The following is a 60,948-nucleotide window of genomic DNA, read 5'->3' as shown; positions in this document are numbered from 1 at the left end:
CAAACGAAGGGTGAATAATTTAATACAAATTCATATCTACCAAAAAAAAAAATTAATACAAATTCATAACACCGTACGATATAACATAGTAGTATAGTACATTGCGCGGTAGCATTAGTTATTTGAAATAAAAGTGAAATAAAAAATGAACTTAATGGTATTGATTCAAATACGAAACAGCTCCCTTCTAGCTGCCATCAAATGAGATCGTATGCAGAAAAAAAATTGACATCCCCTTTACTCTACACCACGAACTTCAGCTTCTTTTCTCCTTCATACAAAACATATCTCTATTAATGGAATTTATTTATTCTCACCACAAAACTGACGAAAAGTCGAAGTCACTGGCTTTTTTTGGTCCTCCCGCACAATTATTATTATTTTGGAGGATACAGGAAAGAAAGATAAACAAGATAGGGAGGGAACCTCCCGACAGATCCCTGAAGATCAGATCCAAGCACCCCAAAGGAGGTCATCGAAGAAATGAGTGTCAAAATCTATGGCACCTATTAGTGGGTTTTGGAGAGACTTCGTGATTATAATGTTCCACATGTTATATATTATTGAAAACGTGGAAATTGGCTATCAAATGAAAATATAGAGAAATGAAGTTTTAAGTTGCAACACTCTATGGCAAAAAAAAAAATTTATTATTATTTTAATAAATAATTACCAATATATAATCATTTTGAACCAATTTACAGATGTATTGCATTCAGTTTCGTCTCACTAGGTGAAACATGTTTTACCCAAATTAGACAAAATTAAGGAGGGAGTTTCGCCCAAATGAGGCAAAACTAATCTCACCCAAATGGGGCAAGACTCAAGCCCTCTATATAAATCTCATTTTTTCATATTTTTTACTTTACATCATCTCTCTAACTTCTCTTTGTCACTCACGTGAGTCTTCATACCTATTTTCTATATTATTGAATTATAGCAACTGTATGTTAAGACTACTGATAGATAAAATTATTAATGACTTAGAAAAATGTTAGTGATTTAGGAAATTATTAATCACTTAAAAAATTATTAGGGACTTATTGTATATATAAAGAGTGACTCATGATATGCTTTTGCGATAAGGTTAGTGACTTAAGTTATAATTAGTGACTTACGAGAATTTTAAAAATTTATTATATATGTGTGTGAAATTTTATTCATGCTTAATCAAATAGATTATGTATCCATACTTTTATGCTGTATATTAATTTTTATCGTATTTAGTCTATGTTGGTATAAGTTTTAAAAAAATTAACCAGAAAAGTGATTTGCCCAAACATTGTCATTTGTTTGAAAAATGTCATTAAAAACACTGTTCCAGAATATCACATTGGAGGTAGTATTTCCAGATTTGCCCATACATTGGTATTTTGTCGTTAAAAGTGTTACTTTCGTAATTTACACTTATTTTTTCAATAATATTTTATCTCTAACCAAACATAAATTAGAAAACTTAAATCAATTTTTTCGTAATATTTTGACTTAATAGATACTTTTTTTATCAAATTTATTTTCTCACCATATATTAGTAAATATAATTTTCTGGAATTTTTTTTTTTTTTTTACCAAACACCCATACAATTCTCTCTCTAGAGCATTCTACATCTAGGTACTCTAGACTAATGAAAATAGATCTAATCCCGATAAATAAACAATACAATTAATATAAGCTTAATCGAGGGACTTTGACCAAAATAACACACTTTGAATAATATTTTATCAATATGCCACGGTTCATTTCGAATTTTCCAAAATGCCACGTTGCAATCCCGCTACATCACCAAGCGAGATTCCAAGACGACATGTGGCGGTCAACCATTGAGGCCCATTCTCGCTTATCTGACAAGCAAGAATGGCTTGTCAATCAGACACTGAAAAGTTCTCCACGTGTCATGTTCCCACCATTCGCGCTGGTCAGAGCAGCTAGAATGGTACACATCGTACAACTTCCTGACGCATGTTGGACGCGTGGCTGCTTCTCCTTATTCACGCTTGTCAGTAAAGCGGGATATGTGGGTCTATATAATCCCACTCCCAACCCCACCCCCATCACTTTCATCTTTTCTTCTTTCCAACTTTTCTTTTCTCAAAAGTCTCTCTCTCCGCGGCGGACCCCTTGAAGGTTAGTTTTTATTTATTTATTTTTTCTTTTAATTATCAGCATGTGTATTGTAGTAGTTATAAGTTAATTTTGTGTTGTAGTTAAATATTAGAATTAGTAAATTAGTTTAGTATTTAATTTTGATATTGTTGTTAGTATTAGCATTTGTTAATAAAAAAGTATAGGATAAATATATAATTATTTTTTTATTATATAAATTAGGAGAATAAGTAAATTTTAGGTTAGTTAATTTTTTTAATTAGTAATTAGGATAGTAATAATTTAATATTGTTGTGATTATTAGGATTTATTAATAAAGAAATTATAGGATCAAAGACATTGTTAATGTTAATATTAATATTTAGTTAAATATTATTTAGGGATTTGTAATTATCGTAATTAGTAATTAAATTTTGTATTTAAATTTAATTTATTTTCAATAGTAGCATTTGTTAATAAAAAATTATAGGATAAAAATGTAATTATTTTTTGTTGTTGTGATTAGTTTATTTGTAGGATAGTAAATTATTTTAATTAGTAATTAGGATAGTAATAATTTTATATTGTTGTGATTATTAGGATTTATTAATAAAGAAATTATAGGATCAAAGACATTGTTAATGTTAATATTAATATTTAGTTGAATATTATTTAGGGATTTTTAATTATCGTAATTAGTAATTACATTTTGTATTTAAATTTAATTTTTTTTCAATAGTAGCATTTGTTAATAAAAAATTATATGATAAAAATGTAATTATTTTTTATTGTTGTGATTAGTTAATTTTAGGATAGTAAATTTTTTTAATTAGTAATTAGGATAGTAATAATTTTATATTGTTTTGATTATTAAGATTTATTAATAAAGAAATTATAGGATCAAAGACATTGTTAATGTTAATATTAATATTTAGTTGAATATTATTTAGGGATTTTTAATTATCGTAATTAGTAATTACATTTTGTATTTAAATTTAATTTTTTTCAAAGTTAGCATTTGTTAATAAAAAATTATAGGATAAAAGTTTTTTTATTTTTTTATTATATAAATTAGTAGAATAAGTAAATTTTGGGGGAGTTAATTTTTGTAATTAGTAATTAGGATAGTAATGTTTTTTTATATTGTTGTGATTATAAGGATTTATTAATAAAGAAATTATAGGATGAAAGACATTGTTAATGTGGATTCTAATATTTAGTTGAATATCATTTGGGGATTGTTAATTATCGTAATTAGTAATTAGATTTTGCAATTAAATTTAATATTTTTTGAATTAGTAGCATTTGTTAATAAAAAAAGTATAGGATCAAAATTTAATTACTTTTTATCATATAAATTAGTAGAATAAGTAAATTTTACGATTTAAAATTATTGTAATTAGTAATTTGGGTAGTATTTTTTTAATATTGTTGTGATTATTAGTATTTATTAATAAACAAATTATAGGATAAGAGACATTGTTAATGTTAATTACAATAATTAGTTTAATATTATTTAGGGATTGTTAATTATCGTAATTTGTAATTACGTTTTGTATCTATATTTAATTTATCAGTAGCGTTAATAAAAAATTATAGGATAAAAATGTACATTTTTTGTTATAGGTTCATGGCATCCCGACCTGATTCACTACACGGTTCACCGCCCCATGAGGACCATGCTCCCACACCTCCCGGATCCCCCGACTCTCCTCGTAGGTTGATTACACCCGGGCCTATTGACCCGTCTCTCCTGACATTACAAGATAAGCACATATCCACATACGTGTGGAATGGTGCGCCAGATCGACGACTTAATGTGAGGATGGCGGCCACACACGATCCTATGCACATTCCTCAGGAGATTCATCCATACTTGAGGCAGGCGGGTTTCTTCCACGTTGCGCGGCTGCGCAACCATGACGTGAGTATATATTGTTTTGTTGAATTGTGTTCACAAGTTTTTGTAATAATATTTTTTTTGATACATCACATGTATTTATTGTTCCAGATTGACCATGCGCTTATTTCTGCTCTCGTTGAGTGTTGGCGCCCTGAGACACAGACGTTTCACATGGCCCACGGTGAGATGACTATTACTTTTGAGGATGTTCATCATCTATTGGGCTTGCCGACAGATGGTCATGTTGTTTCTGGTAGGGCTGGACAGCATAATTGGCGACAACTGATTCGTGGATATCTTGGAATTGAGCCGGCAGCAGTGCGAGATTTAAGTGGTGGGGGTTGAGTCTCCGTTGTTTGCATGAGGAATTTGGTGTCTATGCTGGGCATAATGCCACTGAGCAACAGCGCATTATGTATACACGCGCCCTGATCATGCGTGTGTTGGGGGGTTGTTGTTCGTAGATACCGCCTCAAGTTATGTGCCTGTACGATTTTTATTATTTCTTGATGATTTTCAGCGCACAGGCACTTTTAGCTGGGGTTCTGCGGTACTTGCTTATCTATATCGTGAGTTGGCTAGAGCGACAGACATAGCTCGCTCAGAGATGGGTGGATGTGTATTGCTTCTACAGCTTTGGGCGTGGACGCGCTTACGCCGAGTCGCCCCTCCTCTTCCCGATGTGGTTGACCAAGAGGCCATATACGGTCACAGGTATGATAACTTATTGATTATAGTTATGTGGTATGTTTGTCATAAAGGGGTTACTAATAATTTTTTTTAGTTATGCAGGTTTAATGTATATGATAGGCGGCAACATCATTCCGCCAACTTGGAGAGAGTTCGGTTTCGCCTAGATGTTATACGTAGGCATGAGATTGTTTGGTTGTCGTATCGTAATTTTCATGCACACCAGCCGAGTTCTGATCAATCTCGCAGATGGCTGACAGTTTGTCCTCTTATTTATTACCACATCGTGGTGTACTAGCAGCCCGATAGGGTGCTCAGACAGTTTGGGTTTAGGCAGCCTATCCCCGCGCCCCCTATTGACTGCCCGCCTGACATGTCTACTACCACCTTGAGGGGAAAGCCCGATGTGGACTGGACAGTTCGGTTTGCTGCTTATGTTGCCCAGTGGAATGACAGAGATCATCTAGTGGTGGAAAATCTTCATGCACTAGAAGGTGAGGGCCACTTATCTGTTAATAGCAGATATATTCAATAGTATAGGGTAGTGACCCGACGATGGCTGACTAAGAGGGCTGCTGAGGCATCACATGTGGTATGTTATTATGCATATTATTTTTTTTAACATATTTTTTATGTAACCTTAATTCTTGATTTTTATGTGGAATACTTTTTTACAGACCGATCGTGTGGAGACTGTATACTACATGGTGCAAGAGCAGTCTCAGAGTGCTTTCTCGATGGAGTCTCTCCGTCATGAGGTAGAGCGGGCATTATCTGGTAGATTATATGGGTATCAATCTTCACCAAATCATATCCTAACCTCATTCATGATGTTTATATCATTAGATTATCTCTCTAACTATAATTTGCTAACTTGGAGCTATTCTATTAATTGTTATTACGTCAGCAGTCAAATTTAACAGATAAAAATTCATCTGTGCATAATACCTCAGTATGGGTATCAAAATTCTTATAATTTTATGCTCATTCCATTTATGACTATAAGGTCCTCATTATAACCCTCTAATTTAAAAGTCATATAATTAGGGTTATTATATTCACCACACCTTTTAAAAGATTTTGTCCTCAAAATCAGATCATACCTGATATCAAAATCGGGATATTGCCGGAGAATATCATCCTCCCGCTCCCATATGGCATCCTCTTGTGTCAATCCTTCCCATTGGATCTTGATCATGGGAATAACTCTATTTCGAAGCTGTTTCTCATCTCGAGCAAGAACCTTAGAAGGTCCAACAACGAACTTCAGGTCCTTCTTAACCTTTATGTCATCATACTGTACAACGTGTGAATCATCAGATATATATCTGCGGAGTTGACTCACATGGAAAACGTCATGTAAATTCGCCAAGTTGGGAGGTAGAGCAAGTTGATACGCCACCGATCCGACCCTCTTTATTATCTGGTAGGGCCCAATGAACCGTGGACTCAACTTCCTCACTCCCAAGGCACGCCCAACACCTGTAGTAGGTGATAGTCGGATGAATACATGATCCCCTTCAGAAAACTCAAGGGGTCTGTGCTTGGCATCATAGTAACTCTTCTGACGGCTCTGGGTTTTCTTCAGCCTATCTCTGATCATCTCAATCTGCTTCGTAGTCTCTTGGACCAAGTCTGGCCCCAATAACTGTCTTTCTCCGATCTCCGTCCAACAAGTAGGTGCTCTACACCTACGGCCATACAAGGCCTCATAAGGAGCCATGCCCAGACTGGCATGATAACTGTTGTTGTAGGAGAATTCAACCAGTGGCAGGTACTTGTCCCAAGTATTACCCTGCTCAAGCACACACGCTCTCAGCATGTCCTCCAGTGTCTGAATGGTCCTCTCTGTCTGACCATCTGTCTGCGGGTGATAAGCAGTACTCAATCTCAATTGAGTACCAAAGGCCTCATGTAACGCTTCCCAAAAGCGTGAAGTAAACTTCGGATCCCGATCGCTAACTATGCTTTCGGGAATGCCATGAAGCTTCACAATCTCTCTAACATATAGTTTGGCTAGCTGCTCTGTGGAGAAGGTCGTCTTGACTGGAATGAAATGGGCGGATTTAGTCAACCTATCAACCACAACCCATATGGAATCAAATCCAGCCTGGCTTCTTGGTAATCCAACAACAAAGTCCATGGATATACTCATCCACTTCCACTCCGGAATATCTAATGGTTGTAGCAAACCAGAAGGCTTCTGATGCTCAGTTTTTACCTTCTGACAAATAAGGCACTTATTCACAAACTGGGCTATGTCTTTCTTCATCCCAGACCACCAAAAATTCTGTTTCAAATCTTGGTACATCTTAGTTGCACCTGGGTGGATGGTGTACTTACCCATATGACCCTCTGTTAACACTTCTTCTACCATTGGTCCCTTCGGGACAATTAACCGATCTTTGTAGTATTTCACATGAGAAGCATCGGTGAACACAAAATCTTGCTCTTTCATCATTTGGATCCCTTCATCAAGCACTTGGGCCGCTTTAACTTTTTCCATTAACGAATTTCGGACTTCGACCGTAGTCATGAAATATGAAGTCTCAAATGGTGTCACAGAAATTCGCAAATCCCTGAACTCCTCAATCAAATCATACTCTGCAATCATCATGCTAGCCACACCCGTGGTCTTTCTGCTCAAGGCATCAGCCACTACATTCGCCTTTCCAGGGTGATACTGAAGGTCAAACTCATAATCCTTCAGGAATTCCATCCATCTCCTTTGTCTCATATTAAGCTCTTTTTGATCGAATAGATATTTCAAGCTTTTGTGATCACTAAAAACTGTGAAGGTAGCACCATACAAGAAGTGTCTCCATATTTTCAATGCAAAAACCACGACCGCTAACTCAAGATCATGAGTAGGGTAATTCTCTTCATGTGGTCTCAACTGTTTAGAAGCATAGGCCACTACCTTTCGCTCCTGCATCAACACACACCCTAATCCATACTTGGATGCATCACAATAGATCTCAAATCTCTTCTCCGGATCAGGAAGAATCAGAACCGGTGCGGTAGTCAACTTATCTTTCAATTCTTGAAAACTCACATCACACCCAAGGGTCCATGCAAATGGCACCCCTTTTCGGGTCAACCTAGTCAATGGCAAGGCAATTCTGGAGAATCCATTAATAAACCGCCTGTAGTATCCTGCTAAACCCAGAAAACTTCGGATCTCAGTAACACTCTTGGGTCTCTCCCAATCCAGCACAGCTTCAATTTTACTCGGATCAACAGCCACTCCTGTAGATGATATGACGTGTCCAAGAAACTGGATCTCATGTAACCAAAACTCACACTTGGATGGTTTGGCATATAACTGATGCTCCCTTAAAATCTGTAGAACTATCTTCAAATGTTCTGCATGTTCTTCCTTACTTTTGGAGTAGATCAGAATATCATCAATGAATAACACAACAAACTGATCTAAATGTGGTTTGAAAATTCGGTTCATATAACTCATGAACACGGCCGGGGCATTAGTAAGCCCAAATGGGATCACTAGATACTCATAGTGCCCATATCTAGATCGGAAAGCCGTCTTCGGAATATCCTCTGCTTTTACCCGAATCTGGTGATATCCGGAACGAAGATCAATCTTTGAGAACACTGAAGCACCCCTGAGCTGATCCAACAGATCATCAATGCGTGGTAGAGGATACTTGTTCTTTACTGTTACCTTGTTTAACTGTCGATAATCAGTGCACAACCTCATAGTCCCATCCTTCTTTTTCACGAAGATGACTGGTGCACCCCAAGGAGATACACTCGGTCTGATAAAGTTCTTGCGGGATAATTCTTCTAACTGCTTCTTCAGCTCAGCTAGCTCCACTGGTGACATCCGGTATGGAGCCAATGAGATAGGCCCCACACCAGGTACTAAGTCAATTGAGAATTCAATCTCCCTCTCAGGTGGAAAATGAGGAATTTCTTCCGGAAATACATCTTCAAACTCGCATACAACCGGAATATTAACAGTAGGTTCTTTGGAGTCTCCTACGAGTCCTCCTAGGATAATGTATCCTGCATCTCCCTCATTTAGAGCCTTATTTAATTTTTGTGCCGTCAAGTACAAACTGTCCGGTTTTTCTCCTTTTGCAGTAAAGAAAACCCTTCTGCTACAACAATCTAGCATCACACCATATCGGACCAGCCAATCCATACCTAAGATAATGTGTAGATTCATGCCCTCAAGCACTATCAAATCCACCATATACTCTTCTTGCTCATATATGAATCTGACTTCTTTGCACTTCAAGGAAGTAGAAACAATGTCTCCGATGGCAGTCTTCACTACCATGGGAGGCGTGAACTCACAAATGGGTAAATGTACCCCATTAGCAACAAATTCCGATATGAAGGAGTGGGTAGCTCCAGAATCAAACATGGCATCAAAAGCATATCCTCTGATAAGAATAGTACCTCTGATAAGGTTTGGAGACCTCTCTGCCTCCTGCTGTGTCACTGCATATACCTTGGCACTAGTGGGCGCCATAGGCTCCTCTATGGCTCTCTGAGTAGGCACGGACTGAATAGGGATCGCCTGAATGGCTGCAACTTGCCCCGTCTTCTTGGGGCACTCTTTGGAATAATGACCTGCCTGACCACAACTGAAGCAAACATTCTGCCCCAGTCGACAAACACTTGTATGCATCTTCCCACACTTGGCACAAGTGGGAATCTTCCCTGCACTAAACATTCCGCTTCCATTCTTCACAAAGGGAGTCTTCTTAAACTTGGTGTTCTGCTGTGCTTGCAAACCCTTGCCCTTACCCTTCCAGGGCGTAGTCCTCCCACTGAAGCTCTTTCCTGCTGCTTCATTTCCCCTGGTACGATAGTGCTCCTGAATATTCTGGCACTGCTTGATCAACTCCACAAAATTTCTGGTGCAATGACCCGCCAGTTTGTCTGCTATCATATCATTCAGACCCTTCCTGAATCGAAAGGCCTTGTCTTCTGGAGTGAGGGGAGTTCTACCATAACAAGAATATTTTGCCAAGCGGTTGAACTTGCTGAGATATTCGTCCACAGTCATGCCTCCCTGCCGGAGGTCTTCAAACTCACTCTTCTTCCTTTCCCTGGCTTCTTCAGGGAAGTACTTTTGCAGAAAATACCTCTCAAATAATGGCCAAGTAATAGCATAATCTTGGCACTCAAGTGGGTTTCTAACATTACTCCACCAGTCAGCAGCATCCCCCTGTAACATGTACACCGCATATAGGAGCTTCATGTTGGCATCGCATTCCATAACCTGAAAAATACGCTCCATCTCTTGGAGCCACTCCAATGCTGCAATGGGATCTCTTCCACCTTTGTAGTGAGGTGGGGAATGCTTCCTGAAAGCATTCAGCATACGCTCTCTAGTATCCCAGTCAAACCTGGGTGGTATAGCTGATCTATCAACCTCAATAATTGGCTGTCTCACTAGTCCTTCATGGACAGATGCCTCACTAGTCGTTAAATATCATCTAATATAGAAATTTAAAATTATCATCATATAGGGAAACACAAACAAACAAAGATTCTTATAATTTTAATATTATTTTAATCAAGTCCATATATCTATCATATCATTAGACATTAATGGTGTTTTAACATAGGGATTCATTTTAAAAAATTTAAAACTACAAAAAATTAATTGCAAAATTTTAAAATATAAATAACTATTGAAATAATTTTAAAAATATAGATTTATAATGAATTGGTTAAACCTAGAATAATTTAATCACAAAGGACGGACTATGGAAATAAAATAATATTTATAATTATTGTTAAACATGGAAAATCAACGGTCTTAAATACAATAATTTTTTTTATTTTGCTTCTATCTATCTTATTTTTCACAACTAATTACATCCTTTGCTTCTTTCTATTTCAAAGTTGATTTAAATCTAATTTAATGTTAATAAGAAGGTAATAAAGATAAGAAGATTAAATAAATAGACAATATAACCATCATATAAGTAGAGAGATGGTGGGAGAAAACCCCTTAGTCAAAAATATTTGACAGTATCTATTAAAAAAAAAAATATTTGACATTAAATATTTGAAATTCCATCCTGGAGTTGCTAGTTATGAAAACATGAATCATCCTTGTAGTGTTTAATATAATTTTTATTTGGCAAATTAAACATAAAGTTGACAAGAATTACACCACTGACAACTGACAAGGTTCAAAATTTCAAATACTTCGCATAAGTTCACGATCATGAATTCAAACTTAAATGCTACCATAATAACAAAAAAACATACTATTGATGGTTACATAATCACGCAAATATTGTCATTTAAGATATGGACGGTGAAGATAAGCATCTTATTCTAGTTGTACTCGGGAAGAAGATTAACATCAACAATCTAAGCAGTGCTTCTAATCTGTATGGAGATCTTATTCCTAATATCATGCTGGATGCAAAAGTTAGGGACATCGTTTGGGCCTTCTCCTTTTAATAATTAGATTTATACAAAACCTTCTGAGTCGGCCCAATTGCTTATTGCATTTTATAGTTATTTTTTTTTTTTTTGTAAATTTTTATAGTTATATTTAACTTAGAAAATATTTAAATATTTCCACGGGTAAATGATAACGTACGTTTCTTTGCCATATTTAACTTTTTACTGTTACTTACTAAAAGATTATTATACCCAAATGGGACGTTATAAGGTTGTGTTAACAATTTTTATTGTATTATTAATTTAATTTCCCTCGCTCCGAGTTAGTTCAAAATTCAAAATCGACTCCGCAGTAGTACCTCACTTCACACAGTTCACGCTCTTTCTCTCTTTTATTCATTCTGTCTCGATTTTCTATTGAATTCGAAGTGAAAATTGGATTAGGGTTCTGAATTCCATGATATGCTGTGGTGGGTGAAGCGTGGTCTAGGGTTTATGCTACGGTTCTTCTTCCGATCCTTCACCAGAGCCATGGGCTGTTTCTTCGCTTGCTTCAGGATCAGAGACAATCGTCCCCTCCCCAAACATCACCTGATTTCCACCTCCTCTCGTTCCACTGTAACATTTCTCCCTTTTTCTCTTTTCAAGATTTACCAAGAATTTCTCTTTCCACATTTTCTTTTCTTCGTTCGTTAAATTCCGGATTTGTTAAATAAACTAATTTCAGTAAAAACTAGATCGTTAAATGCAAGATTATATGTGCATAGTGCATAATATAATTTTTTTTTGTCTATAATAATATTAATAATTCCGCTCTGTGCTAAACAGGATGGTCTGATATCTCGAAATCGGTTGTTCTCTTTATTATCTGAAGGTTTTTCTCCGATACTCGTGTTATTTTTTTTTTTTAATATCTTTCTTAGTGTTTATACTGATTTTGTTTTGACTTATTAAAAGAGAGAGAAGAATCTGCTGGGAATGATGGTGTGGGGTCTCAGGGAGGTGACCAGGGGCTTAAGGATGAGGTATGTTCTTAGTGATATTAGTATTGCACTATTACTGGAAGCTGTAATGATTATTTTTTAAATATTGATTTTTCTTACATGTTTAGCTGTTTCAATATTCGTATTTCTAAATTCTAATGTGTCCAGTTACACTTTAGGAAATTCTATCCTCATGTTATACTTGTTTCGTATCCAATTTCTCAAGCCGTATCTGTGCATCATAGTGTATTTCATGTTTCAAATACTTTTGAAGTCACTCCTAATTCTTTTTATTTTTTTTTGGTTATTTTTCCTTCTCATTTTTTTTTGTAAATTGTTTTGTTTATTTATGTATTGTCAGTTGATTTTTTTTTATCTCATTATATAACATCTTTCTGCAGGCCAAGTTTCTTAAAGCTTGTGGTACCTTAGCAGGAACCCCTGCTGAAATTCGTAAAGCATCCGAGAAACTGAAAGTGTCACCCTCTCGTGGTAAAGATACAGACCCTCCAAAGTTCCATTCTTGGCTTCCCAACACATCTGTTGAGAAACTTCAGCTGGATGTTCAACAATTTCACCCACCAACTCCCATAAAACTTTGCCAAGAATGGGAAAATAGCACGGATTCTTTTGAGCACACACCAACCAGGTTATTCTTGACTTTGAATTGAATTTTTTTAGCGCTGACATTGAATAATAATGAATTTGAATATGTGGCATTTTGGTCATTTTTTTAGAGGTGAATCTTTCATTTTTACTCTCAATCTTCATAGTCAACTTTAAAGAACAAACTGCATCTTTTCTCTAAAAAAGAATCAGATAATTTGTTCCTTTAAAAAGTTGTCGTTCAAATGGTCCGCCCTTTTCTCTTCCATTTTGGTTAGAACTGTTCTATTTTTGAAAATACATAGAAGTAATAGAACTAAAACTTGATCAGATGTTAATTTCATTTCTTTTGCAGCTGTATCTCCAATGCAGAAGATACTCCACATGATTCTCTTGATATTGAAGGAAGTCGGACTGGGACCCTTCATGCTGCAGATAGTACTGACAACAATGCAGCTTCTGTTTCACCTAGGCCAGTCACAACCACTCAGAGGAAGAACAAATCTGTTCGTTTTGAATGTGATACTGGCTCATCATCCTGCGGAAGCTCGTCTGAGCAGAGTGCATACAAACCATCACCCTATCCTACTCCATTGAAGTTATTTGATGAGATGCAAACACCAGGAACAGTGTACCCTGTATCATCAGAAGAGTTACCAAATGGTAGACCTCGAGTTCGGTCCCAGTTTGTGTATCCAATTTACAACCCAGGTGAGAATGTCGTCCTTTGCAAGATACTTGAGGAGAAAGTTTTTAATCCTGAACAAGATACAAGTGAGCTGAGTGATTCTGTGGAGCAAGCTCAAAATGCAAGTCCTACCCCAGAAAAAGGGTTGAAGAACATTTCAAATGAAAATGGATGCGAGGTTGAAGCAAGTTTATCTTCTTGGTTGAAGCCTGCATCGATCACTCTGGAGGAGAGAAACAAGAGAATGGAGACTGCTTATCAGATCCAACATTTTCACAAAACTCCTTCTGACAGGCCAATTATTGGGGAGGTTGCTGCTCACTGGAATGGAGTTGAGGATTCTCATATTTCTCCTCCTAAGGTGTGGGATGGCAATGGCATACCAAACTCAACCACTAAGTACAAGGAAGTATGACTTGTAATCTTTATTTGCTATATAAGAGTTTTACATCTGGATACTGTGTCTAATTAGTGGTGATTTTTTCTAGGATCAGAAAGTAAAGTGGCATGCAACACCATTTGAAGAGCGGTTGGATAAGGCATTGTCTGAGGAGAATTTTATCCCTCAAAGGTATCCCTAGTTCACAATTGCATGTACTCTATTCACCTGTTAAAAAGGACAAAAAGAAGAAAAAATCTGGAAACTACTGAAGTCATCTGAACCTTGAAAACGTGACCACTCCAGTTAGTGTGTACTTTTTAAATTGAAACATATTCCTTGATAAATTGAAGAAAAAAAAAACTAATTGATAAAAACATATTCCTTCGATCACTATTGACATTGAGCGCAGAATATTTGAAGTTGCTTTGTTGCTTTTTGAAAAGTAAGAAGTTTAAGTGGTTGATTGTTAATATCTGAATGGTATATTAACGTCTTTCTAATTTGTTATTTGATTAACAGGAAGCTTGTTTGCGGAAAACCTGTGGAATTTGATGACATTGAAGAAAGTGATACTGCATCATCTCAGCTACAACCTTCAAGTCATCCTCAGTCCGTGGTGTCATTTTGATATCTGCATTTGCCCATCCCATCCCATTGTACTGTCTTATATGGGAAATGATTGAAATTTAAGTAAACTAAATGTGAATAAACATCATTCAATATGCTGATTGGTTCGTATCAGCAGTTGATTATACAAATATTGTGGTAACGTTGAACTATCAGACTTTCTGTGGTAATCTAGTTCTCACCCTGCGTAAGCACTATGGAGAACTTTCATTTATTGGAAAAGTGATAGAACTGAACGATTTGAATATGCACTGTAGGAAGCTTAATTCTGTCCAGTTAGGCTCCTTTCATCAGTTCATCTCATGAGTAGACACTGATCATAATGCGAACAACCGTAGATTTTGTAGTTGTGGATACTGGATACAAACAAGTTGCATTGAATATTTTATTATTTTTCCGCCGTTTTTAAAGAAAGTAAGGTTCGTTTGGATTTTATGAAAAAAATAATGTTATTAAGATCAGCTCGGTCCAGGTATCAAGTCTTTGGGTCAATTAGTGAGTTATTGATTAAATTGCATGACCTGATAATTATATATAAACCTATAATTTATATTAAAAAATTATAAACATACTGGAATAGCTAAAAAATAATATAAATTTTAAATATTTTAATATAAAAAATAATAAATTATTTATAATTGCCGAATAAAGGATCAAACAAATATATAATGCTTGTGATATTGGTGTTTTAGGTTCAGTAAATGATATCTCTAACTGTGAATCAAATTAAAATTCAATACATAGTGCATAACTGAAATAATATTAGAATTATAGATTACATAACTTATGTAAGTCAATAAGTAACAGATCACTCAAATATGTCAATTATGATTTTTTTTTTTAAACTTGGGCCGGATCATCGATTTTCACCAAAACTGGCAGTGTTTCATCGGGTTGTACCGGGTCTGATACTTGGCCAATCCAATGTAATAGTCGGATCGATCAGATAACCGATTCATTGGGTTTTGGGTCAACCCAGTCGGTTCGGTCCAATTTTCACAACATTGAAAAAAAGTATTTTTTATGCATGTGCTTTTTATAAAAGTTATAGTTATTTAAATTTTAAAAAAAAATTGGGTTTTGAATTCTGTTTTTGTTTAAAAACTAATTTTTTTAATTTTTATGAAAAACAGATTTTTGATTTTTCTATTTTATTTTTAAAATAGATATTCAAATGGACTTTGTAATAATAGTAGTTTTTTTTTTTAAAAAAATATAGCAGCTTTTGGCTAAGAATGGCCCATCCAAAAAAGTCCCTGGAAGACAGAGAAAAAAGAGTAATTATCTTTTTTGATCCTCAGCGAATTTTGCGATGTCCGCTTTAGTCCCTAGCAAATAAAAAGGTCCATCGTGATCCCTATGAAATTCAAAATGGACCTATTTTAGTCCTGTTAGGGACTAATATGGTTTTTTTTTTTGAATTTGTGAGGGACCACGATTTCAACTAAATGAGTCCATTTTTAATTTCTTAGAGACCACGATGAGCCTTTTTATTTACTGTGGACTAAAATGAGTATCGTGAAATTTGCTGAGGACAGAAAAAGATATTTTACCCAAAAAAAAATTGGCAGTTCTTTGGGTAGTCCTTTTTATTGTTTCGCTCATTTTAGTAAGAGAATTATTATTCTCTTGCGTTGTAAATAGGGTGTCTTATTATGTGATAGACTGAATATATACGGGCTCTACTGATTTTTTTTTCAAAAAAAAAAAAAAGGCAACTGATATGGAAGGGCTAGTGAGAGAAACTTTCTATCTTCTCCTACATGAAACTAACTTAACACTTTTTTTTTTTTTTTGGAAACAAACTACAACAAAAGAAAGACAGTAAAAAAGAAGCTGCTTGCAAAGTCTTGGTCAAACAACTCTAATAGAGTCCTTACTTAGCCTTTCACAACAGCTTAAAAGAGATGAGATAAACTCTTGTAAAGATCACTCAAACATGTAAGTAAAAGAAGTCATTCAATTTGCAACTCCGTTTTCTTTTCTGTGGGTGATGTTTATCATCCAATCCCAAGTCAGTATTTTCTTTATTCTCTTTTTATAAATATAAAAGATTATCATCCATTGTTATCCTTTCATAAAGTTTCACCAACATATTTTGATATTATCTTTACTTTTAAAAACAAATAATTTCTTGCATCAATTAATATCCTAAGAGATAATGTTGGGTGACTAAGTTCCAAATCAATTAATATCCTAAAATAACCCGTAGCAATAGTCAAACGCTGATAATATTGTCAGTATCAAATTTAATTGAGGGAAATACATATTTTATGTAACATAATATAAAATCAATTTCTTACCCAAACAAACTTTGGTTGGACCCATCATGAAAAAAAAAAAAACAAAAAAAATATTGACACAATATTCGATGTGTGAGTAGGAATGTTTTTTTATATCATGTTATATGATAGAAATATTACCCTTTAATTGATCTTCATTACTTATTTCGTCGTCGACTCGTTCAAATTTTCAAAGGTTTGAAAAGTACAATTACGTCTTTCGAGTGCATTTCCTATCAGTTTCCCGTCAATTAGTCGTCAGGGACATTTGTTACGGGAGAATATTTTTTAATCCGAAAAATAATTATTAGTGAAATATAGTAAAAAATATATTTCACTAAAATGTTATTAAAAAGTTATTTAGTATACTCATATTTTCTCGAAAAAATTAAATTAATTATAATGATTTTGTGTTTGGTTGATTATGAAATATTAATGAGAATATGAGGTTATTTGGGATAGTGACCAAAGTGTCACGCTTGGATAAAAAAATTACCAGACTGCCACGCCAACAGTAAATTTTGCAAAAATGATTCGCTATGCAGGGTAGCGAATTATGCATGCAAGTAATTCGCTACACTGTGTAGCGAAATATGCTACGTCAGAATGCACATAACCAAAAATTACACATGTCAAATTTTGAAAAATTCGCTACATAGGGTAGCGAATTTCTCAAAATTTGACATGTGACATTTTTGGGTCTGACGTGGTATAATTCGCTACACTGTGTAGCGAATTACTTGCATGCATAATTCGCTACACTGTGTAGCGAATTATGTCGCGTGACATTTTGACAAAATTTACTATTGACGTGACAGTCTGATAATTTTTTTGTCTAAACGTGCCAAAATAGTCACTGTCCCAGGTTATTTTACCAAAATAACCCTACCTTTACCAATTTTTTGCTATGTTCTTTGTTTTCCCAGAAATCTATTTCTTTTTGCAGAACAATACCAGGTGTCTTCTTCGTGTGCCAATAAAATTGGTTGTCTTCTTCGTATGCTATTCTTCGCAGAGCAATATTGTTATTGGTTGTCTTCTTCGTGTGCCAATTTTTTTTAGTTGTCTTCTTCGTATGCTATTCTTCGCAGAGCAATATCGTTCTTGGTTGTCTTCTTCGTGTGCCAATTTTTTTTTGCAGAGCAATACCAGTTTTTTGCTATACCAGATACTCAGCCTCATTATTTGCTATACCAAAAATAAAAATAAAAATTATAACACTGTAAAGAACCTTGGGATACACCACCCCAAAAGCTAGCTCAAAGGGAGGGAGTGCCCAAGGCCTTATAAACTCTACATTAGTTGCACATACAAAACCAATGTGAGACTATATATCTCAACACGCCCCCTCACACGAAAGTCCTTTGGCTTGAAGTGTGGACAATGCAACAGGACCAGCCTACCTGTGCTAAGAAACTCCACAAGAGAAAGTGGGGGGCGGCGAGGCTCTGATACCATGTAAAGAACCTTGGGATACACCACCCAAAAGCTAGCTCAAAGGGAGGGAGTGCCCAAGGCCTTATAAACTTTATGCACATACAACCAATGTGGGACTATATATCTCAATAAACACTTCTATCCAAAGCAGATGCTACATGCATGCCGGCAATATGTCAACATTCCACCACTTTACCTTCTGATGTGTAGTCCGCTAAGTCTCCAAGCTTCCACGGTGGTCAAGATCTTCTCCCAACATGCGAAGAAGTGTACGCAAAGCTTTAGTAGGATTTGACACAGATCGTATCAAAATGAAGGTTAATTTAGTCAATATTTTCGCGCCTCAAATTCTTATTTTCTGGGACCGAAATGGTTCCATCATATCTATGAAGTTTCATCTTTGCGTTAGGTACTGTATATTACACACAATATGTTTTGACGGGATAAGTTTGTACTCTGGAATTATTTCCTTTCTTGCTTACCAAAAGCGGGATTCATTTGTGTCAAACCAAGCTTTTCCGAGAATTGCAAAAAATATAGGATACCAAAAGCTCCGGTAACATCAATTACCACCATTTTTATTTGGGAAAAACTACATGTAATAACTTTTTTTGTACACACCATTTCGTAATTGTACCACATTTTTTTTTTTTTTTCTGTGGTGGAGTTCATAAATTTATCTTCTTTAACATGACATTAATAAAACACATTTTATTTAATACCACATGTGAGGTTAGCACCCCCCAAAAAAAAATATCAGAAAAGAAAGACCCATAAGTCTTCACAGGAAGCTGCCCGGGAGTTTCTTCCCATGATGATTCTCACGCACTAATTTTCTTGCATCATTTTTACACGATTAATGATGTATAAATTTGTAATTAACGTTGCTAACAAGTTAAATTGATTATTTATCTATTAACTGTGTATGTTGTTAACGTACAACATTAATTAATTAAATATTATGTAAGCAAATAACACACCACGCATCAACCTCTGTTTTGTTTGTTTGTTCAAGACTTTTGATTGACTATTTCACATGAGGGGGTTGTTTGGTACAGAGTAATAGAGATATTTTTAAAAATCCTGAAAAAATGGGATGGGACAAGTTTTTTTTCAACATTTATTATAAAAAAATTGAAAATATTTTCGAAAAACATTTTTTTCTATCATTTCAGTTATCATCTGATATATAGTATTTTTATTTTTTTATAATATCAGCATAATTGATCCAATATTTCTAAAAAAATTTATACCTAGCAAACATCTTTTCATATTTTACCCCGAAAAAAACATTTTCCATCATATTCTCAATTTTTTTTTTTCTTTTTCAATAAAAAAATATATATCATCTACCTACCAAACCAACAACAAGCAATATAAGAAGTGAACAAACCGAGACTGAACGATAGCTGATTCTTCAACTTCTCTGCTGTTGAAGGATTTTTGAAGAGAAACCATGGTGGTGAAGTTGTACGGTCCCCACTGTGCTGCCTCTAAACGAGCGCTGGTTTGTCTGATTGAGAAGGAAATCGAATTTGAGGTTGTCCCTGTTGATGTCAGTAAGGGGGAACAGAGGGATCCTGAGTACCTCAAATTACAGGTTTTTCAGATCTTTCTATTTTCATTTCACTTTTTTGTTGAATATGCTTTGAGTATTCAAGGCTACTTCATTCTTTATCTTCTGATTCATGTTCTTTGCTCATGATCCGCAGCCCTTTGGAGTTGTTCCTGTCATTCAAGATGGAGATTATACCTTATATGGTTTACACATTCTACTCCTTGTTCTGCTTTTTCTACTCATGTTTTGTTAGTTTTATAGTTAATATTTCTCCAAACATGCTAATGTTAGTGGTTTCATATATTTTTGTGCAGAATCTCGGGCAATAATGAGGTATTATGCAGAAAAGTACAGGTCTCAAGGGGTTGAGTTGCTGGGAAAGACAATAGAAGAGAGGGGTCTTGTGGAACAATGGTTAGAAGTTGAAGCACATAACTTTCACCCACCAGCCTACAACTTGGCCATTCATGTTTTGTTTGCTTCAATGCTTGGTATGACTCCTGATCCCAAGGTGATTGAAGAGAGTGAAGCAAATCTGAGGAAGGTTTTGAACATTTATGAGGAGAGGCTTTCAAAAAACAAGTATTTGGCTGGGGATTTCTTCAGTCTTGCTGATATTAGCCACCTTCCTTTTATGGATTATATTGTGAACAATATGAAGAAAGAGTACTTGATTAAGGAGAGGAAGAATGTGAGTGCATGGTGGGATGATATAAGCAATAGACCATCATGGAAGAGGATTCTCCAGCTCTATAGAGCTCCAATCTAGTGGCTAATCATGGAAACTATTTAAGTAATCTATCATCTTTGATCATGTTATTAAAGAATAAATAAATGCATTTTAACCAAATCCCAAGGGGATTGAGGGATTAAGGATGAGAGTGGGTTCTTTTCAACCTAATGGAATGTGTTGAATTTCTTCCTTCTCTCCTTTCATATCCAGTTATGTTGAATTTGGGTATTCCTTTTTGTTCATCATGCTATTTGTTTACATGTTGTTACACTCTTTTTACCTGAATCAATAAGAATATCGGAAATCCTTGCTGCAAAAAAAATAAAAATATAAATAGTACATAATTATAATATTAAAGTTGTTTTTTTTTTTTCTCTCTCTTTTTAGATATTGTCGGCTAATGTAACGGAGAATTTTTTTTTTTTTTTTATCATTATAAAGATATACATAATTATAATAAATTGCTGGAAATAATTCTTTTTCTGCGACATAGAAAAATTGGAACCGAAATATATATCTTGATAGTTTTTCCAAAGAGCTCGTTATTTTCCGAGATAAACAGTTCTCCAATCAAAGGCTTGAATTACTGCGTGATCAGCTTAACTAATTGAGTAGTCCTACACGTCATCTTTTATATTGGGTTAATTAGTATTGTATTAATTTCATTGTTTTAGACTTAAGAAAAATTAAATTAAAACAAAAAAGTTGCGAATAGTAATTAGAGGGTAGTTTTTTTTTTTAGCACAAGGGGGTGGTAGTTTTTATGTTTAAAGTTAGTTAATAATATAGAAAGTTGAGTAAGTATCAGTGTTAATAAATAATTAGTTTGATTTAATAATTTGATAGAAGATAAATACTAAACAAAAATTAATCAATGTAAAAGTTTAAATAAATAAAAATCAATAAATTTAAATAATTTATGGACAAACATTCTCTTATATTGCAGTTTATATATATATATATATATATCTTCTGTCATAGAAATAATTACATAGTAAGACCCATCATCATTAAAAATAAAGAAATAAAGAAAAATTTGAAAAAAAAAAAATTTAGTATGACAAAAGGAGATGATATCTGAGCAGTGATGTGAGAAAATCATCTCCCATGATTTATTTAAAGAAACAAATTTTTTGTGAGGATGCTGACGTGCTCTGATGCTTTATTGGTCTTGGGCCTTTGAATGAATGAGGAAACGTCGTGTCATTTTCAATGGTTGAAAATGAACAAATTAATTTTTTGACTATTTGAATATGATGCATATTTTAACAAGTATACTATTTTGTTAGTAATGACTGATATTATGTTTTACCTTATGAATTGATATCCTTAAGAAAATTCTGATATGTTCTGTCCGTAATTATCTTGAATCCGTTGAAGTGCGTAACAGAAATCAAGAAACTGAATAGCATTGAATAACCAGTGATTACAGCATAGCTTCCTAAATTATGGGAGCTTAATACATATGGTGAATCAAGAAAAGGAAAAGAACCTGTACACAAAACTGAACGGTTAAGCTAAGGTAACAGACTCAGTTAAAACGAATTAACTAACTGAACTAACAGCATGCCAGCTGAGTTTGTTATGTCTGTTGTGATTGGTGCCACGTGTGTATATTCCAGGGGCTTCATGATGATTGGGAGTTTGAGCTGTGCTATCATCAACTTGGACAACTTGGGCTTGAGATGCTTGGGCCTGAACTTCGCTGGGCTTACTGGACTCTCGTAATAGTGTGTGTATACATATGTTTGCTCATGATGGCATTTTGAATGGTTGAAAATGAACAAATTAAATTCAATTTTTAACTACTTGTTTATGACGCACGCCGTGTCATTTTCTAATAGTAGTACATACTTAAATACTTAATTATGTATGTACCAGATGCCAAATCCGATTCACACGAATTTTAAGGTTTTGAGCACATGATGTTTATTTTCTAATTTGTCTATTTTAGCTTTTGGCTGTAATCAAAGCAATAAAAAAATAAGAGAAAAGCAGAAAATTATTTCGCCAGCCAACAATTTCTGGCTAAGGATACGTGAAAATTTTGATGGGCTGTATAATAATCATAAAGAACCTTCCATGAAGGTTCATTGATAGTGGACTATACTTGTTTCACACTAAGACATTGTGTTTAAGCAGAACACACTAAGTTATAATAAATATTATCCTCCTTCTCTCCTCGTACTAAAACAATTATAGCATCCTCCTCTTTTCTTCGACAAACATTTATACTGTTCCTGTTCCAGCATCCTCAAAGCTTAAGGTTGTTGTTTTCCTATGGCAAAATATGGGGAAGAGCCATGTAGTTTTACCTATGATGTTTTCCTCAGTTTTAGAGGTGAAGATACAAGGCACATATTTATAGCACCTCTTCGTAGAGAGTTGCGCCTTAAGGGAATTAGCACTTTTGTTGATGATGAGAATCTGAGGATAGGGGAAGGTATTTCACCTTCCCTTCGCAAAGCCATTGAAGAATCTAGGATTCTAATCATTGTGTTATCTGAAAATTATGCATCTTCGAGATGGTGCCTTGATGAACTTGTCGAGATCGTAAACTGTATCAAGAGGAACAACAAACAACTTGTTTTCCCAATTTTTTACCATGTAGATCCTACAGATGTAAGGCATCAGAAAAATCATTACAGGGAAGCCATGAACGCACACGAGGATAGGTTTGGCAAAGACTCAGAGAAAGTGCAGGCATGGAGATCTGCTTTGACTGAAGTAGCTAACTTAAAAGGGCACCATATTAGTGACGGGTATGTGCCTACAATTTCTTTCATACATTTACTTTTGGCTGTTGGTGTTCCCAAACATTGTATTAGTTGTAAAAATGTGTAATCCAAAACAACGTATTTTTGGGATCTGAACAAAAAAAAAAATGTCTTGAAATTCATGTTATAATAGAGAAGCAAATTTTTTAAAATACCCTATATTTTCTTCTCCAAACCCAGGAGATATATTTATAGAAATACTTTTTCCTATTTTTATTAATTAATTATAATGTACTTTAGTATATGTGCTGAATCAACTTTTCTTTGAATTATTACATTATTCTAATAAACATTCATCCCATTCCAGTGTGATTTTGTTGGTAAGGTATTCAGGATGAATTCTTGGTGTCTGATTTTTCTCGTGTGATAATTTATTTTTGTATTGGTTATTCCGGTGTTTATTGTTAGAAAAATGATGTTAAATTTTTTGAGATGAGATAATCTATGTTAGAGAAATCACTTCAATAATATTCACAGTTCCATAAAATACACACGAGAAATTAAAACTTGCAATAATACAAAGATAAAACATATATATCGCACAAAAATATATGAATGTAACAAGGAAAAATCCGAACCCAGTGTTAGATATTGTGTCCTCAAGACAACTTTGCACTCTCTATAGTGCCGAAGATTCGTGGACAATTGTCTCCCAGGATAGAACGTATTGTTGGACTTCCTCTTTCAATGCTAAGCCCAAGCCTACTGAGAGATTTCCTAAAAATTCTAACCCTAGATTCCACCTCCTCTATATATTCATTAGTTGTGGGTGGAGGGTAGGTTAGATCAGAAAATTTGAGAGAAAAATCATTTGAGAGATTTTTGTGAGCAAAGCTTTGTGCTTTGCATTTGAGAGATCTCTAGAGAGAGTTTGAGTGAAACATCTCTAGGGTAGTTTGATTATCACCATTGTTGGAGAGGTTATGTTAACCACCACATTGGTGAATTTTGATTCTTTGTATCCATTATTTTCATAGTGGACGTTTGATATGGACTAGGTCCCGTGGGTTTTTATTTTTTCATTGAAGAAGGTTTTCCCACGTTAAAACTGCTTGTGTTCTCCTTCTCTCTCTCTCTCTCTCCTTTTGCGATTTTTGTTTTTCCGTTGCGCTGCCTGACCTGGTGAAGTTCACGCCAAGGTAAGATGCCGAGATCCGATATCCAGGATCTTGTTGATTGACTTCCGCAAAGAAAGGCCCCTGAGCCGAGTTGAGGGAACCGAGTTCCCAACAGTGGTATCAGGGCCCGAGTTCGACGGGTTCTGAGGGAGACGAGATGGAGACCAGTGGCATAACCCATGATGGAGACATGTTCAATTTGATCGCAGACAATTTCACCTATTGGAGATCGATGATGGAAGATCATCTCTACTGCATAGATTTACATGAGCCCATTATCCTTGATGAGAGACCAGCAGGCAAAACCGATAAGGAGTGAGAGATCCAAAGTCATAAGGCGGTAGCTACAATCAGAAAATACATTGACAAAAGCCTCTTTGAGCACGTGTCCGAGTTCACGAATGCGTACGAGTTGTGGATGAAGCTGGAGTTCATGATTCAAAAGAAGACTCCCAGGAAAAAAGCACACCTGGTTCGCCGACTTGTGAAGCGAAAATACAAGGACGACATGAGCATGATAGAACACCTCAACACTTACAAAGGTATTGTGAATCAGCTGTCAAAGGATGAGATGAAAATTGATGACGAGATGCAGGCTTTGCTGCTGTTGAGCTCGCTGCCAGAAAGCTGGGATACTCTGTTGGTGACTTTGAGTAATTCGGCTCCAGAAGGAAAATTGAAGATGGATGCTGTAACAGATAGTTTCCTGAATGAAGAAGCCAGGAGAAGAGAACGAGGTGTTTCGAGCACGTCTGAGGCCAACGTTGCCGAGAACAGAGGGAAAGCTGACTCCCGGGGTATAAGTAAGAGCCGGGGTCGAGGTCGTGACAGACGAGAAAAGTCCAGAGGTCGGTCAAAGCCGAGATATGAGTTGAAGTGCTTTTACTGTAGAAAAACAGGTCATAAGAAGTCAGACTGCTGGACACTGTAGAATGATGAGAAGAACAGCTCTATGAAGCCGGATCAAATCATTCCCAAGAAGAGGGAAGACAAGAGCAAATGATGAGATATTCCTCCTTGTTGAGGATAATTATTTGAATGTTGCATATGATGACTGCACCTGAATTGTTGACTCTGGTGCCTCCTTCCACGTTACTCCACACAAAGGCTTTTCCTCCTCTTACAAAGGTGGTGATTTGGGAGTCGTGAAGATGAGAAATCAAGTGACCAGCAAGATTGTTGGTGTCGGTGATGTGACCCTGACTACAGATGTTGGGTGCCGACTTGTAATGAAAGATGTAAGGCATGTTCCTGACATGCGATTGAACCTAATCTCGGTAGGTAAAGTTGATGGTGTCGGGTTTGTGAACTACTTCGGTAGTGTTAGATGGAAGCCGGCCAAGGGAAACTTGGTTATTGCCCGAGGTAAGAAGGAAGGCTCCTTGTACGTGATGCAAGGAAAGACTAATGACGGAGAAGCCAATTCTGTCCGAGATGGACCTAGCTTGGAGCTATGACACAAGCGCCTCGGCCACATGAGCGTGAAAGGGCTCCAGATCCTGTACAAAAAAAAGATTACTGACCGGGTTGAAAGGTCAAGCGTTGGAGAGTTGCACACACTGTCTAGCTGAAAAACAGCATCGGGTTTCTTTCGTGAAACCGGGTCAACCCAGAAGACGCAGGAATATTCTTGACCTCGTCCATACTGATGTTTGCTACATGTCGGAAAGATCCCTTGGAGGAGCTCAATATTTTGTTTCTTTTATTGATGACCACTCCCATAAAGTGAGGGTGTATTTGTTGAAATCTAAAGACCGGGTACTCCAATCCTTTAAAGAATTTCATGCTATGGATGAAAGGGAGACTGGCAAGAAATTGAAGGTGGTTCGATCTGACAGTGGTGGTGAGTATTGTGGCCCTTTTGATGCATACTGCAGAGCGGTCGGGATTCGACTTAAGAAGACGCCCCCCAAGACTTCACAGTTGAATGGACTTGCTGAGAGGATGAACCAGACTATTGAAAAGAAGGTCCAAAGTATGTTGTCCAATGCCGGATTGCCGAAATCATTCTGGGGAGAAGTCGTTAAAACTGCTGTTGACTTAATCAACCTCTCACCATCACGGCCACTTGAAGGAGAAATTCCAGAAGAAGTCTGGACAGCTCGAAAAGAGGCCTATAATAAACTGAAGGTGTTTGGATGGCGAGCTTTCGTGCATGTCCCAAAAGATGAAAGGGTAAAACTTGATGCGAAGAATAAAGAATGAATCTATCTTGGTTCACCGAGATGTGAGTTCGGGTTCCGACTTTGGTATCCAATCAATAAGAAGATAGTGAGAATCTTTCACGAAGATGAGTCTATTCATGAAATCTCGAAACTTAAAGTCCGGGTTACTGTCAGACGAGAAGAATCCATCTCTCCTGTTCGAGCTGAAGCAGGGGGAGAAAATCAAGAAAATGAAAAGATTGATGACCAGCAACAAGCTGATGATGAACAAGACACTGAGGTCTGAGTTGATGATGAAATACGGGATGAGAATAATGAACCGGGTTCTAAAGCTGAAGAACAGCCGAGATATCCAACTCGAGAAAGAAGACCCTCTATAAGATATCCATATGATGAATACACCGTTGTTGCTGAAGACGGTGAGCCTCAGAGTTATGATGAGGCTGTGACGAGCTCAGAGAAAGAAGAATGGGAAAAGGCAATGCATGACGAGATGAAGTCTCTGCACGAGAATAAGACTTATGAGCTGACCAAGTTTCCTGAAGGAAGACGAGCTCTGAAAAATAAATGGGTCTGCAAGATAAAGAATGAAGAGAACGGGTAGAAGCTGAGATCCAAAGCCCGAATTATAGTGAAAGGATGCAATCAGAAGAAAGGAGTAGACTTCGAGGAGATCTTTTCTCCTGTGGTGAAAATGACCTCTGTCCGAACCGTGTTAGCTATAGCGGCTTCGATGAACCTCGAGGTAAAACAAATGGACGTGAAGACGACATTTTTTCACGGTCATTTAGAAGAAGAGATATATATGGAGCAACCTGAGGGGTTCCGAGCTTCAGACCAAGAAGACTTGATATGTCGATTGAAGAAGAGCTTCTATGGCTTGAAGCAAGTACCTCGGCAGTGGTATAAGAAGTTTGAATCATTCATAACTGATCACAAGTTTGAGAAGACAGAAGTCGACCACTGCGTATTTGTGAAGATGTATGAGGCCGAAGTTTTTCTGATTTTGTTGTTATATGTTGACGACATGCTTACTGCAGGGAAAGACAAATCGAGGATAGCCGCCCTGAAGAAGGCGTTGAGCTCATCCTTCGGAATGAAGGATCTCGGCCCTGCAAAGCAAATTCTCGGAATCAAGATCATCCGAGATAGACAAAAGAAGCTACTGTGGCTGAGTCAAGAGAAGTATATTGAGAAGATACTGAAGAGATTCGGCATGGACTAAGCCAAAACAATGAGCACCCCCCTAGCCGGACACATAAAGCTGAACCAGAAGCAATATCCGAGATCTGATGAAGACAAAGATGAGATGATGAAGGTCCCGTACCAATCCGCTGTTGGAAGCTTGATGTACGCAATAGTTTTCACTAGACCCGACTTGGCATATGTTGTTGGAATGGTAAGCCGGTATCTGTCAAATCCCGGCAAAGAGCACTGGGAAGAAGTGAAGTGGATCTTCAAGTACCTCCGAGGAACGACCAATTTATGCCTCCGATTTGGTGAAGGCAAAGCCGAATTGCAAGGCTACTCAGATTCTAATTTAGGGGGAGATTCCGACTCGAGGAAATCGACGACGGGATACATGATGAGATTTGCTGGAGGAGCTGTCTCTTGGCAATCAAGACTTCAGAAGTTTGTTGCACTATCGATAACCGAGGCTGAGTACATTGCTGATACTGAGGCAAGCAAAGACATGCTGTGGATGAAAAAGTTCCTCATGGAACTCGGCCATGATCAAGACAAGTACGAGCTGGGTTATGACAATCAAAGCGCAATCCATCTTGCGAAGAATTCGACCTATCACTCAAGCACATTGATGTGAGGTATCACTAGATCCGGGATGTGGTGGAAGGTGGAGAGCTCGAACTCGTCAAAGTGAACATTGACCAAAATTGGTCTGACATGATGACAAAGCCGGTTCCAGCAAGGAAATTTGAAGACTGCTGTGAAGGAGTCGGGTTGATGCTGAAGCCGACACATTGAAGTTGGAGGGGAAGATTTGGTTGGCTTCCTCCTTCAATGCTAAGCCAAGCCCATTGAGGGGTTTCCTAAAAACCCTAACCCTAGATTCCACCTCCTCTATATATTCATTAGTTGTGGGTGGAGGCTAGGTTAGATCAGAAAATTTATGAGAGAAATTATTTGAGAGATTTTTGTGAGCAAAGCTTTGTGTTTTGCATTTGAGAGATCTCTAGAGAGAGTTTGAGTGAAACATCTCTAGGGTAGTTTGATTATCACCATTGTTGGAGAGGTTATGTTAACCACCACATTGGTGAATTTTAATTCTTTGTATCCATTATTTTCATAGTGGACGTTTGATCTGGACTAGGTCCCGCAGGTTTTTACTTCTTCATTGAAGAATGTTTTCCCACGTTAAAACTGTTTGTGTTCTCTCTCTCTCTCCTTTTGTGATTTTCGTTTTTCCGCTGCACTGCCCAACTTGGGAAAGTTCAGGCCGAGGTAAGATGCCGAGATCCGAGATCTTGTTGATTGACTTTCGCAAAGAAAAGCCCCTGAGCAGAGTTGAGGGAACCGAGTTCCTAACACGTATTACCTCTATTCTTGTAGCGATACTTCCACATTGAATAGCTTCATCGAACTCAACCCATGTCTGACCAATCACACTAGGGTAAAAGAATGCAAATACAAAGAATTTACAATAACTAATAGAGAAAAAGTTGTCTCAAAAAATTTCATTCTCTATTTATTTATAGAAAATGTATGGTTACAATTTAAAAGAAACTCATTCAAGGATGAAATAACACTTTTGTTCAACAACGAAATGATATATCTGTTCGACAATGAAAATACATACATTTTCCATAACAAACTTCTTATTCATAAACATAATTAATTTAAAATTAATTCCAACAATCCCTCACAAGAATAAAAAGCTCAACTATTGAGACCATATGCGTATGAGTAGGCTTGGCAAAAATGAGCCAACCCATCTAAAAAGCTCAACTATTTTAGTTGGCTCGTAACCCGACCGAAATGATCCAAGTTGGGTTAGGAAAAATGAGTTAGTAACTCGAGTCAGCCCGACTCGTTTCAGCTCGAAAAAAACCTAGCCAACCCACAGGTCAAACGGGTTAGCTCGCGGGTTATGATTTTTTTTAATATAAAAGTATAAAAAATAATAAAGGTAAAGTGGAAAGCTAAAACCTAAAATCCCAATTCCAAAGACCCAAACAAAAATAGCCTACAACTGCCAATAAGTCCAAACTGTGCATTAAGGAACTTTTTTATAGTATGTGTGACAGTGTGAATTAGGGGTGAAACTGGGCTGAGCCGGCCTACAGGGGCCTACGGCTCGGCCTATGTCAGGCCAGAGTATATTTTGTAAAATAGGCCGGGCTTAAGCCTTGAAAAAACTTGTTTAATAAATAGACCGTAGGCCCACTTTCACAAGGCCTGGCCTATAAGCCTACAAGTCGGCCTATATTGTACTATTTATTTTAAATAAAATCAAATCAAATAAGTATGCCTTAAAAAAACAAAAGATATAAATTTAATCAATTGTAATTATTCATAACTTAATTATATTCAATTATATTTTAATATAAATATGATTTTATTTCTTATGTAGGAGGAACCAACATCTCAGCATGTTAGATTGTGTATATGAAAATATTAAAAGGTTTTTAGGAGAGGTTATACTTACTACAGATATCATGATGTGTTTGTTAGATTCATGTAGTTATTTTAATTTACGTAGTATAGATTTGTTTGTTGGATCTCATGAAATATATGTTATTTAATTTGAGAGTTTTGCTTTTGAAAGTGACTTAAATGCTAATTATAATGAGTTTTTTTGTGATTCATGCTTCTGTTTGGACGTTGAAATTGTGATTTTTGGTTTAACAACAGAATTTGAGTATTTTGTGAAGTTGATTCATGGTTCTGCTTGAAAATTAAAAATTAATAGGCTAACGGGCTAGGCCAGGCCATTTATTTTTTTATAAACGGGCCAAGTCAGACTAACATTAGACTCGTACTAAGCTTGGGCCAAACTAAATTAAAAATTTTTGGCATAGGCTTAGGCTTTTCGAGGCAAAGATTGGCACAACCCAACCCACTTTCACCCCTAGTGTGAATGTGGTGCCAACTGCCAATAAGTTCAAGTCCAAATGCAAAAGGAATTTTCTATGGTTTATCTGTATAATGTTTTTGTATTGAATGAATTAATAATTTAGGAAAAAAATTTAGAAGTTACAGCTTCAATGAAATTTTATTTATTTTTTTTTTTCGAGCCAACCCTAACCCGAGTTGGGTTGAGTTTTCTGGCTCGTTTATTTATCGAGCCAACCCTAACCCGACTCGTTTTTTTTTGGTTGAACACGGGTTGGGTCGGGTTGGCCCTTTTTACCAACTCTATGTATGAGCAATGTTGTTAAGATCGAGATCTTACCTAAGATCGGGAGGAGGTAAAAAAATCGTAAATCGTAAAATCAACATGGATCGTAAGATTGTTACTATCCCTATAAAATATTAAAATCAAAAGAATAATCAAATAAATTATCACATAATCATATTATATTAAGCTTTTTTATTTAAAGTAAATAAATAATTTATCACATAATCCTTAATTGATAATTTTTTTAATTTTTTGGTTAAGTAAATTTTTTTTTTTTCCATTTTTACAATTTTATTATTTTTAATATACCATAATTATATTAGAATAATGGTTGCGCACCATGACCCATTATTATATAAGAATAATCCTTAAAAGTAATGGTTGAAGCTAGCTAATTGTTAGAATATGACTCACACAAGGCTAAGAGAACCAATAATACAAAAGTAAAAGAAAGAATGATACGACTAGATAAAGTTTCAACCAGAAATTGTAGTGAGTGAGTGGTAGTATCATTCTTTCTTTTATCTGGTCGAAGCACAGACAAAGGCAAAGAGAAACCAGTCAAACCACAATAAATGAGTGTCAAAGAAAAGATGGTGATGACCATATTCGTTTGGTTGTCGATTCCAACAACGTAGACAGCAAAGGCAAGTGGCAGAGAGAAGATGGTGATGGAACTAGTGTGAGCTATGTTCAAGCCACTAAAACTTTCCTCTCCATCCCCATCTTGCAAAGTTCATTCTTTTCTGTGATAATGGTTCTTGACTTTCCCAAGGTCTCATCTATGGTTAAAATTCTCTTTGATCTCCAATCTTCAGATTCTGATCGTGGGGCTTTTTTTAATATCGTTAAAATGGTGAGATTCAGCGATCTCATATGATCTAAGTTGAGGACGATTTCACTTGCGATCTGGATCGCTGGGATGAAAAAAATCGTAGGATCCTACAATCCTCATCGTAATTTTGACAACCTTGCATATGAGACTCAAATGCAATGTGCAATTGATCAATGAGGAACAACTGCATCAGGTTCAGTGGATACAATGCCTTGTAACTGTCCCTAGTAAGGCCTATCAGATTTACTTGGTCAATCAATTGTAACCTTTGATCTTGTGTGAAAACCAAGACAATAGAATATACACAATTATTTATCGGACATGGTTAATCTTAATTTGTGTCCATTTTGGCCTTAGAGAATTGTCTCTAGGAGACATCGTGCAACAATCAATCATGACACAATGTTTCATCATTCAATCTATTCCCAGAATTATTTCCAGACCCGTCGTTTCCAAAACGACCAAATCAACGGTATAGTTCTTACCCTCGTACATGAATTCAAAATCTATACAAATCACAGAGGTCAAGAGTTTCTCACATGTAGCAGTCTGAACCACCATTGGAGGGTAAAAATTATACATGTGTATATTTAACCCCAATGCCACAAGACTCAACACAAAAGATTGTGTAGCTTCAGAATCAAATAAAACACTCCTATCATAGCTATCAATGTAGATCATACCTTTAACAAGATTGAGAGATTTTATAGCATCCTTATGATCCAAAGAATAAACACATGATGTACAAGGTGGACTTTCAATCATATTTGCAATAGAGACCACATGAGCAGTAGAAACCTGTCACCTCATCTGGGGAAGATCCTTAATAAAGTGGCCAAAATTTCCATACTTGAAACACAAATTCTGTTATTTCTGACAGACGCCATAATAATTCTTACCACATTTAGGACACTAAAATGCACCTTTAAAATTACTAGATTTTTGCTTACCAGACTTCTTGCACTTGTAACGCTTGACCGCTTCAAGAATCAATGAATATCCCCACATTCTAACACGAGACTTTTCAGTGTGCTTTTTTCTCACTCGCACACTTCCCGAAAAAACTTCTCTGAAGGTCACTTATCCCAGAATTGCTCCAAGTCAAGCACGCTTAACTATGGATTTCTTCCGTTCCGGGCTATCAAAAAGTAGATGCATTTTGTTAATATAGGTAGTACTAATTAATTCTTATAAGCTATCCCAAACTGTGTAGTCTCATACCTGCACAGTCTTTGGAATACCTCTCTTTCGGGTGTCGATTCGATTCATTCGTGCATGTAACTTCCCGCTGGAAGCCTGTCAGGAGTCGTTCTTTGTCCGTGCCTCTTTGCACCGGCGATCACTCCCCGCCCTCGTTAGCTCTCGGGATGTTACAGAACTTACCACCTGATTGCCTGGTCTAAAGATTCTTATCTTTATTACTCCATGAAGAATTCTTGCCACTCGAATTTTTAGAAGTAGATTCTTGGCCATCTTTCTTTCTATAGTACTCTTGAATGTCCTTGCACTGTTTAACTAGAGCCACATAATCCCGAGAACAATTAACAACTAGTCTTTTTGCAATTTTATCATTAAGACCTCCCCTGAATTTAAATGCCACATCTTCTTCAGTAGGAGCAGCTCTCTTGAAATTAGAATACTTGGTCAACTTGTTGAATTTAGCTAGATACTCATCCACAGACATATTACCCAACTTCAGATCTTCAAACTCCCCCTTTTTTTCTTTCTCTGGCCTCGTCAGGAAAACATTTTTCAAAGAATTGCCTCTCATTTTTTTTATCAAAAAGTGCCAAAATGCTCTAAATCACATAATTAATTCAATTTTACCTTTCATATCATCAAAATAAATCTTTAATTATTCATTTAGTAGGTTAGGGTTGTTATATTTACATACTTGCTTGGATGATTTTTAAGACATAACACCTCCACCAAGTGTGTACACATACCCACTTTTGGACTTAGTGGAAATAAAGTCATTGATTCAAACACCCCCAAACATATAGTGAATTCACAGTCCACCGTCTTAGTCCGATCTTAACCTTTTTTGGTTTCGAAATCACGACCCTTACCAAACACCCCCACACTTTAAGATAATTCCAGGTAGGCTTCCTATCTTTCCACATTTCATAAGGGATGTTCTTTGTTTTCTTGTGGAGTACTGTATTGATTATATAATTTGTCATTAAATTGACTTCCCACCACAAATTTTGTGGTAAACCAAACATCAATAATATAGCATTTATCATTTATTTCCAATTTTTGATTCTTTCTCTCAGCAATCCCATTAGATTGAAGTGCATTTATAGAAATATTTTCCATCAAAAAAAAATTTCAGAAATATTTTTCGTCCAAATTTTTTACGTAAATATTTTTGGTCAAAATTTTCGCTGTAAATGTGTTTTGTTGAAAATATTTTTTGTCGAAAATTCGGACGGATATATTTTTCGTCAAAAAAATTTGACGAAATTATTTTCTGTCAATTTTTTTTTATGAAAATGTGTATCGTCAAAATTTTTTACAGAATTATTTTTCGTTGAAAAGTTTGACAGAATTCTTTCTGTCGAAAGTTTCGACGGAATTTAGATTCTATCACGAATTTTGAGTATTTGAGACTTTTCTAATAATGTCACATTTAAAAATGATTTATATTTATGTAATTTTCACATTTTAATGTTAAGGATAAAATATAATACTTATTTGTTCTTTAATTGTAAAATAGTTTGGTTATGAATAACCATGGATAACCAATTATATTTTTTGTTTGGTAAATAACCGGTTTATAAAATAAAATGCAGTTTCATATGAAACCGGTTTTTAAAAATAACCAGTTTTTAAAATGTGGAACAATTTGGTTATGGATCGGTTTGATTCTTTTGGACATTTTGAACATCTCTATTCATCGTATGCATATAACAAGGTTTTATCAATATGCACAGCGAAAAACATCAATTCGGCTTTCAGCAAATAAAGTTGATACATAATAAATTTCAATATATATATATTGAGGTATGATCCTTTTAATACAAAGCACACAAACTTTCGATGCCATGCCTTAACCAATATACGTGCATCATATGATATATAATGCTTCTAAACTTTTCTGTACATAAATATAGACATTTTTTTTTTCTTTGTAAAAACTGCCACCAGTTCTGATTCTCTCATTCAGGTTTTGGTGAAAAGTTATGTTGGAAAAAAATAAAAAATAAAATAACCGTCAGTGGTCACAAAAAAAAAAAAAAAAAAAACTCTCTTTGTTTTCTAACATCATTTTTTACTATATATGATGAGATAAATCCTGCAACTAATTGAACCAATAATGTGATGTGTTCTTACAGGTACGAAATCAATTTTATTGAAAAGATTGTTAAGGATGTGTATGATATTATGGCTGCTAAACCTTTACATATTGATCAGAACCCAGTTGGACTTGAGTCACGCACAGAAGCGGTGAAGTTACTTTTAGACATGAAGCCTCATGATGACACTGTATGCATGTTGGGCATATATGGAGCTGGAGGAATAGGGAAAACAGCACTTGCACGAACTTTGTATAACAAGATTGCCCACGAATTCGAAGCCGCAAGTTTTCTTGCCAATGTTAGAGAGAAATCAAACAAAATCAATGGTATTGAAGATCTGCAGAAAACACTTTTATCAGAGATGTTGGTGGAGTTGGAAACGGAGTTGGGCAGTACAAGTGAAGGAATCTCTGAAATAAAACTCAAGCTTCAGGGGAAGAATGTTCTTTTGGTTCTTGATGATGTTGATGACAAAGAAATGTTAGAAAAATTAGCAGGAGGATGTGATTGGTTTGGTTCAGGTAGCAGGGTCATTATAACAACAAGGGACAAAGATTTGCTAATTGCTCATCAAGTTGAAAAGAAATATGAAATGACAGAACTTGATGATCAGCATTCCCTTCAGCTCTTTTGTTTGAATGCCTTCAAAAGGAGCTATCCTCCAACAGGTTTTGAAGATTTATCTTCTCGTGCAGTTGGTTATGCACAGGGTCTTCCATTGGCCTTAAAAGTAATAGGCTCTGATTTGGCTATGGCACAAAGTTTAGATGCTTGGGAAAGTGCATTGAAAGAATACGAGAGGATTCCAAAAAAGAGCATTCAAAACGTGCTCAAAATAAGCTTTGATAGATTGGAGGAAAATGCTCAGCGGGTTTTCCTTGACATCGCTTGCTTCTTCAAAGGGGAGAGAAAAGAGTCTGTTGAAAAGATACTTGAGGAGTTCAGTGCAACATTTCATATTCAAGTACTTGCTAACAAATCTCTCTTAACTGTTGAATATGGCTGCTTGAATATGCATGATCTAATACAAGATATGGGGAGAGAGATTGTTAGGCAGGAGGCACCATTAAATCCTGGCCAACGTAGCAGACTATGGTTTTGTGAAGATGTTGTTCAAGTATTAACTGAAAATTCTGTAAGAATCATCTAGTTTTGTTTTTCTGATTTATACTTTATAGTCTTTGGCATTAATGACAATATGCAAATGATGTTGTTTCCTTGTGCTTGTTTTTAAAGGGAAGTGAGAAAATTGAAGGGATAATGCTTGATCCCCCTCAACCAGAAGTAGTAAATTGGAATGGCACTGCCTTTAAGGAGATGAAAAGGCTCAGAATTCTCATTGTTCGAAATACATCCTTTTCATCAGCGCCTAAACATCTCCCAAATCATTTAAGGCTGCTTGATTGGATGGAGTACCCCTCAATGTTTTTCCCTGCAGAATTTCATCCGAGGAAAATCATTGTCTTCAATTTGTGTAAAAGCAATCTTATACTGGTAGAGCCATTTAAGGTACACCATATTTTCTGTCATTTTCCTTCCATTTTTACACTTAACAATAACTCCAGTTGTTACTCGAACAAAAAAAGTTCATATAATAACTTGAACAGACTGCTTATCATTTCTTATTGACATTTTGTTTTGGCAGAAATTTTCATGCCTGACTCACATGAATTTCTCACATAGTCAATCTGTCACTGAAATGCCTGATGTGTCCGAGGTTCAAAATTTAATTGAACTGAGACTTGATAATTGTAAGAACCTAATTGCGGTTCATGAATCTGTTGGATTTCTCAAAAATCTTCTTCACTTAAGCGTTTCGGAATGCACCAAACTCAGAAATTTCCTGCAAAGAATGTTTCTACCATCTCTGGAAGTCCTTGATCTTAATTTATGCGTAAGCCTTGAACACTTCCCAGATGTAGTAGAAAAGATGACAAAGCCATTGGAGATTTACATGATAAATACTGCTATTAAGGAACTGCCACATTCTATTGGTAATCTTATCGGGCTTGTTTGTATAGAGATGCCAAGTAGCAGGAAACTCAGATATCTACCAAGTAGCTTATTCATGTTGCCAAATGTTGTTGCCTTTAAAATGGGAGGATGTTCTCAACTTCGAGAATCCTTCACAAGGTTCATAGAGGGTCCTTCAGCAGCAGAAGGTTGTTCACCATTACAAAGATTGTATTTCGACAATGGTGGTTTGTCAGATGAAGATCTTCATGCAGTTCTCAAATGTTTTCCAAAACTAGAAGAGTTGATTGCATCAGAAAACAATTTTGTATCTCTTCCTGCTTGCATTAAAGAATCTGTTCACTTGACAAGTCTCGATGTGAGTGTTTGCAAGAATCTTAAAAGAATTCCTGAATGCACTGACTTGAGAATTCTTAATGTCCATCGCTGTGTGAAGCTTGAGGACATTTCAGATTTGCCATCTACTATTCAGAAAGTAGATGCAAGATACTGCTTCTCCTTAACTAGAGAGACGTCAACCATGTTATGGTCTCAGGTATCATCACTACTTTATTGCTTGTGCTAAAATCTTATACCACCTTTATCTTAGGAAAACAACATTTGCACAGTACTATTTCTTTACACCTTAGAGAGAGTATGTTATGATGTGTATTTCTCTTATTTTATTAACAAAAATGGTTTTTGTGATATGATAGGTGTCAAAAGAGATACGTGGATTAGAAGTTGTGATGCCCCAAACTAAGATTCCAGAATTGTTTGACTTCAGAGGCGATGGAGGGAATCCTCGTTTCTGGGCTCGTAGGAATGTCAAGTTCCCTATTGTTGCTTTAGCGTTGGTCTTTCAGGATGTGAATGAAATGGCAAAACAATCTCGTACGCAACTTGTTGAGCTCCACTTGTTTATCAATGGTCGATGTGTGCCTCGCAAAGGCTATTACAACTTCAGAATTGCAGCAGATCATGTGTTACTTTGTGATCTGAGACTTTTGTTCAGCGATGAGGAGTGGCATGGTCTTGATGCATTTCTTGAGCATGATTGGAACATAGTGCAGGTTTCGTATGCAGCCACCTTAGCACTAAGTTGTTGGGGAGTTTATGTGTACAAACAAGGAACCGAAGTCGATGATGTCCAATTCATGTGTCCTGATCCCGAGTACTCAGATATAGCTAACATATCACGGACAATAATTCCTACAAGGGATTCTAAGATGGAAAAAATGAAGATGATAGAGAGCTCAGGTCTAGAAAGAATGTTTGATCGAATGTTGATTGAAACCATGAACTACGAAGAACGAGAGGGTTTTGCAGATAAAGATTTTTCTATGGAGGCACATCAAGTTCTAATGGGAGGTTTGAAGAAGATATCGAGTCAGGCTAAGGATTTATTAGAATCCAATGGAAAAGGATCAGCTCTAGAAGGTAAAAAATCCACCCTTGAATGGTTGCTAGACACTATTAATAAAGGTGATGAGGTAGATGGGCCTGGAGTCTTTTTTCATGAGGATCTTGCAGTGATGCGTCTAAAGGGTGATGAATTGAAGCCTTCTATGGGAAGCGGCAGCGGTCCCCATCAACTAGATATGGGAAGATTTTTGGAAGGAATGTCGAAGCGTCGTATGGATGAAGGAGAAGCTTCAATCTCTCGCCATCAGGGAAGTGGCCGCGATCCCCAACAACTAGATATGGGAAGATTTTTTGTTGATATGTTTAATTCTCCTATAAATATAGGAGAAGCTTTAAGCCCTGGACATCAGGGAAGTGGCAGCGATCCCCAACAAGAACAAATATTGATGGGAATATTTTGGGATGGAATGGAGGATGGACTTCTTGAAGCACAGAATAGCTTTCCTTCTCTAGATATAGAGACAACCAGATGTGCTGCCTTAAACAAGGGTAATAGGGTTGCATGGTCACTGCCAGAGTCAGGGGTACTAGTACTACCCCAAGTAGAAGAGAAGACATACATAGAAGGAATCTTTAATGGACTCATGGAAGCAAAGCAAAGCTTTCCTACTCTTGATATAGAGGCAACACTAAATACCGTGTTAAGTAGGGCGATCCTTAAAGTACCTACTGAAGCACCACCTGTGATTCCACAAGTATTGGATTCGACTACAGTGATGGTTCCTTGCTCTGACGATCCTTTGTTGCAAGCATTCATGATGATGAAGCCGGAAAGTTGTGAATCTGAGGCCAAGAGTAAACTATATTGCAAGTTGAAGGAGGAACACAAAGCACTGCGCCAGAGATTTGAAGAATTTGAAAATGAAAGCGTTGATCAGAATAAAGATACTGATGCAGCCAGCTATTGGAAAAATCAATATGATGAATTGCTTGAGAAATTCAACACTCAATCTGCTGAGCTTATTTCAAAGAAGAATCACAACCTTGATGGTACTGATGATGCCGAAGCGAAGGCAACAAATATTTCTGACTCAAATTCTGCTTTGATTAGCACAGAGATGCACACAGCCATTGGAATAGGAGGCTGCAAAGGTGTTGCAAAGTATGAGAAGCTGGCTGCTGTTTTGAAGGGAAGGGATGAAGAGTTACGGAGGCTTTATGATGCTGGCATTGAAGGCTTCCATAACTCGGAAGAGTTTCAAGATCTGATGAGTGCTATATACTTGAATGGACTTAGGGATGGTATCCTTGAAGCACAGGCGATCTCACTTGCTCTGGACATGGAGAGAATGATTCCAGTGTTTAAGGAGAATGAGAAACATGCAACTGATGAGGAGGAGGCTGCTAAAGAGGAACATGTTACTGATGAGGAGGCTGCCAATGAGAAACGTGCAACTGATGATGAGGCTGCCCAAGAGGAACATGTTACTGATGAAGTTGCCAAGGAGAAACATATTGAGACTGCTGATAATGAAAATCTTGATGAAACAATTGGTGCAGCAGATATTCCAGGTCCTACTGATCCAGAAGTTTACAACTCTCCTGAGACTTCAAACCCCTCCAGCTCATAGGTTTTGGTCAATAAAATGATGCTCTTAGATTGTCCCAGGTGAGTCACATTAATTATGCATATCCCACCATTGTTTTCTACTTTAATCACTATATTTAGTCTTTTTTTGGTACTAATAATGTAAGAATTATTAGTATATTGTTAGTTTGTCAGTTTACGTTGTTTAATACCCATGTTTTAAACTCTTTTGGGCTGTTAAGTGACTTAAATTGCAGGTTAATTGGTCCAAATTATAAAGGATTGGCCCGTAAACGTATTTGTTAGATTGGATGGCATTTTTGCGAATAACACGTATACTTTGCCATGTCATTGCAGCAAATGAGCCATGTGGGCAGGAGGCTGATATGAGGTGAAGTCCGACCATTGGATGCAGCATGATCGTAGGGTCAGCAGACAATTTGAAGCTTTTGAATTCTGTTTTTTTTTAGTTCTTTTGGAAATAAGCACGAGGAAGGAAGAGATTCTTGGAGGGAACTCAAGAAGATCAATTTCCCGTGTTGTATTGTGTGAATTCAGACTTCTTTATGCTAATTAGTTCTTTTATGAACAATGATATTTGAAGTTCAATGGTCTGTACTTAAATACTTGTTTACATTTGAAGATTGGTACAATGCAGTTTATTTTCAATTTGAGTATTGTCTTTTATGTTCGTGTTACAATGTGTTTCTAACTCTTTTTCTGGATTATGGATGAAATGGTGAAGACTGAAGACCCATTAATCAAATTGATTTGTGAAGCATAATTTTTTATTTTCCGTTAACAGAAATCTGTTTTGTTCATAATTGGCCATTGTCTTGAAAATATTTGAAATGATCTTTATTGGGAAATGAAGTCAGGGATAATTTTTTGAAGTGAAGGAAAATAATTAATCTTGAATACCAACAGGGTATAATTCTGGGAACAGGATTAAACTTGGTTGAAATCTGGGTTTGGGAATTCCCAGAAAATAATGTAGCACTTGACCTTCGTCACCTGTAACAAGTTAATTACAGCAGTGAAATAGAACAGGTCATCACAAATAAGTCAAGGTTCCAGTGGTTCATATACTGTGCTTAATAGTTGTGTATATGATTGGTTTTAACTTTTTGCTATTCAATTACAGATTTCAGTTTGTTAGTCAACTGAATTTTAATTGATTAGTTCAAGAAAACTAGTTAGAATAACAGAAAGAACCAAATTTCATTGTTCTTCGTGGGAACGATCTCTGTCATTTAGATAGCTGTATTCTTGATTTGTATATTGTTACACGAGTGAATTCTGCTCTGAGAAACAGACGATTATTTTCTTGGGAAAAACGAAGCTAACATGTATATAGATAGTAATAGAAAATCAAACCCACGATATAAGGACCCTCACCGGTAAATATTACATAAAGACTATCAAAGGAATGACCACTTTTTAAATTCCAGCGGACCCCACAAAAATTAATGCAATCCTATTTTTTTTAATGCAAAATGGCCTGAAGCATTATACATTGCGCAACTAAAGCATGTGTATTGTCACAACAAGACATCTATGCCTATCTGATGCATTCAGTCAAATTCGGTGAGTAGTTATTTATAACTATAAGATCAAGCAGATTTTAGAAAAACTTCTTATAATGAATTTTTTTTTTGAGTAAATATTTTTTTGGGTCTCTAATAAAAAAACACGGTCCTCACTTTAGTCTCATACAAAAAAAAATTAGTTAACAAATTCAAAGTGGACTCATTTTAGTCCTTTTGAGGGACTAATATGGGTCTTTTTGAAATTGTGAAGGATCATGATTTCAATTAAATGGGTTCACTTTGAATTTGTTAGATACCAACTAACTAATTTTTTTTTTGTAAGGGATTAAAGTGGGGACTGTGTTTTTTTGTTAGGGACCAAAAAAGGTATTTACTTTTTTTTTTTTTTATAATACGAAGAAAAAAGTTGAAAGCTAAAAACTTTTAGAAGGAGTTTTTTTTAAGCTCTTATCTGTTTTTCTTGAATTGTGTATTTTTTTTTAAATAAAAAATTATAAAGATAGAAAAAGATAATTTTCTTGTATAAAAAAAAAGATAATTCTCTTGAAATATGTGCTTTTGAGTTAAATTTTTTATGTAATTACAAAATAGCTTTTAACTTTTTTTTAAGCTCTCTTTTTTAGCTTTATCTTATAAGTAGCTTTTAACTTAAAAAAAAAAAAAGATCCAATCATGCTCTCAATTAATAGTTCCAAGACCAAAGTTTATTTTTTTTTAGTACTTTGTGAATAACTATAGTGCTGTGGCTTTGGAAAAATATTTCATCCCCATGTTGTTATTCTGATATATTTCATGTCAAATCGTGGTAGTTTGGTCAATATCCCTTGTAAAGAAGGTTTACTAAACCGTTTGGTACAAAGTATTTTTCAGGATTTTTGAAAAATTAAATTTTTTTAAATTTTTAATTTTCAGATATTATCGTAAACTGAATGTTTTCATCATATTTCTGAAAATCTAGATTTCGGAATAAAAAAAAAATTTCCTCTACCAAACGCCTCATAACATGACTATAATTGCTACACGTAAAATAATAAGAATTTAAAATTATTTTAGATAATTTTATTCAATATTTTTAAAAGAGTAAATATCTTTTTTAGTCCCTAACAAAAAACACGGTTCATACTTTAGTCCCTTACAAAAATAAATTAGTCAGTTAGTCCCTAACAAATTCAAAGTGGACCCATTTAGTTGAAATCGTGGTCCCTCACAAATTCAAAAAATACCCATATTAGTCCCTCAAAAGGACTAAAATGGGTCCACCTTGAATTTGTTAGGGGACTAACTGACTAATTTATTTTTGTAAGAGACTAAAGTAGGGATCGTGTTTTTTGAAGGGATCAAAAATGGTCTTTACTCTTTTTAAAATATATACATAAAAGTGTAAGAAATTTATATATATATATATATATATATATATATATATGTTTTATATGAGTTCAGATGGATTTTATATATATTTTTATATGTATTTTGATAAACATTAAATAAAATTATATAAAGTAACTTTAAAAAATTTCAATTCTTATAATAATCATAAAGAAAAACTTTAAATCCATATAATAATCATAGAGAACCTCCCATGAAGGTTCATTGATAGTTGACTATACTTGCTTCACGCTATAGTCTCTGTAGTCTATCCCCTTTAAGATATTGTGTTTAAGCAGAACACAATAGTAATTATCATCCTCCTCCTCTCCTCGTACTAAAACCAATATAGCATCCTCCTCTTTTCTTTGACAAACATTTCTACTGTTCCAGCATCCTCAAAGCTCAAGTGTTGTTGCTTTTACTATGGCAAAAAATGGGGAAGAGTCATGTAGTTTTACCTATGATGTTTTCCTTAGTTTTAGAGGTGAAGATACACGGCACACATTTATAGGACATTTTCGTAAAGAGTTGCGCCGTAAGGGAATTAACGCTTTTGTGGATGATGAGAATCTGAGGATAGGGGAAGGTATTTCACCTGCCCTTTGCAAAGCCATTGAAGAATCTAAGATTATGATCATTGTGTTTTCTGAGAATTATGCATCTTCCACATGGTGCCTTGATGAACTTGACAAGATCCTAGACTGTATCAAGAGGAACAACAAACAACTTGTTTTCCCAATTTTTTACCATGTAGAACCTTCAGATGTAAGGCATCAGAGAAATCATTACAGGGAAGCCATGAATGCACACGAGGATAGGTTTGGCAAAGACTCAGAGAGAGTGCAGGCATGGAGATCAGCTTTGTCTGAAGTAGCTAACTTAAAAGGCCACCATATTAGTTCTGGGTATGTGCCTACAATTTCTTTCATACATTTTCTTTTGGCTGTTGAGGTTCCCAAACATTTTATTAGTTGTAAAATGATCCATGTATTAATTTTATGAGTGTTTCAAGTAGAGAAAGTTATCTCATGTAATCTAAAATAACTGTTGTGGATAAAAAAAGCCCTAAAATTCATGTTCGATGAGATAAGTAAAATTTTTAAAATACCAATATTTTCTTCTCCAAAACCGGGAGATAACTTTATAGAAAAAACTTTTTCTATTTTTTTTTATTAATTATAATGTACTTTTTATATGCGCTGAATCAACTTTTCCTAGAATTATAACATTATTCTAATAAAAATTCATCCCATTCCAGCGTGTTGATTCCTGCTGTCTGATTCTTTTTCTGTTTCAGTTTAATTTTATTCACCAGGTCATGTGATAATTTATTATTGTATTGGTTATTCCAGTGTTTATTACTATATATGATGAGATAAATCCTGCAACTAAACCAATAATGAGATGTGTTCCTGCAGGTACGAAATCAATTTTGTTGAAAAGATTGTTAAGGAGATCTATGTTAATATAGGTCCTAAACCTTTACATATTGATCAGAACCTAGTTGGACTTGAGTCACGCACAGAAGAGGTGAAGTCACTTTTAGACATGAAGCCTAATGATGACACTGTATGCATGTTGGGCATATATGGAGCTGGTGGAATAGGGAAAACAGCCCTTGCACAAGCTTTGTATAACAAGATTGCCCACCAATTCGAAGCCGCAAGTTTTCTTGCCAATGTTAGAGAGAAATCAAACAAAATCAATCGTATTGAAGATCTACAGAAAACACTTTTATCAGAGATGTTGGAGGAGTTGGAAACGGAGTTGGGCAGTACAAGTAAAGGAATCTATGAAATAAAACGCAAGCTTCACCGTAAGAAAGTTCTTTTGGTTCTTGATGATGTTGATGACATAGGAATGTTAGAAAAATTAGCAGGAGGATGTGATTGGTTTGGTTCAGGTAGCAGGGTCATTATAACAACAAGGGACAAAGGTTTGCTAATTGCTCATCAAGTTGAAAAGATTTATAAAATGACAGAACTTAATGATCTGCATTCCCTTGAGCTCTTTTGTTGGAATGCCTTCAAAAAGAGCCATCCTCCAACAGGTTATGAAGATTTGTCTTCTCGTGCAGTTGGTTATGCACAGGGTCTTCCACTGGCTTTAAAAGTAATAGGCTCTGATTTGGCTATGGAACAAAGTTTAGATGCTTGGGAATGTGCATTGAAAGAATACGAGAGGATTCCAAATAAGAAGATTCAAAACGTGCTCAAAATAAGCTTTGATAGATTGGAGGAACATGCTCAGCAGGTTTTCCTAGACATAGCTTGCTTCTTCAAAGGGGAGAGAATAGAGTCTATTACAAAGATACTAGAGGACTTCGGTGCAACATTTCATATTAAAGAACTTGCTAACAAATCTCTCCTAACTGTTGAATATGGCTGCTTGAAGATGCATGATCTAATACAAGATATGGGTAGAGAGATTGTTAGGCAGGAGGCACCATTAAATCCTGGCCAACGTAGCAGATTATGGTTTTATGAAGATGTTCTTGAAGTATTAACTGAAAATTCTGTAAGAATCATCTAGTTTTATTTTTCTGATTTATACTTATTGTCTTTGTCATTAATGACAATATGCAAATGAGTTGTTTCCTTTTACTTGTTTTAAAGGGAAGTGAAAAAATTGAAGGGATAATGCTTGATCCCCCTCAACGAGAAGAAGTAGATTGGTGTGGTACTGCCTTTAAGGAGATGAAAAGGCTCAGAATTCTCATTGTTCGAAATACATCCTTTTCATCAGAGCCTAAACATCTCCCAAATCATTTAAGGCTGCTTGATTGGATGGAGTACCCTTCAAAATCTTTCCCACCTGAGTTTCATCCGAAGAAAATCATTGTTTTCAATATGTGTAAAAGCGATCTTAAACTGGAAAAGCCATTTAAGGTAGATCATGTTTTCTATTATTTTCTTTCCATTTTTACATTTAACAATAACCTCAGTTGTTACTCGAATCAAAAAAGTTTATATAATAACTTGAACATACTGCTTATCAATTTTTATTGACATTTTCTTTTTGCAGAAATTTTCATGTTTGACTCAAATGAATTTCTCACATAGTCAATCTGTCACTGGAATGACTGATGTGTCTGAGGTTCAAAATTTAAGAGAATTGAGACTTGATAATTGTAGGAACCTAACTGAGGTTCATGAATCTGTTGGATTTCTCAAAAATCTTCTTCACTTAAGTGTTTCGCAATGCACCAAACTCAGAAATTTCCTGCAAAGAATGTTTCTGCCATCTCTGGAAGTCCTTGATCTTAATTTATGCATAAGACTTGAACACTTCCCAGATGTAGTGAAAAAGATGAATAAGCCATTGAAGATTTATATGATAAATACTGCTGTTAAGGAACTGCCAGATTCCGTTGGTAATCTTATTGGGCTTGTTTGTATAGATATGCCAAGTAGCAGGAAACTCAGATATCTACCTAGTAGCTTATTCATGTTGCCAAATGTTGTTGCCTTTAAAATGGGAGGATGTTCTCAACTTCGAGAATCCTTCACATGGTTCATAGGGGGTCCTTCAGCAGCAGAAGGTCGTTCACCATTACAAACATTGTATTTCGAAAATGGTGGTTTGTCAGATGAAGATCTTCATGCAGTTCTCAACTGTTTTTCAAAATTAGAAGAGTTGATTGCATCGGAAAACAATTTTGTATCTCTTCCTGCTTGCATTAAAGAATCTGTTCACTTGACAAGTCTCGATGTGAGTGTTTGCAAGAATCTTAAAAAAATTCCTGAATGCACTAACTTGAGAATTCTTAATGTCCATCGTTGTGGGAAGCTTGAGGACATTTCAGATTTGCCATCTACTATTCAGAAAGTAGATGCAAGATACTGCTTCTCTTTAACTCGAGAGACGTCAACCATGTTATGGTCTCAGGTATCACCACTTTATTGCTTGTGCTAAAATCTTATACCTTTATCTTAGGAAAACAACATTTGCACACTATTTCTTTACACCATAAAGAGAGTATGTTATGAAGTGTATTTCTCTTATTTTATTAACAAAAATGGTTTTTGTGATATGATAGGTGTCAAAAGAGATACGTGGATTAGAAGTTGTGATGCCCCAAACTGAGATTCCAGAATGGTTTGACTTTAGAGGCAATGGAGGGAATCCTCGTTTCTGGGCTCGTGGGAAGTTCCCTATTGTTGCTTTGGCGTTGGTCTTTCAGGATGTGAATGAAATGGCAAAACAATCTCGTAGGCAACTTGTTGAGCTCCACTTGGTTATCAATGGTCAATGTGTGCCTCGCAAAGGCTATTACAACTTCAGAATTGCAGCAGATCATGTGTTACTTTGTGATCTAAGACTTTTGTTTAGCAATGAGGAGTGGCATGGCCTTGATGCGTTTCTTGAGCATGATTGGAACCTAGTGCAGATTTCATATGAAGCCACCTTAAGTTGTTGGGGAGTTTTTGTGTACAAACAAGGAACCAAAGTCGATGATGTCAAATTCATGTGTCCTGATCCTAAGTACTCAGATATAGCTAACATATCACAGACAATAATTCCTACAAGGGATTCTAGGATGGAACAAATGAAGATGATAGAGAGCTTAGGTCTTGATCAAATTTTTGATGGAATGTTGATGGAATCCATGGGCCTCAAAGAACGATGGGGTTTTGCCTATGAAAATTTTGATATAGAGCAACATCAAGTTCTATTGGGAGGTTTGAAGGAGATATCGAGGCAGGCTAAGGATGTATTAGAATCCAATCGACCTTCGGAGAAACCTTGTGGAACAGGATCAGCTCTAGAAGATAAATACTCCATCCTTGCAGCGTGGCTAGAGATTAATAATAAAATTGATGATGAGGAACGTGAGCCTTCAAACTTTTGGGTTGAATCAAAGCCTCCTATCGATGTAGGAGAAGCTTCAAGCTCTGGCCATCAGGGAAGTGGCAGCGATCCCCAACAGCAAGATAGAATGATCGGAATATTTTGGGAGGGAATGGAGGATGGACTTCTTGAAGCACAGAATAGCTTTCCTTCTCTAGATATACAGACAACCATGTGTGCTGCCTTAAACAAGGGTAATAGGGTTGCATGGTTACTCCCAGAGTCAGAGGTAGAACACCATGAAGTTGAAGGTCTACTACTACTACCCCAAGTAGAAAAGAAGATATACATAGAAGGAATCTTCAATGGACTCCTGGAAGCAAAGAAAAGCTTTCCTACTCTTGATATAGACGCAATACTAAATACCGTGTTAAGTAGGGGGAGCCATAAAGGACCTATTCAAGCACCACCTGTGATTCAACAAGTACTGGATGGGACTACAGTGATGGTTCCTAGCTCTGAGGATCCTTTGTTGTAAGCATTCATGATGATGAAGCCGGAAAGTTGTGAATCAGAGGCCAAGAGTAAACTATATTGGAAGTTGAAGGAGGAACACAAAGCACTGCACCAGAGATTAGAAGAATTTGAAAATGAAAGGGTTGATCAGAATAAAGATAGTGATACCGCCAGCTGTTCGAAAATTCAATATGATGAATTGCTTGAGAAATTCAACACTCAATCTGCTGAGCTTATTTCAAAGAAGCATCACAACCTTGATGGTACTGGTGATGCCGAAGCAAAGGCAACAAAGATTTCTGACTCTAATTCTGCTTGGATTAGCACAGAGATGCACACAGCCATTGGAAAAGTAGGCTGCAAAGGTGTTGCAAAGTATGAGAAGCTGGCTGCTGTTTTGAAGGGAAGGGATGAAGAATTACGGAGGCTTTATGATGCTGGGATTGAAGGCTTCCAGAACTCAGAAGAGTTTCAAGATCTGATGAGTGCTATATACTTGAATGGACTTAGGGATGGTATCCTTGAAGCACAGGCGATCTTACTTGCTCTGGACATGGAGAGAATGATTTCAACGTTTAAGGAGAATGAGAAACATGCTACTGATGAGGAGGCTGCTAAAGAGGAACATGTTACTGATGAGGTTGCCAAAGAGGAACATGTTATTGATGAGGTTGCCAAAGAGGTACATGTTACTGATGCGGTTGCCCAAGAGGAACATGTTACTGATGAAGTTGCCAAGGAGAAACATATTGAGACTGCTGATAATGAAAATCTTGATGAAACAATTGGTGTAGCAGATATTCCAGGTCCTACTGGTCCAGAAGTTTACAACCCTCCTGAAACTTCAAACCCCTCCAGCGCATAGGTTTTGGTCAATTTTGAGGAAATTGGTCACATGTTTCTTTGAGAGGTTCTTAGTTGTATCAGATATAAAATGATGCTCTTAGATTGTCCCAGGTGAGTCACATTAATTTTGCATTTGCCACCATTGTTTTCTACTTTAATCACTATATTTAGTCTTTTTTCGGTACTAATAAAGTAAGAATTATTAGTGTATTGTTAGTTTGTCAGTTTACATTGTTTAACACCCATGTTTTAAAATCTTTTGGGCTGTTAAGTTACTTAAATTGCAGGTTAATTCGTCCAAATTATAAAGGATTGGCCCATAAAGGTATTTGGTAGATTGGATGGCATTTTTGTGAATAACACTTATACTTTGCCATGTCATTGCAGCAAATGAGCCATGTGGGCAGGAGGCTGATATGAGGTGAAGTCCGACCATTGCATGCAGCATGATCGTAGGGTCAGCAGACAATTTGAAGCTTTTGAATTCTGTTTTTTTTAGTTTTTAGTTTGGAAGTTTGAGGAGTCAGTTTTCAGTTCTTTTGGAAATAAGCACGAAGAAGGAAGAGATTCTTGGAGGGAACTCAAGAAGATCAATTTCCAGTGTTGTATTGTGTGAATTCAGACTTCTTTATGCTAATTAGTTCTTTTATGAACAATGATATTTGAAGTTCAATGGTCTGTACTTGAATACTTGTTTACATTTGAAGATTTGTACAATGCAGTTTATTTTCAATTTGAGTATTGTCTTTTATGTTCGTGTTACAATGTGTTTCTAATTCTTTTTCTGGATTATGGATCAAATGGTGAAGACCCATCAATCAAATTGATTTGTGAAGCATAATTTTTTATTTTCAGTTAACAGAAATCTGTTTTGTTCGAATATAATTTGCCATTGTCTTGAAATTATTTGAAATGAAGTTAGGGATAATTTGAAGTGAAGGAAAAGAATTAATCTTGAATACCAACAGGGTATAATTCTGGGAACAGGATTAAACTTGGTTGAAATCTGGGTTTTGGAATTCCCAGAAAATAATGTAGCACTTGACCTTCATCAAGATATTGTGCTGTAACAAGTTAATTACAGCAGTGAAATAGAACAGGTCATCACCAATAAGTCAAGGTTCCAATGGTTGATATACATTTACTTAATATTTGTGTATACGATTGGTTTTAACTTTTTGCGATTCAATTACAAAGTTAGTTTGTTAATCAACTGAATTTTAATTGATTAGTTGGATTATTTGAGGATCAAGAATATAAATGGAAGTACCATTTATATAAATGGAAGAACCTATGAATCTAAGAATTTATGACAAATTGGTTTTAACTTTTTGCGATTCTATTAGGCCCCTGTTTTTCAGATTATGCAAAGTCTATATAAATGGAAGAACTTATGAATCCAAAAATTTATGACAAATTGGGCTTTTGCCCCCTTATCCGTTGTGAAAATCCAATAATAAAGAAAGTCTGTTGCTTTATGATGGAGTTCTGATTTACATAAGCCCAAACTCCAAGATTGTCACATTCCTTTGTTTCTTGTAAAATAGCAGAGAATGTCTAAATTTTTACAAAGATATTGTCTCTGATTATAATATTTTTGCAAAGCAGAAAGTTCTTGTGTGTGGTTAGTTTGTTCTTTAACTTGAAAAATCGAATGATTATAATTACTTTATTTTGTTTTTATCATTTTGCTATAATCAAACGAACGACTTGTAGCATTCTTTCCATGCATGTATTCCTCAAGGAGGTTAATTAATTTTTTTCATTAAAAAAAGTAAAAGGAAAATAAAATAAAAGTTCTAATCTCATGAAAAGTCACCGGGGTAGGCAAGTACGCATGATATGCATATATCCATTAGCAAAATTTAGCCTGATTTAGGAGGAATCAGTTGAATATTTGCTATAATTTTAATAATTATTATAGCAGAAGCTGTGATAGCTAAAACCTAAAAGCATGTTAGAATTTTTTGTACGTGAAGGTAAGGATCAACTATGAATATAACTCAATTGATTCATTGTACCTAATTACCTAATTTAGGTCAAATTTAGTCCGTTAGTTAATTAAGGAACCAAAATTGTTCCAATTGATTAGAATGGTCACATTAATAGCTGAAGAAATCACATTACATAGGATTGGGTCCCTCTTTGTCTCTTACTTCCATTAATTTGTCCAAAATCATTGACACAAAACGAAAGAAAGTAGTGATTTTCAGAGTTTCAAATTCCCAGTAGGTTTGTAGGATTCTATACGAAGAAATTTTTTATAAGATAATCTAATATTATGTATATGGGTTCATTTTTTCTGCAGTGAATACAGATACATTATTTACATTGAGCCCAAAATAATATTATTCTGGGACAAAAATCACTGTATTATTGTAATTATAATTTATTTCAAGATTATAATAATTTTTATCATTATAATTTTTTAATCTTTCAATCTAAAACGACGTCGTTTTGAAAATAAATGTAAATAACTTATTTGTATTCACTATAGAAACATTAATATATATATATATATGGCAAAATTATTTCTCTGGCTGCTGGACGTCCAGCAATAAATCTTACATTATTAATTGGTTATGATTTTCAACATTTAATACTTTGATCTACCTACCTCTGTATGGTTATGATTCCATGAATTTATTTGCTGAACGTCAAGTGGCTGGAGGAAAGTAAAGCCTTAAATAAATAAATAAATATATATATATATATATATATATATATATATATGGGCTTATCATTTCTCAAGCTGCTTGAGATAATCTTATCTCCGGCTAGTAAATCATAATCGTGCAAAGATGGATCAATGGTAATAAAGGAAGAGAGAGAAAAAGGGAATCATAACCATTCAAAGGTGAATCAATTAATATAAGGAAATAAATAAATAAAACGACGTAGTTTTGGAGTAGCCGGAGATAAACTTATCTCAAGCTGCTTGAGAAATGTTTTTCCCTATATATATATATGTGTGTGTGTGTGTGAAATAAGTTATTCTACCTATCATTTTTTCTACCTACCTTTGTCTACCACTCTCCAATACCGTTAGATCAGAATCTTAATTAACATTTATCTTTCTCTCTCTTATTTAGATTCTGATCTAACGGTATTGGAGAGTGGTAGGCAAAGGCAGGCAGAAAAAATGGTAAATAAAATAACTTATTCATATATGTATATATATATATATATATATATATATATATATATATATATATATAGGTTAATCATTCGTTTCTCAAGTTATTTGAGATAACCTTATATCCGGCCACTCAAAACTACGTTTTTTGCGTACTAGGAGAACTATTGAAGGTTGTTTTGATAAAATTTAAAACACCTTTAATTAATTCTCTTATCACCCAAAACTAACGTAATTTTAGGATAATCAGAGATAAGATTATCTCGATTGACTTGATATATATATATATATGTATAGGCTTATCATTTCTCAAGTTGCTCTAGATAATTTTATCTCGGCTACTAAATCATAACCGTACAAAGATGGATCAATGGTGATAAAGGAAGAGAGAGAAAAAGATAATCATAATCATTCAAAGGTGAATTAATTAATATAAGGAAATAAATAAACAAACGACGTAGTTTTTGGGGTGGTCGGAGATAAACTTATCTCTAGTTGCCTGAGAAATATTGTTTCCTATATATATAGGAAAATTATTTTCTCATTTAATCTGAGAGATTTATCTTATGTTATAGATACATCGATAAACGTGCCTTTTATTTATTTTATTTATTTTTTAACACATGGTGGGACCCACCATGCGATGGGTCTATGACATGAGAGGAGTATCTCCTACAACATGAGATTAGATCCTCTCATATATATATATATATATAAGAGGATCAACTTACACCAGGGTAAGAATAATAAATTTTACATCAAATCTTAACTGTTGATTTTCGTGCATCTAATGGTTGAGATTTATTGAAAATGAATAATTAATTAATGAGTGAGACTCAATAAATCTTAATCATTAGATACATGAAAATCAACAGTTAAGATTTGGTGTAAGACTTATTTATCTTACACTGGTGTAAGATGCTAAGAATATATATATATATATATATATATATATATATATATATATATATATATATATATATAGGGTGTAACATCCCAAGAGCTGGCAAGGGCAGGGAGTGATCGCCGGTGCGAAAGGGCACGGACAATGAGCGACTCATGCCAAATCTTGCAGCTTGGGGGTTCAAGAATGAATCAAATCAACACCCGAAAGAGATGGATTCCAGAGACTGTTCTGGTATGGGACGGTACAGTTAGGAATGACTTATAAGAATTAATTGGTACTACCTATACTAACAAGATGCATCTACTTTTCGGTAGCGCGGATCAGAAGAACTCCACAGCTAAGCGTGCTTGACTTGGAGCAATTCTGGGATGGGTGACCTCCTGAGAAAGTTTTCCCGGGAAGTGTGCGAGTGAGGACAAAGCACACTGAAAAGTCTCGTGTTAGTGTGTGGGGACAGTCATTGATTCTTGCAAGTTGTCAGGCGTTACAAGTGGTATCAGAGCAGGGCCTCTCTTCCAGAACGGTGTGGTTCGAGGACGAACCAGGCGGAAGCTGGTGGGCATGTAACATCCCAAGAGCTGGCAAGGGCAGGGAGTGATCGTCGGTACGAAAGGGCACGGACAATGAGCGGCTCATGCCAAATCTTGCAGCTTGGGGGTTCATGAATGAATCGAATCAACACTCGAAAGAGAGGGATTCCAAAGATTGTGCTGGTATGGGACGGTACAGTTAGGAATGGCTTATAAGAATTAATTGGTACTACCTATACTAACAAGATGGCATCTACTTTTCGGTAGCTCGGATCGGAAGAACTCCACAGTTAAGCGTGCTTGACTTGGAGCAATTCTGGGATGGGAGACCTCCCGAGAAGTTTTCTCGAGAAGTGTGCGAGTGAGGACAAAGCACACTGAAAAGTCTTGTGTTAGTGTATAGGGACAGTCATTAATTCTTGCAAGTGGTCGGGTGTTACATAGGGTAAGTTATATTTATAATCACTTAAAATTAAATCAATCAACGTCTCTTTAGTTAATTTTATTTTATTTCTGTTAATTTAATTTTGATTTAATGATAGCGAAAATATTGATAAGAATATATATACATCTAAGCCTTGGCTCTTAAATTTATTATACATTTGTTATATGGGAAAACATTTTCTCCTTTTAAAGGAGAAAATTTTTCTCCTACTAAAAACTCATAGTATAAGTGGGGTCTACAAAATAGTGGGAAAAAAAAAATTTTAAAATGAGATCTATTTATGCTATGAATCCGGAGAAAATATTTTCCCTTATTATGTATATAGATGAGGGGGGGAAATCTTCCTATACATACACATGTGTATGTAACATACAATTAACTAGCTGCAAATATAACTTCCTCTCTTAAACGTAGTAGCTAGTCTCCCTTTGCAAATTGGGCTATTAGTACGTCCGCGCGAATTTTATTATTGTGAAGCAAAATATTATAATGAAAATGTCATATATATGTACACTAGCATAAGCTGGGTCCTTTTGATACTCCTTATATAAAAAAGGGTTTAAATTGTCTACTGATATCAAAGAAAGCTTTCTTACGCCAGTGAGATATTAAAAATCGTGCCATTTTTTATTTTTTATTAAAGATATAATGGGATCACATAATTTGTTTTTATAATATGATGTGAGCCATTTTCTATTATAAGAGATTAATAAATTTCGTATAAAAAATTATAATTATATAATAAAGATAGTATATAATTATAATATTAAAGTTATTTTTTTTCTTTTTTCAAAAATTTAACTATTACTACATGTGGTACATAGTTATAATATTAAAGTTGTATTTTTTTTCTCAATAATTTTTCTAAGACTTGTCCGCAGATGTAGGAGAGAGAAAAAATAACTTTAATATTATAATTATATATTATTCATAATATATAGTTAAATTTATAAAAAAAATAACTTTAATATTATAACTATTATAGTTATAATTTATTGACAAGAGATAACCGAGATGACAAATCATTTTGCCATTGTATATATGGGTTACAGTTTCTGTCAACTTTATTGGAGTTTTTAAATCGAAGTCTATGAGTAATGCTTCTGACAATAACTATACAATATATATTTCTTTTATGAATGTACAGCAATAATTTTTTATTTGTTATTACAATGAGAGATGTTTGAATATAGTCCACAAATACACTTTGTTTCGACCTCCGACTGAATTATGCTTTAAAATTAATAAAATTTAAATGTGTTTCGAATCAATCTCGTAGGCCTAATGTTAATTAGCATCAAGTTTAAAAGTATAAGGAGCTATGATGCACGGACACTGACACGGAACACAGGACACGATATGACACGTCGACACGTTAATTCTAAAAAATAGCATATTTCGACACGTTGGGACACGTTTTGATATTAAATAATTTTTTTAATATATATAATATAATTTATATTTAATACATATAATACTTTATAATAAGTCATATAATCAATCAAATATTCAAATTTTATAAAATAAATATAAAAAAAAAAACAATTTTTTGTACCAAGTTAATTTTTTATGTCAAATTTCATAACAGAAAAAAATTAATTTATAAATGATTTTTTTATTTTTAGTTAATAAAATAAAATTAAGACTAAAAAAACGTGTCAGAGCATATCCGAACGTTGAACACGTGTCCAAAAAAATTGACTGAGTGTCCAAAAAACGTGTTGAAGAATTGACTACGTGTCTCACACGGACACGTGCCCGACACGCCATTTTTCAAAAAAATGCGTGTTCGAGTATTGTAGACTAGGAGTACCATATCAAAAATATAAAATTTTGGTCTAAAAACTCTTCCAAAGTTCGTATCACGTAGTATCTCAAGGCTTAACACCCTCAATCAACAACATCACGACGGGTCTATATTTTAGTGTCTTTTCTCTTTAAAAAGATAAACTTAACCAGGTTTATTTTTATATTAGCTATTATATCATAAAATAAAATAAACTCTTTTATCAAAAATAAATAAATAAAAACTATAAGCTCGAATGACATTTTTGAGTGTGCAATATTTAAGCACAATGGTGTATCTATGCCCCTAAATAGACATCTCACCCAATGTACCACGTATGGAACAACCAATCTTGCTACCAAAGTTTTTAACACTCACTCGTTAAAACCAATCTCACGAACATTCAAATCTTTAAATGAGTCTCTCATAGATTATAAATGTTCGGCTTCCTCCTTGATGCTAAGTCCAAAGCCCATGAGGATTTAAGAAATCCTAAAACCTAAACCTCTTCCTTAGTTAGTTGTGGGATGGAGGTAGATTAACAAAGAAAAGAGAAAAGGTTGGCTTGTGAGATTTTTGGAGGGTTTTGAGTGAAAGGCTCAAAGCTTTGATTTTGAGAGCATCACTAGAGAGAAGCTTGAGTGTTATACCTCCTTAGGTAAGTTTGAGAGAAAAACCACCATTGTAGGTGAGGTTTGAGTATACCGCTAATGTTGATGAAGTTTAATCTTTTGTAACCCATTATTTTCATATTAGAAGTTTGATTTCTGAACTAGTGTCCTGTGGGTTTTTTATTTTTTCACACTAGAGAAGATTTTTTCACGTTAAAATCTGCCAGTGTTATTCTCTCTCTCTCTCATATGTGCTTTTTATTTTTTCACTGCGTTGGTCGACTTGGTGATACAGGCCAACCTCTGATTGAAGAGCCGAGTTCCTAGCTCGACGTTTGACTTTCGCAAATGCTTCTTAGCCGAGATTGAGGGAACCGAGTTTCCAATAATAGTATCAGAGCCCGGGTTCGACAGGTTCTGAGGGAAACAAGATGGAGACCAGTGGCGTTTCACATGACGATGACATGTTCAAGCTGACTGTGGACAACTTTACTTACTGGAGACCGATAATGGAAGACCATCTGTACTACAAAGATTCATATGAGTCCATCATCCTTAAAGAGAAGCCTGAAGTCAAAACTGATAAAGAGTGGGAGGTTCTGAGTCGGAAGGTGGTCGCCATGATCAGGAAATATATTGACAAAAGCCTCTTAGAGCACGTGTCCGAGTTCACGAATGCGTACGAGTTATGAACGAAGCTGGAGCCCATGATTCAGAAGAAGACTCCCAGGAACAAAGCACACCTGGTTCGCCGACTTATGAAGCTCGAATACAAGGACGACATGAGCATGATTGAACAACTCCACACCTACAAAGGTATTATGAATCAGCTGTCTAAATCGAGATGAAAAATGATGATGAGATGCAGGCTTTGCTGCTGCTGAGCCCGCTGCCAGAAAGCTAGGATACTCTGGTGGTGACATTAAGCAACTCAGCTCCTGATGGAAAATTGAAGATGAATGTCATAATAGACAGCTTCTTGAATGAGGAATCCAGGATAAGGGAACAAGGTGTATCCAGCACATCTAAGGCAAGCGTGACCGAGAACAAGAGGCGGGGTTGTGACAAGTCCAGAGGCCAACCAGGGTCGAAATATGAGCTGAAGTGCTTCTATTTTGGGAAACCCGGTCATAAGAAGTCAGACTGCAAAACTCTGCAGAAAGATGAGAAGAACAACACTGTGAAGCCAGATCAAATCATTCCGAAGAAGAAAGAAGACAAAAGCACCACTACAATGGCTGCCAACTCAGATGCCGAAATATTTCTCCTCGGTGAAGACAATTATTTGAATGTTGCACATGATGACTGCACCTGGATTGTTTACTCTGGTGCCTCCTTCCACGTTACTCCACACAAAGATTTTTTCTCATGATATAGAGGTGGTGATTTTGCAGTCGTGAAGATTAAAAATTAGGTGACGAGCAAGATTGTTGGTGTTGGTGTTGGTAATGTGACCCTGACCACGAATATCGGGTGCTGACTTGTGTTGAAAGATATAAAGCATGTTCCTAATATGAGATTGAACTGAGATGTGAGTGTCGAAAGATATATGCTGACTTGTTGGTGTCTTCTTTCTTTTATTTTTTTTTTATATCGACCCTAATTATCTCTTTGAAGCTAGTTGACTTTCAGTATTCTCACAAGATTCAACTCTTTAAGTCGGCTATGAGATTAATCCCGAGTTGAGGCTTACAATTACAGGCAAAGCTTATCGCCCCTCCCCAAAGATGTATTTGGTGGGAATGAGCTCAAATTCTCTCCTTATTCTACCCAATTTGTATGCCAACTGAGGTACACCTGTTGAGTTACATCTTCTTCCCTTTACTCATACGTACTTAAACAAATACTAATTTTACAGCCGTAATATCTTTAAGTAAACCTCTTATTTTGTGCAATGAAAACACACGGAGGAATAACTACTAACCTTCATGGGAAATATTTATGGTACTATTATTTTACCATTTACTTAGTACATCTATCTTATAAAAAATGAGGAATGATTGTTATGTTTGTACAGAAAAGAGAGAAAAATATTTTTTTATCCAAATGTCACTTGTTGAATAGCAGATGTACTTACTACAGATATACAGAAGATGATCTCCGTCAAATGAGCTTCATCAACAATACTATTTTCCATCTAGCTAGATGCTAGAACAATTCAAAATGTTAAAATATATTTCTATTTTTATATTTAATACTTATATTAATTTAGCTTTTATAAATAATGTAAATTAATTTATATACGTACAATAGTTTTTGATTTTACTATCACCGTTTAAAATTATTATAATACTATTAATTGGAATTATAACACATTAAAATATAAATATTAATTAAAAAAACAATACATATAACAAAAAGAAGTTATATTATTTGTCTCCAACAAGGCGATCCCACGTTGCTTAGAACTTGTAATGAGGTGATCCCACGTTACTTAAAACTTGTAATGGCTTGATGTTAAAATCTAGTCCCTCAGAAATGTTCACTTTTGAAGAGTTTATAATTTAGATTAGCAATTCAATCACATCTCAATGTTCTTATCACTTATATATTACTCAAAGAAAAATTAAAATCGTGATGTAACTTGTATTTCCCATTGCCCTAGTTTTGATACAACTTCAACGCGTGCTTTCTAGTATTGGCCACATAGCTTCTTTACTGATGATGATCGAAACTTGAAATGACTATGCGCAACTTTTTTTTTTTTTTTTGAGAGGTTTACACTTTTCTATCATTTTTATCGATGGCAATTCTTCTCCAAAATGATTTCTTTCCTATGAAACTAAATAAATCACCAGGTTTTAAAAAAACTAACCTAGAAAAAAAAAATCAATCACCACCTTTAATTAAAACTACCGAGCAAAAAATGAAGATGCTAGAGTAATAATGAAAGCGTGTTTTGTTTTTTGAATTTCGTGATGGCATAATGTTTGAAAGATGTTTTCTTTGTTAAATATTTTAATTACTAGAACTATTATAGTAAATTTATTTAAACAAAATATTTTTTCAATTTTTTTTTAGTTTTACTAATTTCTCTCAAACCTCTGACATTAATAGTAAAATTTATCTAGAGTCATGATCTACTTTTACTATTAGGTTATTTTGTAATTTTTTAGAATAAAAAAATATTACTTTTTCCTTTGTTTTTTTTTTTTTCAAAGTATTCGAAAATTATCTGGAAAAAGTTACAATGCTAACAACTGTTTAATTTGCTTATTTATCTAGAAGCAATCAATACTCGGATTTATCTATAATAAAGGTAAATTTGAGTACGCTAAATAAAAATCCAAAAAAAAAAAAAACAATTAAACCATTAATTGGAATATAATCCAAACTCTTTCATATGATAACAAAAAATTAATCTCAACCAAAAGGGATTGGTTCAAGTGATACATGCTTGATTCCGCTTAAATAAGATATTGGGTTTAAATCTTGTAAATGCAAAAAAATAATAAAAAAATTAGAAGAGCTAACTCCATCGTGATTTGGATATTTTTGGATTGAACATGATTGTCTCTCATAAAAATATATGTTGTTTATAAAATAAAAAATAGTCCCGGTCTGGACTGAACCAAATTAATTAAAATATGTTAATTAGGTAACATTAAGGAGTAGTATTATATAAATACCAATTTTTTTTAATCTTTGAAGAACCAAAAAACATAATATGCAAACAATTTCCAATTAAATTAAGGGTTCGCTTTTTCTACAGTTATTGCAGATAAGTTATCTGCAGTAAATCCCAATACGACGTTGTTTTGGGGCAGAAATCATTATATTTTTATAATTTTAATTTATTTCAGAGTTATAAGAATTTTTATATTTATAATTTTTTAAGATTCCAATACTAAAATGACGTTATTTTGAGAATAAATACAGATAATTTATCTGTATTAACTGCATAAATATTTTTTGCTTAAAGTAATATCCCGCGTTATAAGTTGACCTCTTCTGCTTCGTGGAATCGTAAAGTTAGATCTTAGCAATTTACAACCATAATTAAAAAGATGCTACTTTAATACCAAAAGCGAAAAAATTAGATTATTGACGTCGTCATGAGATAAGATTGCGAAGTTAAGAAGACTATCAAATTGTTTTGATCCAAGGGGAAAGAAGTTTCTTTCAAGACTTGACCACGAGTCAGTCTCGTGGAATATATATAATCAATTCATTAAATGCTTAAACCATATTTTACTTACTTTGCTCATTGCTTAGCATAAAATTACTTAAAAACTCCACTTAAAAAAAAAACTAAAAACTCTTTTAAATAAGATTTCGAGCATTTTATTGTGAATCACTACTAGAAAAGTCATTATTATCGATGAAATTTTTCGATAGAAAAAATTCCGTGAAAATTACTGACAGAATTTTCGACAGAATTCGTTTATCGTTGAATTTTTTGACGGAAAACAGATTCCGTCAAAAACTTTCGACGAAAAATTGATTCCGTCGAAACTTTTTCGACGGAAAATGAATTCCGTCGAAGATATTCAACAGAAAATGAATTCCGTCGAAAGCGGATGAATAAAATAAATTGAAAAACAAATTGTTTTTGTGAAGGTTTTCGACGGAACATGGATTCCGTCGAAGATTTTCGACGAAAAATAAATTCCGTCGAAAACGGATGAATA

The 60,948-nt window shown here is 35.2% G+C and overlaps 5 protein-coding genes across 5 annotated transcripts; 4 read left to right on the top strand and 1 right to left on the bottom strand.

Annotated features, from left to right (window-relative positions):
- Positions 1-6,280: 6,280 nt before the first annotated feature.
- LOC133288953 (uncharacterized) lies at positions 6,281-11,475 on the bottom strand. The gene is made up of 7 exons (XM_061486795.1): positions 11,435-11,475; positions 8,449-10,132; positions 7,732-8,055; positions 7,461-7,605; positions 7,051-7,334; positions 6,640-6,897; positions 6,281-6,361 (listed from the first exon to the last, which is right to left on the bottom strand). The coding sequence occupies exons 1-7, from the start codon at positions 11,473-11,475 to the stop codon at positions 6,281-6,283; spliced, it is 2,817 nt and encodes a 938-aa protein (XP_061342779.1).
- A 62-nt stretch (positions 11,476-11,537) lies between these two features.
- Positions 11,538-14,362, top strand: LOC133288951 (protein JASON). The gene is made up of 8 exons (XM_061486793.1): positions 11,538-11,693; positions 11,904-11,949; positions 12,033-12,100; positions 12,460-12,707; positions 13,020-13,563; positions 13,663-13,761; positions 13,841-13,923; positions 14,254-14,362. The coding sequence occupies exons 1-8, from the start codon at positions 11,538-11,540 to the stop codon at positions 14,360-14,362; spliced, it is 1,353 nt and encodes a 450-aa protein (XP_061342777.1).
- A 5,122-nt stretch (positions 14,363-19,484) lies between these two features.
- LOC133288978 (glutathione S-transferase F9-like) lies at positions 19,485-20,637 on the top strand. Its single transcript, XM_061486825.1, has 3 exons — positions 19,485-19,680; positions 19,793-19,841; positions 19,953-20,637. The coding sequence occupies exons 1-3, from the start codon at positions 19,537-19,539 to the stop codon at positions 20,405-20,407; spliced, it is 648 nt and encodes a 215-aa protein (XP_061342809.1). The 5' UTR covers positions 19,485-19,536; the 3' UTR covers positions 20,408-20,637.
- A 2,014-nt stretch (positions 20,638-22,651) lies between these two features.
- LOC133288950 (uncharacterized) lies at positions 22,652-39,874 on the top strand. Its single transcript, XM_061486792.1, has 5 exons — positions 22,652-23,141; positions 35,018-35,864; positions 36,609-37,434; positions 37,595-37,621; positions 37,745-39,874. The coding sequence occupies exons 1-5, from the start codon at positions 22,652-22,654 to the stop codon at positions 39,872-39,874; spliced, it is 4,320 nt and encodes a 1,439-aa protein (XP_061342776.1).
- Positions 39,875-43,167: 3,293 nt separating this feature from the next.
- On the top strand, positions 43,168-48,121 carry LOC133288970 (disease resistance protein RPV1-like). Its single transcript, XM_061486811.1, has 5 exons — positions 43,168-43,658; positions 44,202-45,075; positions 45,862-46,637; positions 46,789-46,823; positions 46,935-48,121. Exons 1-5 carry the CDS (start codon positions 43,173-43,175, stop codon positions 48,076-48,078), a joined length of 3,315 nt encoding a protein of 1,104 aa, XP_061342795.1. The 5' UTR covers positions 43,168-43,172; the 3' UTR covers positions 48,079-48,121.
- Positions 48,122-60,948: the final 12,827 nt, after the last annotated feature.

Source organism: Gastrolobium bilobum, unplaced genomic scaffold (genome assembly GCF_033153095.1).
Source record: "Gastrolobium bilobum isolate Gb01-03AN ecotype WA unplaced genomic scaffold, APGP_CSIRO_Gbil_v1 utg6815, whole genome shotgun sequence".
Taxonomy (NCBI): Eukaryota; Viridiplantae; Streptophyta; class Magnoliopsida; order Fabales; family Fabaceae; genus Gastrolobium; species Gastrolobium bilobum.
The sequence above is the reverse complement of the archived record's forward strand: the minus strand, read 5'-3'. Positions and strand labels throughout refer to the sequence as shown.

What these genes read in the sequence shown, in the direction of transcription:
- LOC133288953 (XM_061486795.1), bottom strand. Translation starts at nt 11,475, where the DNA reads ATGAATAAAAGAGAGAAAGAGCGTGAACTGTGTGAAGTGAG. An exon ending in CGTGAACTGTGTGAAGTGAG is followed by an intron (nt 10,133 to 11,434) that starts GTACTACTGCGG and finishes TTTAACGACTAG; the next exon opens with TGAGGCATCTGTCCATGAAG. An exon ending in ATGGCATTCCCGAAAGCATA is followed by an intron (nt 6,362 to 6,639) that starts GTTAGCGATCGG and finishes CCGTAGGTGTAG; the next exon opens with AGCACCTACTTGTTGGACGG.
- LOC133288951 (XM_061486793.1), top strand. Translation starts at nt 11,538, where the DNA reads ATGCTGTGGTGGGTGAAGCGTGGTCTAGGGTTTATGCTACGGTTCTTC. An exon ending in CCACCTCCTCTCGTTCCACT is followed by an intron (nt 11,694 to 11,903) that starts GTAACATTTCTC and finishes TGTGCTAAACAG; the next exon opens with GATGGTCTGATATCTCGAAA. An exon ending in TATCTTCTTGGTTGAAGCCT is followed by an intron (nt 13,564 to 13,662) that starts GCATCGATCACT and finishes ATTATTGGGGAG; the next exon opens with GTTGCTGCTCACTGGAATGG.
- LOC133288970 (XM_061486811.1), top strand. Translation starts at nt 43,173, where the DNA reads ATGGCAAAAAATGGGGAAGAGTCATGTAGTTTTACCTATGATGTTTTC. An exon ending in ACCATATTAGTTCTGGGTAT is followed by an intron (nt 43,659 to 44,201) that starts GTGCCTACAATT and finishes AAGATTGTTAAG; the next exon opens with GAGATCTATGTTAATATAGG. An exon ending in CGTGGATTAGAAGTTGTGAT is followed by an intron (nt 46,824 to 46,934) that starts GCCCCAAACTGA and finishes GGTCTTTCAGGA; the next exon opens with TGTGAATGAAATGGCAAAAC.
- LOC133288978 (XM_061486825.1), top strand. Translation starts at nt 19,537, where the DNA reads ATGGTGGTGAAGTTGTACGGTCCCCACTGTGCTGCCTCTAAACGAGCG. An exon ending in CTGAGTACCTCAAATTACAG is followed by an intron (nt 19,681 to 19,792) that starts GTTTTTCAGATC and finishes CATGATCCGCAG; the next exon opens with CCCTTTGGAGTTGTTCCTGT. An exon ending in TGGAGATTATACCTTATATG is followed by an intron (nt 19,842 to 19,952) that starts GTTTACACATTC and finishes ATTTTTGTGCAG; the next exon opens with AATCTCGGGCAATAATGAGG.
- LOC133288950 (XM_061486792.1), top strand. Translation starts at nt 22,652, where the DNA reads ATGGCAAAATATGGGGAAGAGCCATGTAGTTTTACCTATGATGTTTTC. An exon ending in GTTGAAAAGATACTTGAGGA is followed by an intron (nt 35,865 to 36,608) that starts GTTCAGTGCAAC and finishes TTTCTCACATAG; the next exon opens with TCAATCTGTCACTGAAATGC. An exon ending in CAACCATGTTATGGTCTCAG is followed by an intron (nt 37,435 to 37,594) that starts GTATCATCACTA and finishes GTGATATGATAG; the next exon opens with GTGTCAAAAGAGATACGTGG.